This window comes from Schistocerca serialis, chromosome 1 (assembly GCF_023864345.2).
Source record: "Schistocerca serialis cubense isolate TAMUIC-IGC-003099 chromosome 1, iqSchSeri2.2, whole genome shotgun sequence".
Classification (NCBI taxonomy): Eukaryota; Metazoa; Arthropoda; class Insecta; order Orthoptera; family Acrididae; genus Schistocerca; species Schistocerca serialis.
Window position 1 is genome coordinate 1,251,430,511 of NC_064638.1, and position 72,089 is coordinate 1,251,502,599.

At 42.6% G+C, this 72,089-nt stretch overlaps 1 pseudogene; it reads right to left on the bottom strand.

The window, feature by feature from the left end:
- Window positions 1-37,113: 37,113 nt before the first annotated feature.
- Window positions 37,114-37,230, bottom strand: LOC126422248 (5S ribosomal RNA; annotated as a pseudogene).
- Between the last annotated feature and the right edge of the window lie 34,859 nt (window positions 37,231-72,089).

Consider the following 72,089-nt stretch of genomic DNA (forward strand, 5'->3'; position numbering starts at 1 on the left):
TATATCTATTAAAAGGTAATAGTCTGCAGATTCAGAAAACGCAAAAAGTAAAAATTGAACTTTTCATGATTTTGAGCCTTTCCGGAGCCCCTTAAGATATTTAATTTCATATTTTAGATTAAAATCCTTATTCTACAAATTAGTGTAATGTATGTGGTAAATGGTTCTTTCCTAACACCACCATACCCATTCCATTATGGCAAATGGGAGGGGAAATGTCTGTCGCTAAGCCTCCATATGAGCTCGTATATACCTGATACAATCATGTTTGTCAGTTCGGGAGATAGATGTTGCGTAAGTAAGATGTAAGGCCGGTATATATATATATATATATATATATATATATATATATATATATATATATATATGCATTTATGTCGATGTATAATTGGTTTCTTTTGTATTTTTACGCTGGGTCTTGCTAGGGAAAACTATGCTATCGAACGATTACATCGCTAGGTCGTGTGGAGAACCAAAGGGTTTAGGATCTTTGGTAGTGTTAACTCTGCCGCGTGGAGCGCTGGAAACAGGAGAGTCTGGCTGGAGTAGAGCGGTGGAACAGGTGTGTTGTGTGACGCTCCCGGGAGTTGGCGCGCTTCAGGGGTTTGGCAACATGTAACTGCGCTCGACTTGCTATGATAGTTCCTGGCACGGTGTCGCGGAAAGGAAACATTAGCAGGCACATATCAAGATCCCGTTTCGCCTGGTGACCATGTCGAGAAGAAGGTATGCCAACATCCAGCTTCTGCAACAGCTATGGCCGACAATGAGTGATTGTCGCCACCTCCTCGATCGATGACTACAAACCTTCAACCAACAAGGAAAACTGAAAGCAAATGAAGTTTTAGAACTGTATGGCAGAGCTCAGCTTTTCAAACTTTTCCATTAGCATCACTAAAATATAGCAACTTAGCATGAACCTTTGTTACTCATTGTCCCAATTGCATTACCAAGCAGGGTCCCATCCTTTTCCGAAACGAACTCAAGTGTCGTTGAAATTCAAATGCCAGCGTTAAAGTAATATCATTCGATTTCACTGCTTTAATTTCAAAGTTCAGTTAAGGTATTCATAGCTGGCTACAATATTTAGATTACACAAGCACAAAGTAAGAGTGCGAGTTTAGTTACCATATTTTAGCTTACCCGTGACTGCAGCTCAGCTTGGTACATACTAAATTTTACTATTGTTAATTGTTCAGAATCATTTAGTTCAAGTTCAAAGTTAAATCACTTATTTCTAAATTGCATAGATTCAAGTAGATTTTGAAATGATTGTTGAGGTAGCCCAAGACTAACCTTATTTTATTGAATTTCGTAGTGCTTCAGAAACAAAGTTCACTATTAATTTCAGTCACTAAATTAACTTTCAGTTTTCCGGTTTTATTAGTTCTTTTGCTAAATTAAGTCAGAGTGTAGCGAAATTTATTACTTCTGACAAACATTCAGTGTTCACACAACACGTGTCAACCTTCAGTTGCCACGCTTTTGTTGCTAATTATATGTGCAATAACCTTTCTCTTTCAGTTATTATAGTAATTGTCCATAGGACTGGTGACTGTAATTTCACGCAAATCTCAAATATCTAATTAACGTCAGTTAATTGTTAACGTAACGACCGCATATTTACTTTCTTTATTAACTTTACCCCTTTTCAAAATTAATTTCCACCAGTTTCATTTGCATTTCCTTTCATTTAGATGTAACCCTTTCCTCCCTCTTTACCGACAGATTAACTTCGGTGACGATTGCTTTTCTCAAATTTCCATTAGGTACACGCGGTTTAATTTTTCACTGTCATTAAGGTCGATAAGTGAGGAGGAGGTTACAAAGATATTACTTGAGTGTTCTATGAACGAATTTTCACAGCAAAACTCTTGATGGTACACAATGCCTTTCTTCTCGTATCAGCCACCGGACTGTGTCACAGCAACATTACCGCGCATACCATAGACCCAATGATCTTCACTAACTACTCTATCACACGAGGGCCGTTTTTTTCAACCTCTGATAGGCTACAAAAAAAAATAACAAGTTCACAGAAAACTATTATTTTATTACCAAAAGTTTTTCAGCATAATCACCTGAAAGACTGAGACATTTATCGTACCTGTGGACAGGCATTGCAATACCCTCTTCAAAAAATGTTGCCGCCAATGAGTTCAAATAAGCACTGACGTTGTTTTGAAGATCTTCGTTGGTTTGCAAGCGCTGCCCTCCTAGCCACGTCTTCAGTTCAGGAGAAAGGTGAAAGTCGCTGCTGGGTGTCAGGTCAGGACCTTATGGTGGATAATCGAAAATGTGCCATTGAAATTGTTCAAGGAGCCGTTGAGTTGTAACAGCAGTGTGTGGATGATTGTTGTCATGGAGTGGCCGAGCAGTTCCAGGCGCTTCAGTCTGGAGCTGCGCGACCGCTACGGTCGCAGGTTCGAATCCTGCCTCGGGCATGGATGTGTGTGATGTCCTTAGGTTAGTTAGGTTAGTAGTTCTAAGTTCTAAGGGACTGGTGACCTCAGATGTTAAGTCCCATAGTGCTCAGAGCCATTTGAACCATTTGAATTTGTTTTCATGGATCAACAGACTTCCTGAAGACAGTATTCCTCTTCGTTTGTTTTGAATGGTTCTCCGCAAACGTCATAAGGTTTCACAATAAGCAGCTGCATTGATAGCGGTTCCAGGCTGCATGAACTCTACAAGCAACACACCTTTTTGGTCCCAAAACGTGTTAGCCATAACTTTCCTTTTGTAGATAGTTTGTTTGAATTTCTTTGGTTTGTTTGGTGAATTTAGGTGTATCCATTGTTGTGATTGTCCTTTTCTTTCCAATGTGTCGTATAAGATCCAAGTTCCTTCTGCAGTAACAGTTGATTTTATTAAGTTCTCCCCTTCATCTGGATAATGGTCGAGGAAATTAAGGACTGACGCCAATTGGTGAAATTTGTGGGCTTCCATCAACATTTTTGGGACACAACAAGCACAGACTTTTTTGTAGGTTAAATGTTCAGTAACGATAGAGTGTACGACAAATCTTGAAACTTCCATAATTTCTATAGACAAAGCAGTTGTGGTGAAGCTACGATTTTCTCTAACCATTCTGTCAACTCCTTCAGCAAGGTCGGCTGTAACGACAGACTTGCGTCCTTGGCCCCCTTCATCATACACATCATTTCGGCCTTCTTTAAATTTTCTGCACCATTCCCGCACAACCCCATAAGTCATGAAGTTATCACCGGCTCATTCTCCGGTGAACTTCTGCATCACTATTTCCTTCTGCTCGCAGAAACCGAATTACACTTCGTAACTCACACTAGGCAGGAGCAACAATGACGGCATCCATGTTTACGTGGCTGTAGTGCAATGCAGACTGTTGCTTTGAGGTCGGAAATGGCGGATTATGTAGTGCGAGAGTTGCGCAGTAGCCTACAGTGCATTTCCACTTCCCGCCGCTCGCTTAGCTTCTGTACTAAGCGATCGGACGTTAGAAAAGAACGGCCCTTGTAACTGCCTTCAATGGATCCATAACCTCGAACAATACCCAATAATATCTCGTTGGTGGGTTTTATCTATTACTTTCTTGGGTGAACTGCCAACATTTTCTCAGCAGTCTACTAGTGAATCTCAGTCTGCCATTTGCCTGTTAACACTAGTTTTAGATGATCATTCAGATTTAAATCGCTCCGGATACTCATTCACATACTTTTAACGATTATGATCGCTTTCAGTAACCGGTCACTAATGGTATAATCTAAAGACAAATGTCTGAAAATGTTTCTGCATAGTACGATACACGTTTTCACGCTTCAGCTATCAGTCCGTGTACTGAGCATGAATCCGATGCAGTCTGCTACAATTTCGTGAGGCGTTCTCCATTCCAACGTTCTCTCGGTGTTTCCCAGTTACATTTATACACGCTAGAAAGCAGTGTCTGAGAGCCATGCTTCCCGTTAACGTTTTTTTTTTTAAATTTTGAAAATGAGCTAAATTAGAATGACTCCATTTAACGATAACTGTGCCGTTATTCCTATTGTATGAAATGTTTGTCACAAGCCATGGCTAATTTTTCTCACGGCGCTATCGCCAGAAATGTCATACGCATCCCAACGTGAAGACATCCGCCTTACTCACGATGGATTAAAAGTCTTTCCTTAATATTACGCGATAATCCATTAAACACAAAGCTTAATTATTTTTTTCTGTGAGGCTTGATGCTCCAGAATAGCTGCCTATGTGTAATGGCAGCGTACACATTTGTAGATATTACTATTAATAAAAAAAACTGTACCTCTGGCCTAACATGAGTTGGAAAATATTACAAGAAGTCGTTTTCAGTTTATTGAGATTATTCTTTTTAATACTTTTAGCATTAAGTGACTGTTAAAAGAACTTACAGGATTTTTGTCATCAAAGGCGTCGCTGCAATAATGAGCCTACATAAAATGGCTCTGAGCACTATGGGGCTTAACTGCTGTGGTCATCAGTCCCCTAGAACTTAGAACTACTTAAACCTAACTAACCTAAGGACATCCACACATCCATGCCCGAGGCTGGATTCGAACCTGCGACCGTAGCGGTCGCACGGTTCCAGACTGTAGCGCCTAGAACCGCTCGGCCACACCGGCCGGCCAAAATGGGCAGGGCAACATTTAATTATTACGTAACTGAATCGCATCATAGGTACTCGGTACTGGCAATAACACGTATTACCATAGTTAATTTTATATACATTGAACAAAATGCTATTATTACTACAGCTAATTTTATCAGGTACAGACCGTGAACAATAAGCGCCCGTCAGCTAGAACATCAGAATCGATAAGACAATGAAACAAGAAATACGTTTATTCTTCTTGTACAAAAGGACAAAGATCGTAATACAAATTGCTATTCTGAGAGCGCAGCTCATGCTTCCATTGCTGGGTATCGATAACTTACTTATACACTTTTTTACCAGAGGCTATGCTATACGTTGCACATCACCTAGTTTTGGCAGTCCACCGAAAAATGAGAACAATTTTTGCGTGATATTGATATTAGCATCTTAGATATTGAAAAATAAAGCTACATGATGTGAACAAAGTCCCCAAACGAAGCATTTCAGAAACGATTTACAGTGAATTCTTTGCTGAATTAACTCCTTTCCTAGCAAATACACTAGTGTGCAATACTTAAGAAGGAATGTAACCTTCTCATGATGTGTTAGTGCCAAGTAACATAGCGGGGTAAGACTATGGCCATTCATAGAAAGAGCTGCTACGGTACAGTGCAGTAAAGAAAGTAACTGAAAGAAATGGGCAATGAGAGGGATCGGTAAAACACTGCTGTTCAAAGACACTATTTACACTGAAGTCGTCGCGATTTATGATGGTTGCCTGGTGATCAAAGAAGTGGGAACATGATTCTTAATACGTAGTGTGATCACCACTTACAGCAGTACACACTCTGGAACATACTCCTCTGTGAGTAAGGTGGTCTCTTGGTATGGTGTTAGATTCCTGTACCAGCATGCTTGATAACTTCTCAGTCATTGGTGCATATGCAAGTCCTGCAGTAGGGTTCCCCAACGCACGCCGCATGAATCGATAGGATTCAAGTCGAAGGAGCGGGCAGGACAGCCTGCGCGCTTCGGCACTGTCACGCATTGTCATCCATGAAAATGAAGTTGTGGCCGAATGCACTCCCGATAAGAAGCAGGCGGGGAAGGACTGCAGTCTCGCCATAAAGTTGATCACTGAGTTCATACGTCTGATGGTCAGAAAGCCAGTGCAAAAATATGCCTTCCCACCTCGTAACATCTGGACAATATTCACTACATCCCTGTGTGTCGTTTCCTCTCTCTTCTATTAGATTAGATTAGATTAGTACTTGTTCCATAGATCATGAATACGACACTTCGTAATGATGTGGAACGTGTCAGGTTAATAAAAGCTGTCTATCCAAGACCCTGTATCTCCACTGGAAAGTAAATCACCTGTTGAAAGAATATCCAGAGCCTCACAATTCTTACTTTTTTGAAACACCTACAACTCACGTAAAGCGCCCACTCACCAAAGTTATTAAATGTTCATATCTGCCAACGCTCTGTTCCAACCAAACAACACATCGTTCCACCCCAACCTAAAACTATAAGCCGCGACAATTGTTGAACGAAAAGTATTTTATTGTTGTGTGTGTGTGTTTGAGGTTATCGGGCGCTAAACAGTGTGGTCATCAGCGCCCAAACGCATAGAAACAGGAACACATGCGGTGAAGGGACGAAGACGGACAGCGAACAAGGAGAACGGCTAAAAGACACAGACCTGAAGCAGTTCCAAATTCTCACATACAGAGGCAAAACAGGAGGAGAAGAAACGCACTAAAAAAGGAAAGGAAACACAAGGAAAAGAGAACAGAAATCGAAGTGAAACAAGTAGGTAATCGTGACTGGCGGACCTCTTACCTAAAACCTGGGTGAGCCAGTCACCCAGAAGCACATTAAAATCCTCTCCCTAAAATCCGAGGCAACAAACTGGACAGGACACAAAACCGTAAGACCTTAACCACAGTCGTTGCGTCGTCTTGCAAAATAGAGGGAAAATCCGGTGGCAAGGAAACCACCGCCCTCTGGTCAGAGAATAAAGGACAGTCACGTAAAATGTGGCGGACAGTAATCTGGACGCCACAAGCACTGCAGATTGGGGGGTCCTCCCGCCGGAGTAAAAAACCGTGCGTTAAGGGACTGTGCCAGATGCGGAGGCGAGTGAGGAGAACCTCATCCCGCCTGCACGACTGGTAGGACGTACGCCATGGCCGCGTGGTGGCCTTGACCAAACGCAGCTTATTTTCACCAACTGCCAGCCACCCCTCTTCCCATTGACGCATAACACGAAAATGCAAAAGGGAGGTAACAGCATGGAGGGGGACGGCACATTCAACAACGTGAGGGAGAGAACATGCATCTTTGGCAGCCACATCCGCCAGTCCGTTTCCCCTAATACCCACGTGCCCCGGCACCCAGCAGAAAGAAACCTCCTTCCCCTGCCGTTGCAGGTGGAGTAGGGCATCATGGATGTTCTGGACGACCGTATCCGCTGGGTACAAGTGTTTCATGGTCTGAAGGGCACTCAGGGAGTCAGAACAGATGAGAAACTTAAGACTGGGAACACATCTCATCTGCTCCAATGCCCGCAAGATCGCAAACAATTTGGCATCAAAGATGGTAAACGCCGCAGGAAGCCGTAACTTGACGACTCGATCAGGGAAAACAACAGCACAACCAACAGAGTCCCCCTGTTTAGAGCCATCCGTAAATACTGGTACATGGTCGGGATGCTGGTTTAAAATATCGTAAAATAAGGAGGTAAAAACAAACGCAGGAGTGCAGCTCCTCCGGTACTCCGACAAGTCTAAAAGGACGCTGGGCCTCTGGAGCAACCAGGGAGGCCGGCGGGTAAAACCCTGGTGTTGGGGTGCCATACGCTCCACACCAAGGGACTCTGGCAAATGCTTGGCACGAATCCCAAATGGTCACGTTGCCCTGGGACGACTGGAAAAGAGACGTTCCATAGGCAGTCGGGCAACGGTAGGGTACGCAGGGGAGGTAGGACAGGCAAGGAATTGACACACCCGTCGCACCATGAGGAGTCTCCGCCGGATGGCGAGCGGCGGTTCCCCTGCCTCAGCACACAGGCTGGCGATGGGAGTGGTACGGAAGGCGCCAGTGGCCAGCCTGATACCCTCATGGTGTACTGCGTCAAGAATCTTCAGATACGAAGGCCTCGCTGACCCATACACGGTGCATCCATAGTCACGACGCGACTGGACGAAAGCCCTACAAAACTGCAGCAGACGCGCCCGATCTGCTCCCCAGTACCGATGGCTCAGACACTTCAAAATATTCAGTGCCTTCAGGGCCCGCACCTTGAGGTCTTTAAGGTGCGGCAACCACGACAACTTGGAATCAAAAGTGAGGCCCAGGAACCTCACAGTGTCTCTAAAAGGAAGAATGGTGTCCCTCAGACGCAATTCAGGGGAGGTAAAAAGACTTACGACCAGTTTCAGTGTAATGCAATTCCATCTTCTTTCATGCAATAAAGTGTTGAGGAACTAAGGTTGCGTTCCAGGCTATGTCATCCAAGGAACGAAAGTTCTGTGTCATAATTTACGCAGATGAAAAAAAAAATTGCATAACCTCAGTTCCGAGAGTTCCGGAACCTGTAGAGAAAATTGGAATACAGATCAACATAAATATCATTTCCGCCATTTTTATTGCTCATAAAAATCACACATTGCGTTGATACACACCTGTATTGGTCATCGCATTCTATCCAAAAGTTCATCAAGGCATCGTTGATCCAGATTGTCCCACTCCTCAACAGCGATTCGGCGTAGAATCCTCAGAGTGGTTGCTGGGTCACGTCGTCCATAAACAGCCCTTTTCAATCTATCACAGGTATGTTGGATAGGGTTCATGTCTGGAGAACATGCTGGCCACTCTAGTCGAGCGACGTCGTTATCCTGAAGGAAGTCATTCACAAGATGTGCACGATGGGGGCGCGAATTGTCATCCATGAAGACAAATGGCCAGCCGCTGCGGCCGAGCTGTCCTAAGCGCTTCAGTCCGGAACCGCGCGCCTGCTACGGTCGCAGGTTCGAATCCTGCCTCTGGCATGGATGTGTGTGATGTCCTTAGGTGAGTTAGGTTTAAGTAGTTTCTCAGTCTAGGGGACTGTAAATGGCTCTGAGCACTATGGGACTTAACTTCTTTGGTCATCAGTCCCATAGAACTTAGAACTACTTAAACCTAACTAACCTAAGGACATCACACACATCCATGCCAGAGGCAGGATTCGAACCTGCGACCGTAGCGGTCGCGCGGTTCCAGACTGTAGCGCCTAGAACCGCATGGCCACTGCGGCCGGCTTCTATGGGACTGATGACCTCAGATGTTGAGTCCCATAGTGCTTACAGCCATTTGATTTGAAGACGAATCCCTCGCCAGTATGCAGCAGATGTGGTTGCACTATCGGTAGGAGGATGGCATTCACGTATCGTACAGCCGTTACGGCGCCTTCCATGACCACTAGCGGCGTACGTTGTCCCCACGTAACGCCACCCCAAAACAGCAGGGAAGCTCCGACTTGCAGCACTCGCTGGACAGTATGTCTAAGGCGTTCAGCCTTACCGGATTGCCTTCAAACACGTCTCCGACGATTGTCCGGTGGAAAGCATATGTGACAGTCATCGGTGAAGAGAACGTGATGCCAAACTTAAGCGGTCCATTCGGCATGTTGTTGGCCCATCTGTTTTACACTGAAAGGTGTCATGGTTGTAAAGATGGACCTCGCCATGGACGTCGGGAGTGATGTTGCGTATCACGCAGCCTTTTGCGCACAGTTTGAGTCGTAACACCTAGTCCTGCTGCTGTAAGAAAAGCCTTATTTAACATGGTGGAGTTGCTGTCAGGGTTTCTCCGAGCCATAATCCACAGGTGGCGGTCATCCACTGTCCTTAGGTTGGTCAGGTTTAATTAGTTCTAAGTTATAGGGGACTGATGGCCACAGATGTTAAGTCCCATAGTGCTCAGAGCCATTTGAAACTGTAACTAACCCCCCTCCCCCCAAAATGTAAACAACCATGCATGAGCAGCCCCTTAGACGGAGGGGGTCCAACAGCGGATCAGTTCCAGTCGTTCGACCAGGAAGGAGGTTCACATCTCTTGTGGTCTATAGTTCGGCCATGCCTAGACGGTCAACAGCGCGGTTCGATCGCGTCCGCATTGTTACTCTGTACCAGGAAGGGCTCTCAACAAAGGAAGTGTCCAGGCTTCTCGGAGTGAACCAAAGCGACGTTATTCGGGTATGGAGGGGAGACAGAGATACAGGAACTGTTGATGTCATGCCTCGCTCAGGCTAGTAATATCTCTGATCAGTCAAAGGTACTGTTTGTGTGAAACAATAACCACAGTCAACGCCTGACTTCAGGACTTCTGGGAATCAGGATGACACAAAACTTTTTTTGATGTGTTTATAAAATAGGGAACATAGGAAAGCAACAGGAACCACTATCTAACTCGTCTGGCTATGCTAAGACAAGTTAGTATGCGCCAGAAGATGGAATTGTATTATTCCGAATCCGGACGTAAATAATAAAATATTCTTGGTCCAACAGCTGTTAGGGTTTCTTCTGCATCTACATGTACGTGATTACTCTGCTATTCACAATAAAGTGCCTGGCAGAGTGTTCAATGAACCACCTTCAAGCTGTCTCTCTACCGTTCCACTCTCAAACGGCACGCGGGAAAAACGAGCACTTAAAATTTTCTGTACGAGCCCTGATTTCTCTTATTTTATCGTGATGATCATTTCTTCCTATGTAGGTGGCTACCAACAGAATGTTTTCGCAATCGGAGGACAAAACTAATACGGCCAGTCGGAGAAGACGGTGGTTCCTCTCGGCTTCCTATATTTCTTATTTTAAAATGTTGGACACGGAGCTTTGCGTCAACAGATGGCATAGGGTGGGAGACAACCTTACTTCATCAACGCTTTAGTATGCGCCAGAAGATGGAATTGTATTATTCCGAATCCGGACGTAAATAATAAAATATTCTTGGTCCAACAGCTGTTAGGGTTTCTTCTGCATCTACATGTACGTGATTACTCTGCTATTCACAATAAAGTGCCTGGCAGAGTGTTCAATGAACCACCTTCAAGCTGTCTCTCTACCGTTCCACTCTCAAACGGCACGCGGGAAAAACGAGCACTTAAAATTTTCTGTACGAGCCCTGATTTCTCTTATTTTATCGTGATGATCATTTCTTCCTATGTAGGTGGCTACCAACAGAATGTTTTCGCAATCGGAGGACAAAACTGGTGATTGAAATTTCAATAGAAGACCGCGTCGCAACGAGAAACGCCTTTGTTTTAATGATTGCCACTCCAATTCACGTATCATGTCTGTGACACCATCTCCACTATTTCGCGAAAATACAAAACGAGCTGTCCTTCTTTGTACTTTTTCGTTGTCATCCGTCAATCCCACCTGATGCGGATCCCACTCCGCACAACAGTACTCCAGTATAGGGCAGACAAACGTGGTGTAACCAGTCTCTTTGGTAGACCTGTTGCACCTTCTAAGTTTTTTGCCAATGAATCGCAGTCTGTGTTTGCTCTACCCACAATATTATCTATGTGATCGTTCCAATTTAGGTTATTTGTAGTTGTAATCCCTATGTATTTGGCTGAATTTACAGTTTTCAGATTTGTGTGACATATCGCGTAATCGAAATTTAGCTGATCTCTTTTAGTGCTCATGTGAATAACTTCACACTTTTCCTTATTCTGGGTCAACTGCCACTTTTTGCACCACACAGATACCTTATTTAAATCATTTTGCAAGTCGTTTTGACCATCTGATGACTTTACAAGACGGTGAATGACAGTCGTTAATATAGATCAGGAACAATAGAGCGCCTACAACACTTCGTTGGAGAACGCCGGATATTACTTCTGTTTTATTCGATGACTTTCTGTCTGTTACTTTGTACTGTGAACTTTCTGACCGGAAATCACGAATCCAGTTGCGCAACTGAGGCGATACTCCGTAGGCACGCAGTTTGGTTAGATGACGCTTGTGAGGAACGGTGTCGAAAGCCTTCTAGAAATCTAAAAATATGGAATCAATTTGACACTCCCTGTAGATAGCACTTATTACTTCATGAGTATAAAGGGCTAGCTGTGTTTCACAAGAACGATATTTTATGAAACCGTGCTTACTATATGTCAATAAATCGTTTTCTTCGAGGTAATTCATATTGTTCGAATACAGTATATGTTCCAAAACCCTTCCGCAAATCGACGTTAGTGATAGAGGCCTGTATTTCAGCGGATTACTCCTACTTCCCTTTTTGGGTATTGGTGTGACTTGAGCAATTTTCCAGTTTTTAGATACGGATCTTTCTGTGAGCGAGTGGTTGTATAAAATTGCTGGATATGGAGCTATTTTTTCAGCATACTCTGAGAGGACCCTCACTGGTATACAATCTGGACCGGAAGCCTTGCCTTTATTAAGTTATTGAAGCTGTTTAGTTACACCGAGGATAACTACATCTATGTTTCTCATCTTGCCAGTTGTTCTTGATTGGAATTCAGGAATATTTACTTCGTATTCTTTGGTGAAGGAGTTTCGGAATACCGTGTTTAATAACTCTGCTTTAATGGCACCGTCATCAGTGACTTCACCGTTGTTATCGCGCAGTGAAGGTATTGATTGCGTCTTGACACTGGTGTGCTTTATGTATGGCCATAATCTCTTGGGGTTTCCTGCCAGACTTCGAGACAGAATTTCGTTGCGGAAATTATTAAAAGCATCTCGCATTGAAGTACGCGCCATATTTCGAATTTCTCTAAAACCTTGTTGATCTTGGGGATTTTGCGTTGCTTCAAATTTGGCATGCTTTTTTCGTTGCTTCTGCAACAGCGATCTGACACGTATTGTGTACCATGGGGGATCATTACCATCACTTATTAATTTATGTGGTATATATCTCTCAAATGCAGTCTATACCGTTTCTCTGAAAACATTCCACATGATCAGATCGGAAGGAGTGAAGATTGTCCCTTAAAAAGGCGTTAAGAGCACTTTTAATCAGCTTTTTTAAATGGATATACTTCGGGTTTCTTTTTGATGGTTGCAAGTGTTACGGTATTCAGCCTAGCGGCACCTGCCTTGTTGTCACTAATCCCTGTATTCGTCACAATACTCACTATTTGTCCAGGATTATTTGTTGCTAGAAGATCAAGTATGCTTTCGAACCATTTAAGCTTCGAGTGGGCTCAGGAAGTAATTGTTAAACATAATTTTCTGGAAAAGCATTCAGTACAATTTCGGATGACTTTTTATGCCTACCGCCGGCTTTAAATGCTTAATTTTTCCGCACTTTTTAAATGGGCATGTGGGGTTGCGGTTGACCTAGGAACCAAACGTCCTTGCTAAACCTTTAATTGAAACGCCTTCGAAATCCCACATCCTCCAGCAAGAAAAGGCACCCCGTCCCACCCTGCACAATATCAGAACTCTGATGCCTCCGGTCCTCACCACAGGTATAGCGTGATGCAATTCCATCATTAAAAACTCCCTAAAAGTTCTCTAGAAAATTGATTTCCCGACACAACACCAGTGGATCTATACACACCTCCACAGCTCCTTCAAGAATTCCATTGCACCCGAAACCTGCAATTGTTTAGTATTTAATATTTTTAATTTCCACTGGTTCCTTACAGATCTTTTTGCCGTTGAAGACCACATATTTAGCAGCTCATTTCGTCTCGATAGTACAACAAACGAAGATAAATAAGCCATTGCTTCCACGTGACTTTGTGGTACTGATTCCTGAAGAAGATATCGTACTCTTCCAGTTGACACTTCCCAGAATTATCAAATTTCGGTTTCACATTTGCAAGCTTGGAGCAATTCTGTGATAGATATCTAGTATTTCATAATTAACTAACCAAGCTGGAAAGGTATTCGGATGACAACAGTCACCGACATTCTTGCAAAGTAAACTTTTTGCTCTCATTGAATGTCAGAATATGGAGAAATTGAAATATAATTCGCATAGCTAGTGTTGACTGGTGTTCATCTTGTAAGCAAGTGAATCGGTGTATTCCGTCTACTAAAACACCTAAAAGGCTTTGTACACTGTAATACAACGCCTCTAATAACAAAGAAGGGGCCATAAGAAGTGCCTTTGCAGATATCCGATTGGCGTGCTGAATTTTTGACGGATATTATGCTGCACTGGGCGGTCAGCGTTCAGTAGAAATAATTACAGTGGGTGGTTGCTATTTTTACATTATTGTAAGAATTAATCTATGATCATAATACGTTCTCCAATGTTGTCAATGTTCTGTCCTGATTTATCAGAGGCGGTCATCGGCAGTGTCAATTTTTCCCATGACGACATACGTAGTTTCCTGCAGTATCGTCGTTGGGTAGTAGTAGCGAAATGTAGAGATCTTTGGACAAATTTGTATTAAGTGCAATGAATGGCAATTGTCTTTAAAGGTGAAGAAACGCAGGAGGATGTACACAAAAAAAGGGAGAACCCTACACTATTTCAAAATTCCTAATGATTACATGGAAAACGCCACTTTGTTCAAATATTTGGCGGAAATACTGAGAGCCGATTTGAAATGTGTTAGGTAAGACCAGTATTAGGGGATTTAGATTTGGTGGAAGCGTTCCGAGCATCTTTTTTTATGTAAATTCAAAGACTGTCTATTGATGGAAGACTCAGAGATTATTCTATTTGCATCGTCATGTATCTCAGATAGGAATCATGAGGATAAGAAAGAGATAAAGGCAATAACCAAAAGGGGTCGCACTGGCGTTTTGTACGTAGTTTCGTTTGCATATACACTACGCGTGCTGAGGGACACATGAAAAGCTTCCTGGTGTTTCACTTTACCTCTAAGGCTAAAGTACAGATGAGGACACCGAATCAGCCACATGTCCCAGTAAAATTCCGTGACAAATGAAAATGTCCACAACGTAATTTTCGTTTTCCGGAGGTACTGAATGATGCTTGGAAAACCACATAAAATCACTATTTGAAATGATGATTTAATAAATACGAATACGCTGAAGCACCTTTCTCGTCAAATTAAGAAACCTTATAGAGGTGTCGAAGTAAACCGAGAAGTGCAAAAACTAACACTGAGGAGAACAAACTTAGTTCATACAAAACGATATTCGCAGTTCTGAATATCGTGTTCTGCGTATTACTTGAATGAGGCACAGTGCCTTTTCTCAAACTACAGGCAGCCTCACTAAAATTTCTTAGTTGTTAAGAAAGAAAGAAAGAAAACAAGAACAGAATAGAATAACTACAATGAACGAAACTAAGCAGTTGTTCACGTTCAAAAAGGAAAACGTCTTGTCGTCTAAGCTTTATCTGTAACAGATATTGGTATTACGAATAATTCATCACGAATTACCTCGTGTACGTAATTGGTGATAAGTATTTGCAAATATCGAATTTGCGTGTGATAGCAAATATAACCAAACATTTTAATTTCTCGCGAGCAGCAGTAATTACACCGCTAGCCTCAGGTACATAGCTGATTATTAATTTGTGTGACGCTGCTGGCGAGGGAAATTAAACAGTAGGCTGCGTTAGCGAGTTTTTAGGCACAGACGTGATTAGTAACTCATCTGTTATTACAGTGAGCTACATCAAACTTATCGTCCTAGGAGAAGTACAATACAAGTCATGATATACTGCAATATATCTGAAGTTTACTACTGCAAAACGTGTCGTGCATCTAAAGGTTATCAACTAAATTACACGTAAAGCGGGTCTCCACTGGTTCTCAATGAGCTAGAAAAGTGATCCCCTACGATGTTATTCTCCGCGAACAAATATTACCAAAATCCTAATTACGCCTTTAAAAACGTGCGCACGCAAAAAATTACATGGGAACAACGGCTCATCACAAGAGTTTTATTCACTTACTAGCGAAACCAGTAATGCTTCGCAACTGCTAAATATGTGTCGGAATACGTCCTAATCTACTTCTTCCCATACTTTATATCCCTTTCTTCCTTTCCCTCCCATTGTCCATTTCCTCCTCCTCCCACTACATTTCTTATCTCACATTCTCTTCAGCCATCTCCTCATCCCTCATCTCACATGGTATAAGAGATCTGTGAGAATAGAAGCTTAAATGGCAGTATTTCACATGGTTCTAATCTACGAACAGGCAGGATTATAAAGTCAGCCATAAACACAACTTTCCTGTAATCGACTGTTGGATGGTATCTGGATGCTAAACTGCCAGTTCGAATTTTAGTGTTCGACCGTGTCTTTTGTCGATGTTCCAAATTATTTTGTGCGTTAAGCTCCAACTGAGCGGGTCGAACTCGTCTGTATCTGTTGTTCAGGAGTCATAACATACCGCGCTTGAGAAATTCTAATCTATTTGCCTTCAAACGCTGCCTTCGCTGTTCGTCAATCACATTCGCTCAACGATCATGTAGTTGCTCGTATGCCAGCCGATATTTCAACGCCTCACTGGAGGCATTTTTTCTAAAGCAATAAACCACGAACTGAAATCAACTGAATGTTTGCAACACACCAAATTATCACTAACCGAAATCAGTTCAATTTTTGCAACATACCAAAGATGTGATCAGCATCAAACAACACACTGAAATATTGCTTTCAATAGTGTTCATTTTCACAAGCTGTAAATATTCAAAGCGGAATTATTTGTTGTTTTTATGAAAACACGCGGCACCAGAACTGTCGGACTGAACGTCACATTTCTGTGACAGCAGAACTGCCAAACCGACCGCTACATTTATTTCATTGAGATTTTCATACAAATATTCCGATTTCCAACTTACCAGACGGATTTTCCAAAAATATCCTTTTATACATATCTTATCCTGACAATTACAAATCGAACAAAATAAGTCAGCCACGTCAGCGGAGCCGTTCTCAAATGATGATATTTCAACATGCGGCAATTTATTCTTATTCATATATATAGTAAACGGATTAATAGATAACAGTTAGAAAATGGGCCATACTCTGTTTCCAGTCCGGATTTACTCTCAGCTGTTCTACCTGTTAAATGAAGTTTAGTACTATAACTGTTTTCTCGCAAACACGAACATGAAAGAAACAACTCTGTATTCTCAGTGTAAGGGCAGAAATTATCATAAGTATGCGCAATTATCTGTGTACATTGCAGTAGCACAGCACCTAAATAGAACTAAACTTACAAAAGTATTTAAACTATAATACAATATAGAAGTGCTTCCGTTACAATAATGAGTGGTTCAGGCACATGTTGAGAAGGGACAAAAATCGCATACCACAATTAACTCGACATTTGTTCGTGCAGCTAATTGCGCTTAGAGCAGCTGTCACTGAGCCAACACTATTCTGCTTCACTGATAAAGCAAATGACTTCAGGAAGTACCCAAGGGTGTGGTCTTAAAAGCGTTGTAGGCCTCAGAGTGTGAGTTCTGGCTAAAATGACTCTGAGCACTATGGGACTTAACATCTGAGGACATCAGTCCCCTAGAACTTATAACTAATTAAACCTAACTAACCTAAGGACATCACACACATCCATGCCCGAGGCAGGATTCAAACCTGCGACCGTAGCGGTCGCGCGGTTCCAGACTGGAGCGCCTAGAACCGTGTGAGTTCTGTTGAGCAATATTTACCTGTTAGATTTTCTTCTTTTCTTTGTAGACGGGACAGTTTCTGCTCCAAGTTGGAAATTTTTCGGGGCACTTAGCTTCCAAGGATGGCTAGTACATTGAGCACTTCATTTTTGTGCAGCTGAACCAGATCGTCTGCTCACGCAGTCTGTCCTTTGAATATAATTGTGGTGCGGTCTAAATGTTGACACTTGAATCACTGAACAGGCTTACGTACATAGAACATAACTTTAAAATGGATAAGGCCTAATGAATTGTATTGGGTACCAATGGTTCGTTGCCGCTTTTTCCAGCTGCGTATTTACTTTGTTCACGGTATTATTACTAGAATGACATCTAGCTCTTTCCAGTCCTACTATAGTTTCTTAATATAAATATAGTCTAGCATCTTGCTAAACTTTTAAAGTAATATAACTCGATGTTAAAATCACTGTTTGTGTCATATTTGCAACGATTTGGAATTCAGCAATTTTAGTTTCTTCCTAGATGAAGATGAAATGAGAGATATGATCCTGCCTAAAGAGTTCGACAGAGCACTGAAAGACCTAAGTCTAAACAAGGCCCAGTGAGTAGACATCATTCCATTAGAAGTACTGGCAGCCTTGGGAGACCCAGCCCTGACAAAACTCTACCATCTGGTGAGCTAGATGTACGAGACAGGCGAAATACCCCCATACTTCAAGAACAATACAATAATTCCAATCCCAAAGAAAGCAGGTATTGACAGATGTGAAAACTGCCGAACTATCAGTTTAATATGTCACGGCTGCAATATACTAACGCTAATTCTTTACAGACGAATGGAAAAACTGGTAGAAGCCGACCTCGGGGAAGATCAGTTTGTATTCCGTAGAAATATTGGAACACGTGAGGCACTGACCCCACGACTTTTCTTAGAAGATATATTAAGGAAAGCCAAAACTACGTTTCTAGCATTTGTACTTAGACAATGTTGACTGGAATACTCTCTTTCAAACTCTGAAGGAGCGAAAAACTATTTACAATTTGTACAGAAATCAGATGGCAGTTATAAGAGTCAAGGGGCATGAAAGGTAAGTAGTGGTTGGGAAGGGCGTGAAACAGGGCTGTAGCCCATCCCCGATGTTATTCAATATGTACATTGAGCAAGCAGTAAAGGAAACAAAAGAAAAATTCGGAGTAGGTATTAAAATTCATGGAGAAGAAGTAAAAACTTTGAGGTTCGCCGATGACATTGTAATTCTGTCAGAGACAGCAAAGGACTTGGAAGAGCAGTTGAACGGAATGGACAATGTCTTGAAAGGAGGATATAAGATGAACATCAACAAAAGCAAAGCGGGGATAATGGAACGTAGTCGAATTAAGTCGGGTGATGCTGAGGGAATTGGATTAGGAAATTAGACACTTAAAGTAGTAAAGGAGTTTTGCTATTTAGGGAGTAAATTAACTGATGATGGTCGAAGTAGAGAGGATATAAAATGTAGACTGGCAATGGCAGGGAAATCGTTTCTGAAGAAGAGGAAGTTGTTAACATCGAGTATAGATTTAAGTGTCAGGAAGTCGTTTCTGAAAGTATTTGTATGGAGTGTAGCCATGTATGGAAGTGAAACATGGACGATAAATAGTGTGGACAAGAAGAGAATAGAAGCTTTCGAAATGTAGTGCTACAGAAGAATGCTGAAGATAAGGTGGGTAGATCACGTAACTAATGAGGAGGTATTGAATAGGATTGGGGAGAAGAGAAGTTTGTGGCACAACTTGACTAGAAGAAGGGATCGGTTGGTAGTACATGTTCTGAGGCATCAAGGGATCACCAATTTAGTATTGGAGGGCAGCGTGGAGGGTAAAAATCGTAGGGGGAGATCAAGAGATGAATACACTAAGCAGATTCAGAAGGATGTAGGTTGCAGTAGGTAATGGGAGATGAAGAAGCTTGCACAGGATAGAGTAGCATGGAGAGCTGCATCAAACCAGTCTCAGGACTGAAGACCACAACAACAACGACATGAAATGTTAAAAAAAAAAACAAAAAAAAATCTATCATACCTTAGCTAAAACTGCCCATATCCATATTCCATTTCTTCCTCATTATCCTCTACAGCTCTTTTAGCTTCTCTGCTCCTTTGCCTAGCAATTTTTTGTATGCTCTGGACTGAAGTCTCTGCCTTCGCGATTCTTTGCTTATCGATGATCTGCAGTATGTGCTCAGTGAAGACTCCAGGTGTAAAGTCCAACTTGCTAAGGATGTGAAGTCTTGCCACACTCCCATCATTAAACACTGCTGCAGCTTCCAAAGCAGAAATGTTCACCACCAAATTGGAAACAAACACAGTCTTTGGACATATTTTCCAAATAAGGGCATTGAAACTTTCATTTGGGTTCTGTGTTTTACCATGCAGACATTTTTCTAGCTGTTCTGGTGAAGCCAGTGCTCAAAAAGTTAGTTTAATGGTCATTGAAACGTCATAAGGAAGGTTATTTTTATGGATATAAGCTTCCCCACTGTCCTTACTTTTCAAAAATTTGCACCATTCATTAGACCAGAGTCCATGTTGAGGTGTAGTGCCTGTCGACAGGTAATGAAATCAAATGGGCCATACTGCTTTCCTCATACTGTCCAAGCTTGTGAGGTTGCTTGTAATTGCAGCACCATAATAGACTTGTAGGCTGTCAATTCTGTTCTTTGTTAGTCTGTTTTTACCTCGCAGTAGCTTCCCATCCTCTAGTAGCTTGCCTTTATTGTCTGCAACTAGTCTTCGGAGTCGTCCACCCATTCTCTTCTGAATATGGCCTAAGCACTCCAGTTTCTCAATAGTGCAATCTTTTCCATAGGGCTGACTTTCAACTACATTCTTCAAAGCACTAGAGTCTCCATCTCCTAAATACTGTACCTATCTTACTCCATACTTTTTCAAAGATCTATGGAAAATGAATTTCATACCTGCAGCTACCATCCCCCACCACTGGAGCCTGCATAATTTCTGCTACAAACAGCTTTATGGGCTTCTTGCCATTCTGTTTATTAACCTGCATCAATATATTTCTTGTGCAAGGAACATGCAGAAAAATATTTAGATATCACCTCTAAGTCTAATACTTTTCCAGTGTCGACACTAATGATTGTCGAAGATCCAGGCAGTGGAGTATGCCCCCTCCTCATCCAGGAACTGTCACAGGAAACTGCTATATCGTTGCTATTAGTTGCTTCACAATTTTCTTGAATTGCCCCGAGGACTGCCATTTTCATGCTCTCTTCACTTACTTCTGCAACTGCATTGAGGAGAGCAGTATTTATTGCATAAAATTTTAGGGGAGGACCAGGCATGTTCATAATACCACATAAAAGGTTTCCACCATCTCTTCCAATCCCTATACATCTTAGTCCATAAGCAAATCTCATATTGGCTTCATAGATTCTATTACTGACCTTTGATGTCTTGAATGGTCTGTCAGCATCACAGTTTTGACACAAAATGTGCAATGTCCGAACCAAACCTTCTCTCTATCCATCATCAATCAAATCCACATTTCCTCCACAAACAGAGCACTTGCAGGCTTTTCTAAGTGCTTCTGCCACCATTTCCAGGTCCACAATTCTGAAACCTGTATTTCTGTCATGATTTCTTTCTTCTGACACAATCCCTGTCCCACGTTTTATTTTAGATGCACTTGAAGACAAGCTAATGTTTGCATCTGCAGGCCCGACCCTAACCTCAATGTCAGTTTTTCGCATTATATTTGAAATATGTGACTTACTATATTTTTTAAATACTTTACCAGGCCTTGGCATTGTAAAAAGGGATCAACAGATTCGACCTTGCACAAAGAATGGCACAATAAATCAAGCGCCATTCGAATTCCACTGAGCAGCACAAAACTTGTGTACAACGCTCCACAGCCTTCTATACCACACTGATTGAACCAGAAAATGGCTCCACAGCCTTCTTTAAAACACTGCTGTTATGTATACAAAAAATCACAGCCTTCTAAAACTATATTTTCTAGGTTCACAGGCCAAATTCTGCAATGAAAATTTTCTTCCATTTGGTACATTGAAAAGCGGGCTTGGCGCATTACACTGCTTAGGGTTTTAATTGTTTTATGCCATTTGTAGTTCGAATTTGAAGGAAAAAATTCGAATGACCTAACTGACCTTACCATTCACCAACCTCCCAGTACTTCCCTACTGATTCAAAAAGGTTTCTTGTAGCCCAAGCCTGCACACACATAAGAAAAATATTATTGAAGTGAATCTGGAACTATTAATCGTCTGTTAAAAGTAAATGATTGTGATGATTTCAGTAGTGTTAGTAGCAGTAGTAGTAGTAGTAGTAGTAGTAGTAGTATAGCATTAGTCACCCCATTACGCGTGAACATATGAACTGTTAAGTCTTTACATCGTTGAAGTCGAGTGTGCAACCGTGCGCGCACTGCCTCTATGTGACAGCAAGCGTCATTGAGACATTTATGTTTCATGCGGACACTGTACGTACCTGTGGGTAAATGTAAGGACATGACAGGGTAGCCAAAAGAGGCAACAGTGTTTGACCATGTCCACGGCAATACTGTGCTTGAACTTGCTGGATTTTTTGATGTTTCCCTCGAGACCGCTCAACATGTCTACTAGCAGTGGTGTAACAAAAGCGCCGCGAAACGCGACAGCATCACCGAGATCGGGAAAAAATCCTAACTGAGAGGCGCCAGACAAACATTGCAAAGCTTGCAAAGCTTGCAAAGCTTGCAAAGCTTGTGAACCAAAATCGCTTCCAAATCCAACTGGAACTGCTTCAGACAGTCATTAAAGGTCGACACGAACCTGTTAGCGACAGCACGCCGTGGTGAGAGCTGCATGCAGTGGACATTTGGAGTCGGTTTACTCTGCAAGAGGCCATTGCCCATACAGGCACATAAAGACTACAACAGCAAAGTTCATCAGGCTCGAAGAATATGTGACTGGTTTTCTTAACATTCCCCCACCCTCTTAACATCTTGACTGGCCTGCAAAATCACCTGGCTTGAACTCCACAGAAAATCTGTGAGACGTTTGGAACAGTGGGTAAAACGCCGACATCAATATCCCCGCAATTTGGTGGGACTGTGCAATTAAGTCCTCAACCATGCAACGTTGCTACAAAACCCTCTGGACCTACGTCCTAACCGAATGCAGGCGAACATAAAGTCCAGGGGCGAAATTATACGGTATTAAATGATACTTGTAATGAATTCTATAGGAGTGACTAATTTTTGTCCACTGAGCTTTGTAATGTTATTGGTAAATGATGTCCTCGATGGCACGTAAGTAATACTCAATGACCAGTTTCAGCTTACTGCCATTGTCACATCATTAAGACTTCCCTCACACAAGAATCGTCAAATATTCTGATCACTTGCTAGTAATGTTGGTATTGGTGCTAGTTGTGGTAAGAGTAGCAGTAGCATTAGTAGTGGGAACATTAATGTTAGTGGTAAGAGTACTTTTTGCAGTCATAGCAGTATTGGAGGTATGAATGAAACAATGCCTTCAGTCGCAACTTTTTCGTGTTTTATTAACTACACGATGCATGCCTCAGCGATACAGATAGCCGTACCGTAGGTGCAACCACAACGGAGGGGTATCTGTTGAGAGGCCAGACAAACATGTGGTTCCTGAAGAGGGGCAGCAGCCTTTTCAGTAGTTGCAGGGGCAACAGTCTGGATGATTGACTGATCTGGCCTTGTAACATTAACCAAAACGGCCTTGCAGTGCTGGTACTGCGAACGGCTAAAGGCAAGGGGAAACTACAGCCGTAATTTTTTCCCGAGGGCATGCAGCTTTACTGTATGATTAAATGATGATGGCGTCCTCTTGGGTAAAATATTCCGGAGGTAAAATAGTCCCCCATTCGGATCTCCGGGCGGAGACTACTCAAGAGGACGTCGTTATCAGGAGAAAGAAAACTGGCGTTCTACGGATCGGAGCGTGGAATGTCAGGTCCCTTAATCAGGCAGATAGGATAGAAAATTTAAAAAGGGAAATGGATAGGTTAAAGTTTGATATAGTGGGAATTAGTGAAGTTCGGTGGCAGGAGGAACAAGACCTTTGGTCAGGTGATTACAGGGTTATAAATACAAAATCAAATAGGGGTAATGCAGGAGTAGGTTTAATAATGAATAAAAAAATAGGAGTGCGGGTTAGCTACTACAAACAGCATAGTGAACGCATTATTGTGGCCAAGATAGACACAAGGCCCAAGCCTACTACAGTAGTACAAGTTTATATGCCAACTAGCTCTGCAGATGATGAAGAAATAGATGAAATGTATGACGAGATAAAAGAAATTATTCAGGTAGTGAAGGGAGACGAAAATTTAATAGTCATGGTTGACTGGAATTCGTCAGTAGGAAAAGGGAGAGAAGGAAACGTAGTAGGTGAATACGGATTGGGGGGAAGAAATGAAAGAGGAAGCCACCTTGTAGAATTTTGCACAGAGCATAACTTAATCATAGCTAACACTTGGTTCAAGAATCATAAAAGAAGGTTGTATACCTGGAAGAATCCTGGAGATACTAAAAGGTATCAGATTATATAATGGTGAGACAGAGATTTAGGAACCAGGTTTTAAATTGTAAGACATTTCCAGGGGCACATGTGGATCTATTGGTTATGAACTGCAGATTGAAACTGAAGAAACTGCAAAAAGGTGGGAATTTAAGGAGATGGGACATCGATAAACTGAAAGAACCAGGGGTTGTAGAGAGTTTCAGGGAGAGAATAAGGGAACAACTGACAGGAATGGGGGAAAGAAATACAGTAGAAGAAGAATGGGTAGCTCTGAGGGATGAAGTAGTGAAGGCAGCAGACGATCAAGTAGGTAAAAAGACGAGGGCTAATAGAAATCCTTGGGTAACAGAAGAAATGTTGAATTTAATTGATGAAAGGAGAAAATATAAAAATGCAGTAAATGAAGCAGGCAAAAAGGAATACAAGCGTCTCAAAAATGAGATCGACAGGGAATGCCAAATGGCTAAGCAGGGATGGCTAGAGGACAAATGTAAGGATGTAGAGGCTTGTCTCAGTAGGGGTAAGATAGATACTGCCTACAGGAAAATTAAAGAGAGCTTTGGAGAGAAGAGAACCACTTGTATGAATATCAAGAGCTCAGATGGCAACCCAGTTCTAAGCAAAGATGGGAAGGCAGAAAGGTGGAAGGAGTATATAGAGGGTTTATACAAGGGCGATGTACTTGAGGACAATATTATGGAAATGGAAGAGGATGTAGATGAAGACGAAATGGGAGATAAGATACTGCGTGAAGAGTTTGACAGAGCACTGAAAGACCTGAGTCGAAACAAGGCCCTGATAGTAGACGACATTCCATTAGAACTACTGATGGCCTTGGGAGAGCCAGTCATGACAACACTCTACCATCTGGTGAGCAAGATGTATGAGACAGGCGAAATACTCTCAGACTTCAAGAAGAATATAATAATTCCAATCGCAAAAAAAGCAGATGTTGACAGATGTGAAAATTACCGAACTATCAGTTTAATAAGTTACAGCTGCAAAATACTAACTCGAATTATTTACAGACGAATGGAAAAACTGGTAGAAGCCGACCTCGGGGAAGATCAGTTTGGATTCCGTAGAAATGTTGGAACACGTGAGGCAATACTAACCTTACGACTTATCTTAGAAGAAAGATTAAGAAAAGGCAAACCTACGTTTCTAGCATTTGTAGACTTAGAGAAAGCTTTTGACAATGTTAACTGGAATACTCTCTTTCAAATTCTGAAGGTGGCAGGGGTAAAATACAGGGAGCGAAAGGCTATTTACAATTTGTACAGAAACCAGATGGCAGTTATAAGAGTCGAGGGGTATGAAAGGGAAGCAGTGGTTGGGAAAGGAGTGAGACAGGGTTGTAGCCTCTCCCCGATGTTATTCAATCTGTATATTGAGCAAGCAGTAAAGGAAACAAAAGAAAAATTCGGAGTAGGTATTAAAATTCATGGAGAAGAAGTAAAAACTTTGAGGTTCGCCGATGACATTGTAATTCTGTCAGAGACAGCAAAGGACTTGGAAGAGCAGTTGAACGGAATGGACAATGTCTTGAAAGGAGGATATAAGATGAACATCAACAAAAGCAAAGCGGGGATAATGGAACGTAGTCGAATTAAGTCGGGTGATGCTGAGGGAATTGGATTAGGAAATTAGACACTTAAAGTAGTAAAGGAGTTTTGCTATTTAGGGAGTAAATTAACTGATGATGGTCGAAGTAGAGAGGATATAAAATGTAGACTGGCAATGGCAGGGAAATCGTTTCTGAAGAAGAGGAAGTTGTTAACATCGAGTATAGATTTAAGTGTCAGGAAGTCGTTTCTGAAAGTATTTGTATGGAGTGTAGCCATGTATGGAAGTGAAACATGGACGATAACTAGTTTGGACAAGACGAGAATAGAAGCTTTCGAAATGTGGTGCTACAGTAGAATGCTGAAGATAAGGTGGGTAGATCGCGTGACTAATGAGGAGGTACTGAACAGGATTGGAGAGAAGAGAAGTTTGTGGCACAACTTGACTAGAAGAATGGATCGGTTGGCAGGACATGTTTTGAGGCATCAAGGGATCACAAATTTAGCATTGTAAGGCAGCGTGGAGGGTACAAATCATAGATGGACACCAACAGATGAATACACTAAGCAGATTCAGAAGGATGTAGGTTGCAATAGGTACTGGGAGATGAAGAAGCTTGCACAGGATAGAGTAGCATGGAGAGCTGCATCAAACCAGTCTCAGGACTGAAGACCACAACAACAAAAACAAGGTTGGATTTCGGACCCTATGGGTCCATCGTCAGGTGTAATTTATCTTAATACATGTTTTATTTCTTTTTCTGAATCAGGTAAAATGCATATTCCTGTCACGAAAAGGTTTAATGTTACGTTATGAATTTCGTATGTCGAACGCGGAAAATATGTGCAAAATAGTGTAAAATGAACAGTGTAAACTTACCACATCATCCAAGGAAAGCATTTTTAACGTCTTAGTACCGGCAAACGTTCTTTTCTCTCTCGTTTTAGTACATGTCACTTCATTCAGGATGTACGTTTGCACACATGTTTAAAAACACTTCACAGATGTTTCTGTACATGTGAAGTGTTTTTAAACATGTGTGTGCAAATGTACATCCTGAATGAAGAGACATGTTCTAAAACGACGGAGAAAAGAACGTTTGCCGGTACTAAAACGTTAGAAATGCTTTCCTTGGATGATGTGGTAAGTTTACACTGTTCATCTTCCACTGTTTTGCACGTATTTTCCGGGTTCGACATACGAAATTCATAACCTAACATTAAACTTTTTGGTGACAGGAATGTGCATTTCACCTCATTCAGGACAAGAAATAAAACATGTATTACGATAAATTACACCTGACGATGGACCCACAGGGTCAAAAATGCATCGTGTAGTTAATAAAACACGAAAAAATTGACTGAAGGTGTTGTTTAATTCGTATCTCCAATATTTTGAATACAGTCACGGTGTAAGCTGCAAAATATGCATAAAAATAAAAAAAATCATAAAAGTGTTAGTAGTGGTACTAAATCATTAGTAAGGCGAGCTATGTTGATACTATTGGTTGCAGTACTACACTCATGTTAGTACTCGTGCTTGTAACGGCATTGCTGGTAAAGTTATTGGTGACAGTAATAGTCGTGGTGGTGGTGGTGCTGTTAATAATAACAGTAGTGCTCGTACCTAGTAGTACTAGTAGTGGTACAAGCGTCCGTATTGGTAATTGTGGAAGTAGCAGTAGCGGTGTTAGTGGTTTAGTGGTAGTGTAAGTAATGTTGGTGAATTCGCAGATGGGGTAGTTGTATTAGTAGGACTGGTAAGCACTAGGAAAGGGCGACAAGGAGTAGTAGTACACTACTGGCCATTAAAATTGCTACACCAAGAAGAAATGCAGATGATAAACGGGTATTCATTGGACAAATATATTATACTAGAACTGACATGTGGTTACATTTTTATTCATTCGAGTGTATACATCCTGAGGAATCAGTACCCAGAACAAGCACCTCTGGCCGTAATAACGGCCTTGATACGCCTGGGCATTGACTCAAACAGAGCTTGGATGTCGTGTTCAGGTACAGCTGCCCATGCAGCTTCAACACGATACGATAGTTCATCAAGAGTAGTGACTGGCGTACTGTGACGGGCCAGTTGCTCGGCCACCATTGACCAGACGTTTTAAATTGGTGAGAGATCTGGAGAATGTGCTGGCCAGGGCAGCAGCCGAACATTTTCTGTATCCAGAAAGGCCCGTACAGGACCTGCAACATGCGGCCGTGCATTATCCTGCTGAAATGTGGGGTTTCGCAGGGATCGAATGAAGGGTAGAGAAACGGGTCGTAACACATCTGAAATGTAACGTGCACTGTTTAAAGTGTCGTCAATGGGAACAAGAGGTGAGCGAGACGTGTAACCAATGGCACCCCATACCATCACGCCGGGTGATACGCCAGTATGGCGATGACGATTACACGCTTCCAATGTGCATTCCCCACGATGTCGCCAAACACGGATACGACCATCATGATGCTGTAAACAGAACCTGGATTCATCCGAAAAAATGACGTTTTGCCATTCGTGCACCCAGGTTCGTCGTTGGGTACACCATCGCAGGCGGCCCTGTCTGTGATGCAGCGTTAAGGGTAGCCGCAGCCATTGTCTCCGAGCTGATAGTCCATGCTGCTGCAAACGTCGTCGAACTGTTCGTGCAGATGGTTGTTGTCTTGCAAACGTCCCAGTCTGTTGACTCAGGGATCGAGACGTGGCTGCTCGATCCATTACAGCCATGCGGATAAGATGCCTTTCATCTCGAGTGCTAGTGATGCGAGGCCGTCGGGATCCAGCACGGCGATCCGTATTACCCTCCTGAAACCACTGACTCCATATTCTGCTGACAGTCATTGGATCTCGACCAACGCGAGCAGAAATGTCGCGGTACGATAAACGCAATAGCGATAGGTTACGATCCGACCTTAATCAAAGTCGGAAACGTGATGGCACGCATTTCTCCTCCTATCACGAGTCATCACAACAACGTTTCACCAGGAAACGCCGGTCAACTGCTGTTTGTGTATGAGAAATAGGTTGGAAACTTTCTTCATGTCAGCACGTTGTAGGTGTCGCCACCGGGGCCAACCTTGTGTGAATGATCTGGAAAGCTAATCATTTGCATATCACAGCATCTTCTTCCTGTCGGTTAAATTTCGCGTCTGTAGCGCACCATCTTCGTGGTGCAGCAATTTTAATGGCCAGTAGTGTAATTACAGTTGTAGCAAAGTGTATGATGCAGAATGAGTAAATATCAGCACGTCCTTAATCTGTGAAGCATCACTTAAGTATTAACGTAGTTTAATTAACAACTGGAAATACTGAGGTACTAAGCAGTAGTTGTGTAACAGACTGTAATTATAAAAGATCGAACTGAATAAAACCTCGATAGAAAGGTACTATTAACAGTAATAGCGGAACGCCAAAATGCCGTCGGAACTTTCTCTTTGTGTGACAGCGTAGCATTCCGCCGAGCTGCCACGGCTGCCTTGCCTCAGACGGCTTGACGTGTCACAGTCAGAGTTCCTACCGGCGCACCGGGCCCGTCTGCACTCTGGATGCAAATCAGCCGAGCAGTTAGATTCGCGCCGCTCGCCCCTCGCCGCCCGCCGCTGACGGCTCCCTCCTCCACCCTCCATCCTCCATCCTCCCCCGCCGCCCACCGCCGCCATCTCCGCCCAGCATCCTCCCACACTCCTTCAGCCGTCACTCATTGACACCCTCCGCGCCGCCCCGCAGCAACCATGAATTCTACTCAGTCCGCCACGTCAACCAACCCCTCCGAGGTGCATTGGGTCCTTCGCTTATCTGGAACCACCAATTTCGCTTGATTATGGCTGAGTCTCTCAGTAGAACAGAGTTGGAAGTGGATTAAACACACAGGTGACGACTCTGCCACGCACGTTCTCTTCATATGATAAGCAAATCACGTTTTACATAGGGGCTAGAGTTCAGAATGCTGCAGCTGCCTTGGACAGTTTGACATTACCAGTCGTGCTGCAAACGCATAAATGCCCAAGAACCAGCTACACTGATTAGGGAAGCGGAATCAGAGCCCTCTCTATCGTACAAGTATTCCAATGACCTGTGTATCCGACCGTTTGTGCACGATAACTCCTCGTGGGTCCAGTAGCTACCATTTACCAAGATACTTAATTACATAATCTTCGGTTTCGAATGCTCTTCTACCGACTGCTGTCTCTAATTTACAAATTCTGCTTAAATTCGATATACAATTACACTTGTTGTTTAAGTGCTTCAAATTTCCTCTCGCTAGAACCGTCCATAGTTCTCAAAACAGCCAAACTACTGAATGTTGCTGGCGTTTCATTCTTCTAACCTTCTTCGCGTACCGACATTAATAACTCCAAATTATGTTCTCATTTAACATTTTTAAACAATATGTCAGTGTTTCCCAAAATATTTTTAATATCTGTTTCTGTGGTTGCTTCAACAATTAGGACATGGTTTGCTGTCCCTATACCTCTGATCTTAATTCTCTCTTCTTTTTCTCTTCAAAACCGGCGAGTAGTCTCCTGTAGCGCATTTTACAGAAACGAGCAATCTCAGGTTGAGCTGCGATCCTACCCGGCACATAGGTCACAACGAGGTGTACTTGGACGAGACAGATAAAAATTTAAGTGAGAAAAAAATTTATAAATGACCTCTTAGACTAGTTAGGTGAGCTGTACAGCGTTTTACTTCTTTTAATTATTAAATAAAGTATATAGGTCAGATGTCATCATGGTTATCACTGATTGCAACTGATATAGTCTTATGGTGTTAACAACTGCTCCAGCTCATTGAGGAATTTCTTTGTATGATAATTTCACTTATTTTTTAATTATCATCCTGCAAAATATTGTATCGTGGACCATCTTCTGGCCAAATAAAACATGAACAGTTGAGCATCATACGAAGGGCTATGCTCAGTGAAAGCGAGAATGAACTAAAAGACATGTTGCGCAAAATGAACTCTATTTACTTATTTAATTTAATCGTATGGTGATTTTACACAATATACAGTTGATATAAGGCAAATGATTTTATACAATATACATGTGATATAAGACAAGATTAAACCTTAAAGTCCGTGTTTTTCAACCAGTTAATTAAGCTGGGTGTGAGAGTGAACAAGTCATCGGGAATTCCAGGGTATGAATGAAGTGGACAGTATTGGATTACATGTTCAATTGTCCGCACTTCTTGATTACATTCACACATTGGTGAACTGATCCAGTCCCATTTGTACCTGAAGTAGCTACAACAACCATGTCCAGTCCTTAACCTGTTGAGGCGGCACCAGAGGTTCCTCGGTAGGTCAAAACCTTTTGGCTTCTTTGTGGGATCAATGTGATGGGCTCTTGTTCCCAACGTTTTTGTTGACCATTCATGCCTCCAGCTTTCATTTAGATGAAAACCATCCGCGATGAGTTGTCCTGCAGTAACACTTGCTGGTCTTCTCGATCGCAATCGTTGCTGTGGCGGATGACAGAATTCCTGGTGCAGTGGTAGAGAGGGTGATGCAGAGATTTTCTTGGCCTCCCTCAGTAGAGCTTGTTTCCGCCTTAAGTGAGGTGGAGGGATGTGACTCAGTACAGGTAACCAGTGGCATGGGGTTGATTTGATGGCACTAGTAATGCAGTGTCGTTAAGCTTTGTGTCTACCTTCTTCACATGTACACTTTACAACCAGAGAGGTGCACAGTACTTGGCAGCAGAGTACACAAGACAGATGCCAGTTAAACGCAGACAGTCAGCAGAGGTTCCCCAGGAGGTACCACTGAGCTTATGTAGTATGTTGTTCCTTGCAGCAACTTTATGAGAAAGGTTGGTGATGTGCTCTTTGTAGCTCAGGGTTCTATCAAGAGTGATTCCGAGATATTTTGGGAAAGGATTGTACCTCAACGTTTGTCCATTGAGCAGACCTCTAGATGAACTCTAATGAGCACACACTAAGGTCCTATAGTAAACGTATGAAAGGCGAAAGTAGTGAGGATTAGCATAGATACTTTCAGTGATAAATTTACCATCAAAAATGGGAAAAGGAAAGTAGCCGAAGTGAGAAATTCTGCTACCTTGGAAACAAAATAAATTAATTAAATATACATACTACTGTCACAGATGTATTTCTCATGTAACGTCAGCACGCTAATGCAACACCGCAACGATCTAGAATTGTTTGAACAGCACTGCATGAACAAGCCCCTGGTGACCCGGACGTCGCTGTGGCTTCCAATACGCAACATCTAACTGGTCCGTCCGCACTCCAGAGGGGGTGGCAGACAGTGGTGGGTTCGCGTGTCACTGGGCGGAAGGCGGAAGAGGGAGCAGGCCGTGCGGCTGGCTCCCTATGTCTTAGCAACAGGTACGAGGTGCTATCCAGTGCTGATCATGACTCTGTGAAAGAACGGGATGCGTCTCCAGATGGGCCAGCAGTCAATTTTCCTGTCCAGTCCGGACAAGTACAAAGGGTCGGTATGCTAGTCATGGAGAGCTCCAATCTTAGGCGGGTGATAGAGCCCCTCAGGGAGATAGCAGGCAAGGCGGGAAAGAATTTCAGTGTGCATTCGGTATGTTTGCCGGGAGGTCTCGTCCGGATGTGGAGCAGGCTCTGACGGAGACTATCGAGCGCGCTGGGTGCAACCGGCTGCGTGTAGTGGCACATGTCGGCACGAATGACGTCTGTCGCTTGGGTTCTGAGGCCATCCTCGGCTGCTTACGGTGGCTGGCTGATGGGCGAAAGCAACTAGCAACGCACGCGGAGTGCACTGCACCCAAGAAGAGGCTACCAGAGCAGCGCAGTACGTGTAGCGTGTACATGGGGCCTTCTTAGGTTAGAGAACCCCTCCCTTGGGATCAAAGACGATTTGCCTGTTAAATCAGCCACTTTGACCTCAGAGAATTTTGGTCCTCATAGATCACAGATGGAAAAGATTAATATGATTTTAGTAAACTGCAGGAGCATCCAAGGAAAGGTCCCAGAAATAGTATCGCTTACTGAAGTTAATAATGTACAGATAGTATTGGGAACAGAAAGTTAGCTGAAACCAGACTTCAGTTACAATAAAATCCTAAGTTGAGATTGGAATGTTTATCGTAAAAATAGGTTAGTCACCAATGGTGGAGGCGTGTTTGTTGCAGTAAAAATTTCAATAAAATCTAGTGAAGTTATCAGGGATTCCGAATGTGAACTAATCTGGGTGAAATTGACTATCAAAGAACGGTCAGAAATGGTGATCGGATGCTTCTATAGACCACGTGGGTCAGGATCTGTAGTTGTAGAGCGCTTTCAGAGCCTGCCGCTTGGGTTCTGAGGCCATCCTTGGTTCCTTCCGGCGGCTGGCTGATTTGGTGAAGACAACCAGCATCGCACGCGGAGTGCAAGCTGAGCTTAATATCTGCAGAATAGTGCCCAGAGTCGATCGCGGTCCTCTGGTTTGGAGTCGTGTGGAGGGTCTAAACCAGAGGCTCAGACGACTCTGCGACTATAATGGTTGCAAATTCATCGACCTCCGTTATTGGGTGGAGAACTGTAGGGCCCCCCTAGACAGGTCAGGCGTGCACTACACAGCGGAAGCAGCTACTAGGGTAGCAGAGTACGTGTGGCGTGCACACGGGGGTTTTTTAGGTTAGAGGGATCCCCCCTTGGGCGAAACGATAAAATACCTGACGGCTTACCAGAGAGGACATTATCATCGTTGATAAAGAACGTCCGTCCTCAGAGACCAAAAACAGGAAAAGTTAACGTAATATTGGTAAACTGCAGGAGTATCCAGGGCAAGGTTCCAGAATTAGTATCTCTTATTGAAGGAAATAGTGCGCATATAGTATTAGGAACGGAAAGTTGGTTAAAACCGGAAGTGAACAGTAACGAAATCCTAGACACAGAATGGAATATATACCGCAAGGATAGGATAAACGCTAATGGTGGAGGAGTATTTATAGCAGTAAAGAATTCAATAATATCCAGTGAACTTATTAGCGAATGCGAATGTGAAATAATCTGGGTTAAGTTAAGTATCAAAGGTGGGTCAGATATGATAGTCGGATGCTTCTATAGACCACCTGCATCAGCAACCGTAGTAGTTGAGCGCCTCAGAGAGAACCTGCAGAACGTCGTGAAGAAGTTTCGTGATCATACTATTGTAATAGGGGGAGACTTCAATCTACCAGGTATAGAATGGGATAGTCACACAATCAGAACTGGAGCCAGGGACAGAGACTCTTGTGACATTATCCTGACTGCCTTGTCCGAGAATTACTTCGAGCAGATAGTTAGAGAACCAACTCGTGAAGCTAACGTTTTAGACCTCATAGCAACAAATAGACCGGAACTTTTCGACTCCGTGAATGTAGAATAGGGTATCAGTGATCATAAGTCAGTGGTTGCATCAATGACTACAAGTGTAATAAGAAATGCCAAGAAAGGAAGGAAAATATATTTGCTTAACAAGAGTGATAGGGCACAAATCGCAGAATATCTGAGTGACCACCATCAAACGTTCATTTCTGGGGAAGTGGATGTGGAACAAAAGTGGAAAAAATTCAGAAACATCGTCCAGTACGCCTTAGATAAGTTCGTACCGACTAAGGTCCAAAGCGAGGGGAAAGATCCACCGTGGTATAACAATCATGTACGAAAGGTACTACGGAAACAAAGAAAGCTTCATCATAGGTTTAAGAGTAGTCGAACCATAGCTGATAAGGAAAAGCTGAACGAAGCGAAAAAGAGCGTAAAGAGAGCAATGAGAGAAGCATTCAACGAATTCGAACATAAAACATTGGCAAACAATCTAAACAAGAACCCTAAAATGTTTTGGTCATATGTAAAATCGGTAAGCGGATCTAAATCCCCTATTCAGTCACTCGTTGACCACGATGGCACCGAAACAGAGGACGACCGAAGAAAGGCAGAAATACTGAATTCAGTGTTCCGAAACTGTTTCACTGCGGAAAATCGTAACACGGTCCCTGACTTCAGCCGTCGCACGGACGCCAAAATGGAAAATATTGAAATAAACGATATCGGAATTGAAAAACAACTGCTATCACTTAGTAGCGGAAAAGCATCCGGACCAGACGAGATACCCTTAAGATTCTACAGTGATTATGCTAAAGAACTTGCCCCCTTTCTATCAGCAATTTATCGTAGATCGCTGGAAGAACGTAAAGTACCTAGCGACTGGAAGAAAGCGCAGGTCGTTCCCATTTTCAAGAAGGGTCATAAATCAGATGCGAACAATTATAGGCCTATTTCGCTTACGTCAATCTGTTGTAGAATAATGGAACATGTTTTGTGTTCTCGTATTATGACGTTCTTAGATAATACAAATCTCCTTCATCATAACCAACATGGATTCCGCAAACAGAGATCATGTGAAACTCAGCTCGCCCTATTTGCCCAAGAAATTCACAGTGCCGTAGACACTGGCGAGCAGATTGATGCCGTATTCCTGGACTTCAGGAAGGCATTTGATACGGTTCCGCACTTACGTTTAGTGAAAAAAATACGAGCTTACGGAATATCGGACCAGGTTTGTGATTGGATTCAGGATTTCCTAGAAGAAAGAACACAACATGTCATTCTTAACGGTTCAAAAGCTGCAGATGTAGAGGTAATTTCGGGAGTACCGCAGGGAAGCGTGATAGGACCTTTATTGTTTACAATATTCATAAATGACTTAGTTGACAACATCGGTAGCTCCGTGAGGCTATTTGCAGATGACACGGTTGTCTACAAGAAAGTAGCAACATCAGAAGACTCGTACGTACTCCAGGAGGACCTGCAGAGGATTAATGCATGGTGCGACAGCTGGCAGCTTTCCCTAAACGTAGATAAATGTAATATAATGCGCATACATAGGGGCAGAAATCCATTCCAGTACGACTATGCCATAGGTGGTAAATCATTGGAAGCGGTAACGACCGTAAAATACTTAGGAGCTACTATCCGGAGCGATCTGAAGTGGAATGATCACATAAAACAAATAGTGGGAAAAGCAGGCGCCAGGTTGAGATTCATAGGAAGAATTCTAAGAAAATGTGACTCATCGACGAAAGAAGTAGCTTACAAAACGCTTGTTCGTCCGATTCTTGAGTATTGCTCATCAGTATGGGACCCTTACCAGGTTGGATTAATAGAAGAGATAGACATGATCCAGCGAAAAGCAGCACGATTCGTCATGGGGACATTTAGTCAGCGCGAGAGCGTTACGGAGATGCTGAACAAGCTCCAGTGGCGGACACTTCAAGAAAGGCGTTACGCAATACGGAGAGGTTTATTATCGAAATTACGAGAGAGCACATTCCGGGAAGAGATGGGCAACATATTACTACCGCCCACATATATCTCGCGTAATGATCACAACGAAAAGATCCGAGAAATTAGGGCAAATACGGAGACTTACAAGCAGTCGTTCTTCCCACGCACAATTCGTGAATGGAACAGGGAAGGGGGGATCAGATAGTGGTACAATAAGTACCCTCCGCCACACACCGTAAGGTGGCTCGCGGAGTATAGATGTAGATGTAGATGTAGATAGTAAGACGTTGTCAACGGACCTGAGTAAAAACCCTAAGAGATTTGTGTCGTATGTAAAATCAGTAAGTGGTCAAAATCATCTATTCATTCTCTCAGCGACCACACCGGCACCGAAACGGAAGATAACAGAGAGAAAGCCGAAATATTAATTCGATCTTCCGAAGTGGTTTCACCGCGGAAGATCGTAGCACTGTCCCTCCTTTCAAGCGTCGTGAGAAAGTCGAAATAGCAGATATTGAGATAAACGATCGCGGCTACACTCGCGTAGTAGTGGAAAGGCTTCAGGTCCAGATGAGATACCTATAAGATTCTATGAAGATTATGCGAAAGAACTTGCTCCCATTCTAACAGTAATTTATCGTAGATCGCTTGAGCAACGAAAGACACCTAACGACTGGAAAAAAGCGCAGGTCATTCCCGTTTTTAAGAAAAGCCGTAAGACAGATCCACACAATTATAGACCTACATCGTTGACGTCAATCTGTTGTACAATTATGGAACATGTTTTATGCTCAAGAATTATGACGGTTTTGGAAAATGAACAGCTCCTCTATAAAAATCAACAAGGATTCCGCAAACAGAGATCGTACGGAACTCAGCTCGCTCTGTTCCTCCATGAGATCCATAATGCAGTGGACAACGGCGCTCAGGTTGATGCCGTGTTCCTTGATTTCAGTGAGGCATCTGACTCCGTCCTGCATTGCCGTTTACTGAAAAAAATTCGAGCGTACGGAGTATCGGAGCAGAGCTGCAATTGGATTCAAGACTTTCTTGCAGATAGAACTCAACACGTCGCTCTTAACGGAACAAAATCGACAGATGTGAAGGTAATTCCGGAGTACCGCAGGAAGTGTGGTAGAACCGTTGCTGTTTACGATGTATATAAATGATCTAGTAGAAAGCGTCAGCTGCTCTTTGAGGCTATTTGCAGGTGATGCAGTTGTCTGTAGCAATATAGTAACGCCAGAAGATAGTAAGAATTTCCAGTACGACCTGCGGAAAATTGATGAATGGTGCTGGCTCTGCCAGTTGACCCTGAACGTAAATAAATGTAACACATTGCGCATACGTATTTAAACACACACTCCGCCTTCAGGCCACGAGTGGCTTACCGGGACTATCCGAGTCGCCGTGTCATCCTCAGAGGAGGATGCGGAGAGGAGGGGCGTCGGGTGAGCACATCGCTCTCCCAGTCGTTATGATGGTATTCTTGACCGAAGCCGCTACTATTCAGTTGAGTAGCTCCTCAATTGGCATCACGAAGCTGAGTTCACTCCGAAAAACGGCAACAGCGCATGGCAGCTGGATGGTCACCCATACAAGTGCCGGCCACGCCCAACAGCGCTTAACTTCGGTGATCTAACGGGAACCGGTGTATCCACTGTGGAAAGGCCGTTGCCCATTGCACATACATAGGAAAAGAAATCCACTACTGTACAGCTACGCTATTGATGAAAAACAGCTGGAGACAGCGTCTAACGTAAAACATCTTTGCGTAAATATCCAGAGCGACCTTAAGTGGAATGACCATATTAAACAGATAGTGGGAAAAGCAGACACCAGATTCATCCGAAAATCCTAATGAAATGTAACTCATCCACGAAAGAAGGGGCTTATAAGGCGCTTGGTCTCCCGATTTTTGAGTATTGTTCATCTATCTGGGATCCCTATCAGGTAGGACTGATGAGGAGATATAGAAGATCCAAAGAAGAGTTGCGCGTTTCGTCACGGGATCGTTAAGCTGGCGAGAGAGCGTTACGGACATGCTAAACAATCCGCTGGAAGAGTTACAAGAGAGGCGTTGTGCGTCACGGAGAGAGTTACTATTGAAATTTTGTTACAGCACTTTTCAGGAGGAGTCGGACAACATATTACTTCCCCCGATGTACATATCGCATATTGACCACGAGGAGAAAATTCGAGAAATTAAAGCTTGCCGACAATCATTCTTCCCACGCACTGTTCGTGAGGGAACAGGGTTGCAGGGATCAGATAGTGGTAACGAAAGTACCCTCCGCCACACACCATTGGGTGGCTTGCGGAGTATGATGTAGGTGTAAAAGAGGTTCCTTGTGCTACCCCTAGGTTATCCGAGATTGATACACTGCGCAAAGTTAGGAAATGTTCGAATGTGATGTCTTTATACTGGACACAGCTCAGACCAATCTCCATGACTTGCAGACGGCATTTGAGCAGGATAGCTTCGCTACTGCTTCGATATTTTCTGGAGGTCGTGACATAACATAATAAGAGTGAAAGCGGAGCTACACGGTACAGTGTAGACATCTGGAATTAAAGTGCTCAATACTGTACGCCTATTAACTGATTTCAACATAATACCACGAAGAGACATACACTAAATTCAATGATGCACTAAAATTATACTGCTCTCTGCAAAACCGTTTGTCTCGTGCATATTGATCCAAGTCGTCGTGGTAGGTGTTTGGTTGCACTAACGCTGACATCTTGCACATAAAGAAGTGTTGGAGGAGTGTCAAGCTGAGAGCAGATATCGAGAAAAGAAAACCATCTTTCAAGAGTGGATTCAAATAACAAAAATGTGTGCTACATAAGGTATCAATTATTTTTAAAGTAAAATAAGTGTTTGTACTGAAAAGTATTCCAAAACTTTTTAAAAACGACTTCGTGCGTTCATTTCAACCGGCTCTCCTCAGAAACCAGAGCCACCGACGCTCACACACGCGGCGATCAAATGGCCGCAAGGCTACCGCTGCGAGAAATTTGTATGGCGGGTCTGCCTGATATTAGGGGCCCGCTGTGTTTCCAGCACCATGTACTCCCCATTTAATTACGAGGAGAGTTACACACTGAGTGGTGTGTGCTTTGCAGGGAAATGAGAGCTGCAGGGGCTTTAGTCTGCTGTGCAGCACAGACTGATGACATTCAGGAGCCGATTCAACTGGAAATACATTCGTACTACTGCATTCTCTGAACAACGGGCGGCTGGCAGCGTCAGCGCGTGATAAGTAACCACTTGTGCAGCAGACAGCAAGAACGTGCAGTGTCACTTAGAAAAGGTGAAATACAGCTGATAATCACTAACACTACTGAAATTTTAATGTGTTTCAAACACAATGCTATCTCCTGGCACTCGAAACAATATCTGTACTCTGTTACACGGACGTCTTTGTTGCATGTTGAAAGATATTGCGATCCTTGATAATTTCATTTCTGTCTAGTCGTACTTTGCTGTGGCTGTTTATTCTAATAATATTAATAGTAACAGTAACATTAATGATGTTAATTACTGTTATTATTATTATTCTTATTGTTCTTCTACTTTTATCAAGAATAAAGTTAACAAGACGCTTTTGTATCTTAAAAAGTGTATGTTTATCATAAGAAATTGACGCATGTATTACAGTCCAGCTTCTGAATGTATGACATTTACGTTGGCTATTTAAACACTTTTACAATGTACATACAAGGTGTACGAGTACAAGGTGTGACGAGTACAAGTGCATATATTTTTATTAGTGACTGAGAAGTTAACATTACGTCAGCATTTACTTCATTTGAGAGACTAATAATTATAGCTAATGGGAGTAGAATATTTTTAGGTTGGTCAGTACCTCCAGGTACTTGTGTAAAAGCAAGCCATTTGTGCTTATTTTCCACAGGTGTTGAAGTGTGGATGTGTACCCTATATTGACAGGTGTAGCCCAATTAGTGATACAGATACAAATGTGCAGAAAACATCAGATAATGAGTTATGTGACGTGTTCAACACAGAGAAAACACAACCAACACAGTGATGTGTGTACATATTAAGGTATCACATATAAAAATACCTGCACTTTTAACCGATAAACCGTGAATGACGCAACTCCTTTTAGGTTTGTAAAACTACCATTACTTAAGAAGTGGAAGTCCTCTACTTTCAACGTCAACACAAGGACGGCTGGACTTTCACCACTTCTTCTTCTTCCTCTTTCGAATGGGCCGGCTAAGGACGACGATGCCTGGAGATGGACTTGATGTTTGATCAGTAATCCCGCATTCTCTGGCTATGTTATGCAGATAAATTGTAGTAAATGTAATACGCTCTAAGACAAAAAACATTAGTCACCACTATAGAATTATACAAATTGGTCACAGACCGATATTCATTCAGGTGTTGTCGGAAAATTTGAAATTGTAAATTTCCACAACCGTTGGATAAATATGGGACGCCGCAGCGTCATTTCAGTGCGAACGTGGCAAGGACAGCACACAGGGGAAATGTTGATACTAGGACGTAAAATCTTGCTCAATCTAGGCTTACACTGAACACTCTCTTTGGTTCTATCACACATGCGGGACTGTTAACATAATTTTTCGCCTAGCAGTTTATGATCATTCGCACGTATAGTGTACAACTAACTTAGCCGTTATCCAGAGATTTACCTGAAACAGTTAAATATTAAACAAGACACAACAACATGTTAAATACATCAGTTTTTAAGAGTTTAAACAGTCGTTCCCTGCGGAATGTAACGGCCACTAAAACATATTACAACACTTTACCGAAAACAAGAACAGGTTCAAACTGTGTGTCTTAGCGACGGCAGAATTATCGAAACAACCGTTTACAGTATCTGGTCGAAGCTCTGTCTCCAAGGGCACTTGCCAATCGCATTTACTTGAGGGGCACGCAGTGAGTTACCGTATTTGATATGTTATAAATCACAGCCAGCGAGACACACGCTCCAGGCACCAAGCACCCTACAACACAGGGCCTGCCTCCAACACCGTGTGTCCGCAGCTCGTAGTCTCGCGGTCGCGTTCTCACTTCCCGAGCACGGGTTTCCGGGTTCGATTCCCGGCGGGGTCAGGGATTTTCACCTGCCTCGATATTACTGGGTATTTGTGTTGTGCTCATCATTTATGAAAGTGGTGAGTTTGGACTGAGCGAATGTTGGGAATTTGTAAGGATGCCCCACAAACCAATCATCATCATCTACCACTGTGGGGCGTGGCTTCGCGCTCTCCGCAGTTAACAAGCCAGAGCTCGTCTCTTACAGGACTGCTTGCCACAACTCAGGGATGCAATGATGTCACCGTGTCCGCCATAGGGAGCGGGCAGCATCTCTGCCCAGTGACGACTCAGAGAAGCAGAGTGGTGCCAACCTAGTAACCACTGTGGGGTGTGGCTTCGCGCTCTCCGCAGTCAGCAAGCCAGAGCTCGTCTCTTACAGGACTGCTTGCCACAACTCAGGGATGCAAGGATGTCACCGTGTCCGCCATAGGGAGCGGGCAGCATCTCTGCCCAGTGACGACTCAGAGAGGCAGAGTGGTGCCAACCTAGTAACCACTGTGGGGCGTGGCTTCGCGCTCTCCGCAGTCAGCAAGCCAGAGCTCGTCTCTTACAGGACTGCTTGCCACAACTCAGGGATGCAAGGATGTCACCGTGTCCGCCATAGGGAGCGGGCAGCATCTCTGCCCAGTGACGACTCAGAGAAGCAGAGTGGTGCCAACCTAGTAGCCACTGTCAGAAATCGTACCCTTCACAAGTTCATTTAGCATGCGTGAGCGGTGCCAACGTATTGAACATTATCAGTGATCGTGCCCTTTACAAGTTCATTTAGAATGCGCGAGGATGTCATAGAGGTGCCCATGCAGTTCATGTTTCTGACTTACCAACGTTCGAGCAGGGGCCCTTCTAATATCCCTAAATACACCTTTCTACATTTGGACTTTATTACAAGCACTGCCAGGAACATACGTGATGTCCCTACATAATGTAATGTGATTGTAACATTCCGGCTGCGAGTACCAGCGATGATACGCTACAGTAATTGAGACGACAACACTCTTTACTGTGACGACAACGCTATTTGCTGTGAAAAGATAAGTTTGCATATAAACGTAATTTGAAGTGGAGAGGAGATACAAACCGCAATTATCAAAGATAAAAGAATGTCTCCTATGAAAAAGAAGGTAAATATCGTCTACGAGCTTTCATTCGATGTTACATCCCCGGACCTTCATGAAAACTATCAATGTGATTAGCAACACAGCACATAGTGATTTCTTGGCAAATTAACAATACTGGGGGAATCAGCTACTATCACGGTCCGAACGACGAGCAATATTTCGCCGTCAGCTTGTTGTTAAAGACATTCCCTAAGCGCCCATTTTGCTAGTCAGAAGATATCATACTGCCACCGTTGTTCAACCTTCTCATTCTGAAAGTGTTTCCAGAAAATCTTACTGCGACTGTGAGTACTTTAGCTGCCAAGAGAGACGGAGTCTTCATCGCGAATTGTAGCAGTTTTCTCCGACTTTGCCTGGCGATCTCTGAGAATCGGAGAAACGAACATCTTCGACTGCCAGCTCATCCTGCACCTAACCCGTTCTCTCCTTACAGCATCCACGAAGAAAATATATTCATCTATAGTCAAATTTTTTTCGCAGGCTTTTGCTTAGGTAAATTTTTTTAAAATGTATGCCTCTATTGAAAACAATAAAAAATGTTTACATGCGGTACCTGTCGTATCTGCGTTTAAGTCAAAGGTCAAGTTACTTAGTTAATTTTTTTACGATGTAGCAGTTCATTATACCATGAACGTAAAATTGAAAAGATTTGAGCTAACATGGACATTTGTTCTTCCTGCGAACCATTCGCGAAAGGAACAGGAAACGGAGGATGTGACTGTGCTAATAAAGTCTCCTTCGCCACACACCGTACGGTGGCTTGTGGCGTACGGATGTAGACGTATAAGTAGATGTAGATGTAGATACAGCGAGGATGAGAATTCACATTGAGACAGAACTCCCAACGTACACTGATGGACCGAAACATTTTGACCACCTGCTTCATAGCTTGTTTCTCCGTCTTTGAAACGAAATACATCATTGTTTCTCCGGTCGGACAGTTTTTTGGTAGATTATGGTGGTGTATGGAATCATATGCCTACTCATATGTAATATAATTCGCGTAAATACCGGTCCCCAGATTTGCGTTCGCGGCGATGGCGCCCGATAGCGACCGAGATAGGTTCCATATGGTTTCCATCAGGCGAATTCGGACGCGGAGACATCAACGTGAGTTCACTATACTGCTCCTCAAGCCACTGCAGCACGGTACTGCCACTGACACACGGACAATTAGGTCTATACTGCTGGAAGAAGACATCGCTGTCGGGGAAGACATCAAGCCTAAAGGGATGCAGATAGTTCGGAGCTCTGAGCGTATATGCCATTACTGCCATAGGTCCCATGCAAGCGAAGGAAAATATCTCCCATAGCATAATCCTGTGCCACCAGGACGGCGTTTGTGGAGACGACCTGTGACGCAGTGTAGCAAAAATTTGGTTCGCCTGAAGAGCCAACACGTTTCCATTGATCGGTGGTCGAATCCCGATGGTCTCTTGTCCATTGCAATCGTAATTAATGATGTCGGTGGGTCAACATGTGAACAAGTACGGGTCGTCTGCTGCGGAACTCCATGTTGAATAATGTACGACGAACGGTGTGCTCCGAAGGAATCGTGTCTGCGCCAGCATTGTGCTCTTTCGTCAAAGATGCCACAATCACCGTCTATCCTACTTTACAGAACAGACAAGCCTTCTAACCCCACGTTCTGTGATGAATTGCGGACGTCCAACCATTTAGCGCATAGTGGTAGTTTCACTGCCCTCCTGCCTTTTTCGGTAGATGCTGACGACAGAAGCGCGTGAACATTCGACCAGCTTTGCGGTTCTAGTCTGCCACATTGTTAATGTCTCTTTTCTCAGTGGATTTCTCCATTTGCAGTCCACATCTTCGCTAAGATGATCACGTGTCCGTATGTCCTCCGCGTACATACATTTGTTGTATCATCATGTGTTCGTAACGACACCAGGCGACATACAACGTTGCGGTCGGCAGTTGTCATAATGTTTTGGCTTATCAGTAGACGTTCATTATTTGGCTTCGTCGCGAGGTCTAGGTTTTCTGCGGCAGCAACTGCATCTCTCCTTGTGGTGGATTCTGTAGAGGTGAACCGCCAATAAAATCGCGAAGGACTGTTGATGTTCTAAAAATAATGAGCTAACGTGAACGAGAGCAGGCACAAAATGAGAGCGAGACGAAGAGTGCTCGGAGATTTGTTAGGCCTGTTACCAAAAGACATGAAACTACCCTCGTCAGCGTGCAGAAAACCAGATATCGCCAATCGCGTCGTTGCCTCCAGCCACGCACCAGGTCAGGGAGGGACCAATGCAACTGCATCCCGTTGGCAGCCAGTGTGAATGGAGGAAAGAAGCTTCAGCAAAGTACCCACGTTCGAACTCTGTTAGGCGTATGTTGGCGAGCTAAATCGACCGCCTAGAATTGGGACGAGGTGAAGTGAACATGTTTGTGGGGCTAAATGGCCCCAGTGCCAAGGACACAGAGCTGCCACTGCCCGCCAGCCGCTGTGGTCGAGCGATTCTAGGCGCTTCAGTCCAGAAGCACGAGGCTGCTACGGTCGCAGTTTCGAATCCTGCCTCGAGAATGGATGTGTGTGATGTCTTTAGGTTAGTTAGGTTTACGTAGTTTAGGGGACTGAAGACCTCAAATGTTAAGTCCCATAGTGCTTAGAGCAATTTTTTTGTCACTGTCCAGCTCCCCCCTCTGCGATTTTCTCCATTTCTGGCCACATTGCTCGTCTTCCGACCTGGCTGGCTGTTACTGGTCTCTTAGCTGGCAGCGAAACGAGCATCAGCTGAAGATGGGATTTGTTTGCTCGTGTGGGATGCTGTTTAGAGAGTAATTACCCAGCTGAAAACCGATAGGTAACGTCGTAACGATAAACGGCTGCTCCATATCAGGTACCACCTTGTGGGTTTTAATTAATGAATAAATGAAAATGTCGTCAAACCGAAACTTTCGGTGCAGCGGCTACTGCACCACGGAACTTTACTGAATATTCTCCTTGCCCACTCTAACGAGATTATATTGAATCTAAACTGACAAACAAATTAAATTTCTAATCACATCACTATTCCTTTCGTTGCTGAATTAATTCATAGTATTATCGGTAGGATCACCAATAAGACTGTTGAAGGAAAGCACTCGATTTTTGAGGTGCTACAGTGCTACTTAATATCTTTATACATCGTTAATCTCAATATTTTTATGACGTAACTGACTTTAGTTGTCATTAATTAATCCTGTAGTCAAATGGCACTACGCTTTTACGTTGGGTGGCGTGCACAATTGTGCTCTTCTCCACACTGGGATCTAATAGCCAGCGTTTGCACCAGGATAAAATTTTATTACTCACGTTTGGACCCTATTGTACAAAGTGATGTCCAATAAGGATATTCTGAAGGTTTTTCTTTTAGTTTTTATTTGTGCCCTGTCACTTCCATTCTCTCGGACTAGTCTCTTTCCGCTTGTCTGCTCAAGCTGTTTCGGTCGCCTAGAGTTTTTTCTGCCCGTCTAACTGTCAATTTGTTTCTTTTCTATTTGGCATGTCAAGCTGTACTTTCGTGCTCTTTCAGGCTTCCCTTCACTGCACCAATCCATTCTCTTGTTTCAGTTTTAGCTTTGCTGTAGGTTTCGTAGAATCCCATAAAATGTCTTGCTAACTTAGTTAGTTCCATTTTTTATTGTTCCCATAAAATATTAGATTGTGTTATTTCATGTCATCATATTTTTCATTTTTTATTTGCTTTTTGTAATTTACCACTTCATTTTTTATTTCCTTTTTGCAATTTACCACTTCATTATATCTGGACTTAAAGTTTTACTGATTACTTTCTTCGTTTCTCTCGGATTTTTTTAGTGTTCCTCTTTCTGTTTAAGATGAGTCATCCCCATAAAAACAATCTAGTTTCGTGACTGTGTTTCAGTGTCAGTTGGGGGTATTTTCAAAGATAGCTTTTGTTACAAACGTCTTTTATAAGACAGTCTGTTTCCGCTTTGTGACAACGAATTTCGTAAGCAATTTTTCGACGCTGCTTCCCTCAGTTGTTTCGCCTCTTTTTCTAAACTGAGAAACTCTTTCGAATTTTCTGATTCCAATTTTTCAACTGATACCTAGAGACCTACTCTTTTGTCTGCAAATGATTAGCAGTCTGTCATAATGGTTCTTCCTAATGTGATTAGATCGTCAGCTGTAAGATTTGAGCCCGCATCTCGTGGTCGTGCGGTAGCGTTCTCGCTTCCCACGCCCGGGTTCCCGGGTTCGATTCCCGGCGGGATCAGGGATTTTCTCTGCCTCGTGATGGCTGGGTGTTGTGTGCTGTCCTTAGATTAGTTAGGTTTAAGTAGTTCTAAGTTCTAGGGGACTTATGACCACAGCAGTTGAGTCCCATAGTGCTCAGAGCCATTTGAACCATTTTTTTTTGTAAGATTTGATATTAATGTTCACCACTATTGGGTTACATTTTCTACGACGAAATTGAAGAGTAAAAGAGAGGGTCTGTCATCCCGTTTCCACATTCGTTCTGATTTCAAGATGTCCCGGAATTTCTCGCATGAATTTTACATTATATTTTGTGCCAGTCAGTGATTCACTAACAACCGCTGTGGTTTTGAGCTCCAGATCTTGATATTGCAGAAGCTTGAAGGGAGACTTCGGTTCACTGACTCATAAGCATTCACAAAATTTTCAAAGGTTCGAAGTATCATTACGTAATTGTTTTAAGTCTGAGAATTAGTTTCAGAACTAAAATTAGCTCTGGACATCATTTGATTGATCAGAAACCTGCTTGATATTCAAAAATTTTTCACTCAAGTTGGTTTTTGTTCTCAGCTCAACACAAACTGAGGTACAATTTTGTACAGGACAGGTCGAAGAATACGCCGTCTGTAATTATTAACATTCGTCACGTCTCCCTCTTTGTTTAGACGATGTATCAATTTCACTTTTGAAATCATCCGCAGTTTTCTCAGTTTGCCAAATGTTTTGCCTGGTTGGTGTAAAAGTTTTTGGGCTAAGTGATGTCTGGAGGTATGAAATAATGTTGTCTTCATTGGTTACACCAGATACTCCGTTACTTTTTAATCTTTTAGTTTGTCTAGCTAATTCCTCTTCCTTTTGTACTTGCAAATCTTGATTGATTTCTAAGGGAACTTCCGGCAGAAATCTGTCTGTGGACTCAGGGAAATTTAGAAGTTTCTTAAATTTTTTTGCGAACTTTTGTGCTGTTCTCTTGTTTCTCAAGCTCCAGTTGTACGTTTTACTACTTGAAGAAGAGACTTGGGCTGCTATCCAATTTGATTTGTTTTAAAGTGTTCTGAGAAGTCCTGATGTTATGTTTTGCAAATCTTCAATTTCATTTCGTTGACTGTTTTTATATGCCCTCCATGTTTGTGTAATTAATTTTTAAGTCTCTTTTGTAGTTGCCAGAACAAGCCTTGTGCGTTTTCGGATTTGTTACTATTCCATCTTTTGAATGCCTTGTGTCGAGATTTCATCTGTTCAAACACTTCATTTCTACAAGAGCGTTCTTTCATCATTGTGAAGGAGTCTGGTTTGAGCAGTTGATTGCAACTTTGCGCTTACTTTTTCTCGAGTTTGTTTGTTAATAGCAGTGGTTCAATTTTAGTAGTATCAAATTTTGGAATTAATGACATCCTTTGCCAAATTTTTGGTTATGTAGAGGTCTGTGTCAATACGTGCTCCTTTGCCTTCTTGAACATTGTGATGTGGACACAAGACTGCGATATGTTCAATTTGAAATTCATCCATATACTTGTTGGTGACAGCCATGTGCTTTGTTTTAAGGGTTGTTTCTTAAGATGTGTTAACATAATTTGAGGATAAATTATGTATACAGTTCAACAATCCTCTTCCTATTTTGACTGGTCAGTTTGTGGGCAAGGAGCGCACCGGTTCTTTTGCCGGTTTTGCACTCTTTCCCTAACTATACATTAAAATGGCCCAGTAGAGTTTTCACACAGTTTTGTGGAATTTAGAGATTACATTTCCTGCAGCATCCCATGATTTATTCACTTTTTCTAGGTTTGTTTTATTTTCTTGCTTTATCGATACATGCACATTAATTACTGTGTACATTTTACTTGCACACATTGAGGAAGTTTTCAATAATCTGTTATTCAAGAGCTTTACTTCGGTAAAAAATCTCACAATATGTTCAAAAATACTAATTCAGTGCCATGGTGGGGGTATATTTTTAAGAATTATATCTCTATTTTACTTTTGAATGGTATGTAATTTCCGGTATCCATTTTTACCGGATAGGACTTCCTTATAATTGAAAGCATAATGTGAAAAAAATAGTTTTGTAGTTTTATTTTTTGCTGCAGTAATACCTACCTTGATGCTTAACCGGCGTGCTTTTATTTACAACCATAATATGAAATATTTAACTTTTAGCTGAGTTGCAATGTTCGTCACAGACAACGTAATAAGTAACAGAACGTAAATCCAGAGATCACATTCATTTCTCGGTCAGTCCTAAGATTTTTGTATTTTTCATTGCTTGTTTCACTTCGCGAATTGGTTTTTTAAAGCGAAAAACGGGAAGCTGCCCCACGTTTCAGAATTCACTATAACTGGCAGTGTAAATAATTTCAGTCTTTGGAGGAAGTATAGGACACAGGACGTCGAACTAGAAGAACCTTCACGTTTAGGGTGACTTTACTTTAGTACGCATTTTTTAGAAATAATTATAGTTGCTTTATCCGCCCATGTTATGCTTAGGTAGCATTATGTACAGTTATCGCTATCTACGGCCAAACGACTTTTCTGCCGTACCAGTTATAATTTTAAATGCACACCTTCTTTTGGAAACCAGTCTGCTTTTAGTGAAACCGTACCAATATACCTAGAGTGGTCTCTGACAGCTTCCACACACTGAGAGAAAAACGCAGTGGGGGACTGTGTATAGAAAACTAATAGACTGGAGGATGTTGTGGTTAACTGCCAGAAAATTGTTTTGACTACCCGATACATCAACTTTTGCTGTACACCTACTGGAACATCATTTCTGAGATTCACTTCTTATCGGGAGTCGTGAAACACACCACTGAACTGCAGCAAGACGCAATGCCCCCTGTAAGCATGCGGCGGGCGTGTGACAGCTCACGCACGTCTGCCCTCTACCCCGGAGCGACCCCCGGCGTCCGACGCGAGAGCAGCTGCCCGGCAGGGGTCGGGGGTCGGCAGCGCCACGTCCTGCCACCACGACACCAGCTTCCTGCTCGCTCGAGACTGGAGGACGCCCGCACGCGATACGCGACAACCTGCCGGAAATTTAATTTCCGCCCAAAGTTTGCCCTGTTGCCTTGCGCGCCACTCAGCCAAATTTGGAAGCACGGCGGGCTGCATTAACAAGGAACCACCCCGAACGGTTACAAGAATATTAACAAAGAAAATGCAGTGTTCACCTCCCGTTAGTGAATTTGAAGAGGAGCGAATAAAATCATTCGCTGCGTACCTATTCTAAACAACGATAAGAAGCACTGATTCCAAACACCAGTTGCTTATCTCTCCTCTGTGTCGTTTGCACTGCACGCTCATGATCTATCAAACCAGAGATACTTATTAACAGAGCACAGCTTTCCCAGTTGCCATGATAACGACGACGATGCGATAAGCCACTTGAATAAAAGGGGAAACATTATACATCTACAGATGTACTCTGTAAGCAACCGCATAAAGTGGTTCGTCTGATACCAAACTTTATGCCTACTTGTCTATTGCATTGAGGAATGGCGGTTAGGATGAACGACTGTATGTATGCTTCTGTTTAAGTAGTGATTCTATTGACGCTCTCGTCGTATTGACTTCCATAAATCTGCGAAATAAAATGTTTGCTCATGTCTCTACATTTACATCTAGAATGCATACATCTTACTTCTTAGAATACACACTACACGAATTTTAAAAATAATCTCCTCGAGATGCACAGGGCCTCTCTTGTAGAGTCCGTCACTATTGCTTTTATCAGTGCCTTCCTAACGATCACGTGCTTACTAAATGAAATCCATGTCCAAACGTACCTCTTATTTTTCGATGTCGCCTATATTCTCTATTATCCCTACCTGGTAAGGATTACAGGAAAGATATGCTCAAGTATCTGTCGAACGAGTATTTGGTAACCGTTTCCTTTCGAATATACATTACAATTCTATGGTGCTCTGCCAACGGAACTTGTATCTGTCTTTCTTGCAGCTAGTTTTGTGTGTTCGTTCTGTTTTAGGTCGCTCCAGAGAGCTACTACATACTGGTGCTCGGTTGTTGTTGCTTTTACTGACAAATCGCTGGTTTCGTTCAAATGGCTCTCAGCGCTATGGGATTTAACGTCTGAGGTCATCAGTCCCCTAGACTTAGAACTAGTTAAACCCAACTAACCTATGGACATCAGATACATACATACCCGAGGCAGAATTCGAACCTGCGACCGTAGCAGCAGCGTGATTCCGGACTGAAGCGCCTAGAACCGCTAGGCCACAATGGCTGGCCGTAGAACAACAGTTAGGGGTCTTACGACCTACTGATAAGCAATACATTACATTTAAGTACTCTGAAAGTCGCCATTGGTGTGAGGCTTTGAGATGCACAGTGACTCTCATCTGCATGGTGTGAAACTGCCTTATATACAGATCGACCTCATGCGAGTTAGATGTATTTAATAAATTGTGGGCAAAGGAAAAGCGAAGAGGAGGGGTGGCTTGACAAGTGAGTCGAGGCCGTGTATTTAGCTGGTGTTGATAGTGTTCAGTGCGATCAAGGGATTCATATATAAATACTGAGGAGAAAGAGCGGTAGCTGAGACCATTATTTATTACAAAACATTCCATAGCAGGAGTTACACGTTACACTGTAATGATTACATCTCACACACTGAAGACGAGTAGAAATCATAGCATGAAATCTGTATAATTAGACAGCTGCTGGAAACCAAGCGGCAAGGTCCACGGGGAAAGGAATAAAATAGTCTGGTAACGAACGTACGACGTCACTCAAGTAAAATAACTACACAGTTTCACTTCGGACGCCATCATTGCATCGTTCCCGTGGTACTGGCAAAACACATGCAAGAGCCCGAGTAAATGAATCATGGTTAGGCCGTCGGCTACCCGAGCATCTTCTAAACGACATTTTCCGAGGTTATCTGAAAACACACCTGGTCCTGTCTCGTCACAATTATCTCGCCTCGCTTTGCTGCCAGAACTTACCAACTGCGACAGGCGATAAGAAGACCTGTGACCACAGCAACTGCAGTTGGCTTCTGAGCTACAGAAGTAGCCACAGCTCGTACAGAGGCTGAATTTCTCGCCTCAGATCCCGACCAAGATTCTGCACAGCTTTTCACCCTGACCAACAATTTTTTCACTACTTCCCGTCCCGACTTACTGCTTCGTGTGCCCAACAGTTGTGTTCACCTTCGTGTCCCGATCAAGGGTAAAGTTAAAACGACACTCGTTTGAGCACAATTTGCTGTCTGCCCAATCAGACCGAATATTAGATAGAGGTCACTTAGCATCCGAAAAGATTGTAATTACTTGACCAATAACCTACTCTCTTAGTTAAAACCAGTTTACATTCGGTGCTAGAACGCCGCGTTGGAAACGGAAGCAGCTCGGACCAGTCCGAAAGACCGAGAGTTACCACCTCTCCGAAAGACAACAGCTCCGTGGGTCTGGCTAACTCTTACGACATCACCCAGTCAACGAGTGCTCTACTTCTAACATCAACTGCCAAGAGTTTGGACTAATCTCCAGGCCCCCCCCCCCCCCAATGAACCATGGAACCATGGTGAACCATGGACCTTGCCGTTGGTGCAGAAGCTTCCGTGCGTCAGTGATACAGATGGCCGTACCGTAGGTGCAACCACAACGGAGGGGTATCTGTTGAGAGGCCAGACAAACGTGTGGTTCCTGAAGAGGGGCAGCAGCCTTTTCAGTAGTTGCAGTGGCTGACATGGCCTTGTAACACTAACCAAAACGGCCTTGCTGTGCTGGTAGTGCGAACGGCTGAAAACAAGGGGAAACTACAGCCGTAATTTTTACCGAGAGCATGCAGCCTTACTGTATGGTTAAATGATGATGGTGTCCTCTTGGGCAAAATATTCCGAAGGTAAAATAGTCTCCATTCGGATCTCCGGGCGGGGACTACTCAGGAGGACGTTGTTATCAGTAGAAATAAAAAGAAAACTGGCGTTCTACGGGTCGGAGCGTGGAAGGTCAGATCGGACACGTAGGTTAGAAAATTTAAAAATGGAAATGGATAAGTTAAAGTTAGATGTAGTGAGAATTAGTGAAGTTCGGTGGCAGGAGCAACAAGACTTCTGGTCAGTTGAAGAGAGGATTATAAATACAAAATCAAATAGGGGTAACGCAGGAGTAGGTTTAATAATGAATAAAAAATATAGGAATGCGGGTAAGCTACCACAAACAGCATAGTGAACGCATTATTGTGGCCAAGATAGACACGAAGCCCACGCCTACCACAGTAGTACAAATTTATATGCCAACTAGCTACGCAGATGACGAAGAGATTGATGAAGCGTATGAGGAGATAAAAAAAAAATATATTCAGATAGTGAAGGGAGACGAAAATTTAATACTCATGTGTGACTGGAATTTGGCAGTAGGAAAAGGAAGAGAAGGAAACATAGTAGGTGAATATGGAGTGGGGTTAAGGAATGAAAGAGGAAGCCGCCTGGTAGAATTTTACACAGAGCATAAATAACTTAATCAAAGTTAACACTTGGTTCAAGAATCATGAAAGAAAGTTGTATACATGGAAGAAGCCTGGAGATACTGGAAGTATTCAGATAGATTATAAAATGGTAAGACAGAGATTAAGGAACCAGGTTTCAAATTATAGGACATTTCCAGGGGCAATTGCGGACTCTGACCACAATTTATTGGTTATGAACTGTAGATTAAAACTGAAGAAGCTGCAAAAATGTAGGACTTTAAGGAGTTGGAATTTTTATAAACTGAAGGAACCAGAGGTTGTTGATAGTTTCAGAGAGAGCATTAGGGAACTACTGACACGAATGGGGAACAGAAGTACAGTAGAAGAAGAATGGGTAGCTTTGAGAGATCAAATAGTGAAGGCAGGAGAGGATGAAGTAGGTAAAAAGATGAGGGCTCATTGATATCCTTGGGTAACAGAAGAGATATTCTATTTAATTGATGAAAGCAGAAAATAGAAAACTGCAGTAAATGAAACAGGCAAAAAGGAGTACAAACGTCTCAAAAATGAGATCGACAGTAAGTGCAAAATAGCTAAGCCAGGATGGCTAGAGGACAAATGTAAGGACGTAGAGGCGCATATCACTAGGGGTAAGATAGATACTGCCTACAGGAAAATGGAAGAGACCTTTGGAGAAAAGAGAACCACTTGCACGAATATCAAGAGCTCAGAAGGAAACCCAGTTCTAAGCAAAGAAGGGAAAGCAGAAAAGTGGAAGGAGTATATAGAGGGTATATAAGCGTGATGTTCTTGAGAACAATATTACCGAAATGGAAGAGGATGTAGATGAAGATAAAATGGCAGATATGATACTGCGTGAAGCGTTTCACAGAGCACTGAAAGACGTAAGTCGAAACGAGGCCCCGGGAGTAGACAACATTCCATTAGAACTACTGATGGCCTTGGGAGAGCCAGTCCTGACAAAACTTTACCATCTGGTGAGCTAGATGTATGAGACAGGCGAAATACCCTCAGACTTCAAGAAGAATATAATAATTAGATTCCCAAAGAAAGCAAGTGTTGACAGATGTGAAAATTACCGAACCATCAGTTAATAAGCCACGACTGCAATATACTAACAAGAATTTTTTACAGACGAATGGAAAAACTGATAGAAGCCGACCTCGGGGAATATAAGTTTGGATTCTGTATAAATGTTAGAACATGGGAGACAATACTGACCCTACGACTTGTCTTAGAGAATAGATTAAGGAAAGGCAAACCTAAGTTTCCAGCATTTGTAGAGTTAGAGAATGCTTTTGACAATGTTGACTGGAATACCCTCTTTCGAATTCTGCAGGTGGCAAGGGACAAATACAGGGAGCTAAAGGCTATTTACAATTTGTACAGAAACCAGATGGCAGTTATAAGAGTCGAGGGGCATGATAGGGAAGCAGTGGTTGGGAAGGGAGTGAGACAGGGTTGTAGCCTCTCCCCGATCTTATTCAATCTGTATTTTGAGCAAGCAGTAAAGGAAAGAAAAGAAAAATTTAGAGTTGGAATTAAAATCCATGGAGAAGAAATAAAAACTTTGAGGATCGCCGATGATATTGTAATTCTGTCAGATTTTATTTTATTTATTTAGCGTATGGCTATAAATGCAACATTAATACATCAAGTGTTAGACATTAAAATCTTATAACAATCATGAATATAATTTATGTTTATATTGGTCAGTTAAAAGGTTATATCGAGGTTTGAGATCCAATCTAGCGCCGATGGGGATGCCTCCAGGAAGTCGGACCAGTTCCCTGCATATGCTCGCAAGGAGCATTCACCATGGATGTGTTGGATCGTCTGTCTAGGGGCACCGCAGTCGCATTCTGGTGATATCGCTCTTCCCCATTTGTGTAGTGAATCCGCACACCTGCCATGTCCAGTACGTATTCGATTTAATGCGGACCATGTTTACCGTGTTAGTTCCATTCCAGAGATGTTGCAGTTATAGCTCTCAAACCAGGTCTGTAGTTGGTCATTTGTCTTTTGGTTCCAATCTAGTCTCCATTGTTTCATGTGGTCATAGTTATTATTTTGAAGCTGCTCAGCTGTACGTATGGGTGGCTTTCTTGATTTCAGTCGAGTGTGTCGCAGTTGTGAGAATTCTTCTTTAATTGGTAGTTCTTTTTTTGACTCAATCTTTCTGAATTCGTACAGTATGGCCGCTTTTCTACGCAGGTCCGGGGGCAGGATATTACATAGCACCGGTAACCAGTACGTGGGCGTTGATTTAACAGTTCCAGACATCAACCTCATTGTGTTATTTAATTGCCTGTCAATAAGTTTGGTGTGACAGCTATTAATCCAGACTGGAGCGCAGTACTCAGCCACAGAGAACACTAAGGCGATAAATGAGGTGCGTAATGTTTTTGCGTTAGCTCCCCAAGTAGTACCGCTAAGTTTTTGAATGATGTTATTCCGTGTTCCAATTTTTGCAGTGGTGTTCTCCAGATGTTTTCGGTAAGAAAGAGTGCGATCCAATGTTTTGCCTAAGTACTTTGGAAACTTATTATGTTTGAGGTTGGTGTTTCCGAGTTTTATGTTAATAATTTCATTTGCCATTTTGTTATTAAGATGGAATGTAGATACTTCAGTTTTGTTAGGGTTTGGCTTGAGTCTCCATTTCTTGAAATAATTGTATAGTATTTCAACGTCATTATTAAGGACTTACTCTGTATTGAAGAGATACTTGTCTCTGGTAGCCAGTGCTATGTCATCCGCATAACAAAATTTTCTTGACTTTGTGTTTGGGAGATCTGCTATATAGAGGTTAAACAGAAGAGGGGCCAATACGGAGCCTTGCGGAAGCCCGTTGTTAATAAGTTTTGTTTTGCTTGTCTTTCCGTTTAGGGTGACCTGGAAGGTTCTGTTACTCAGCATATTATGTATTAAGGATGTTAAAATCTGGCAAGGAATCACTCTTAAGAGTTTGTAAATTATTCCATCTCTCCAAACAGTATCATATGCAGATGCTATTCTGTCAGAGATAGCAAAGGACCTGGAAAAGCAGCTCAATGGAATGGACAGTGTGGACACTTAAAGTAGTAAATGATCTGAGGTATTTGGGGAGCAAAATAACTGATGATGGTCGCAGTAGAGAGGATATAAAATGTAGACGGCAATGGCAAGGAAAGCGTTTCTGAAGAAGAGAAATTTGTTGACATTGAGTATAGATTTATGCGTCATGAAGTCGTTTCTGAAAGTATTTGTATGGAGTGGAGCCATGTATGGAAGTGAAACGTAGACGATAAATAGTTTAGACAAGAGGAGAATAGAAGCTTTCGAAATGTGGTGCTACAGAAGAATGTTGAAGATTAGATGGGTAGATCACAAAACTTATGAGGAGGTATTGCATAGAATTGGGGAGAAGAGAAATTTGTGGCACAACTTGACTAGAAGAAGGTAGGACATATTCTGAGGCATCAAGGGATCACCAATTTAGTATTGGAGGGCAGCGTGGAGGGTAAAAAACGTAGAGAGAGACCAAGACATGAATACACTACGCAGATTCAGAAGGATGTAGGTTGCAGTAGGTATTGGTGAATGAAGAAACTTGCGCAGGATGGAGTAGCATGGAGAGCTGCGTCAAACCAATCTCTGGACTGAAGACCACAACAACAACAACAATAATCTCCTGTATAAAGTTTCCAGAAGCATCCGGACTGTTCATACAGCTGGCACCAGCCGCGCCAGTATCAAATTCCTGTCGAGTCCTAATGTGCAAGCGACTGCCCTCCTTTGCCCCCACAAGATTGTATCTGCAAGCAGTACAATTGGCAGAAATCCTATGACATGGTCACTGACGTTCCTGGCAACAAGGCCACGCGGACATAGCACACCATGGGTACCGACTAAAGGGCTGGGCCGCCGGACCACCCATTGTACTGGCCTCAACCGTCAGCTGAGGAGTCAGATACACCTGCGGCCGAGTGCCGCCCCATGACTCAAGGGGGAAAAAAAACTAGTCAGAAACGAAGGCGCAATTAATGGCAAAATGTTTTGTCAGAGAGGAATAGTAACATCCGCAATCATCAGATAAGTTTCATTTGCACATTAATACCTGCACTATACTAACAAAACCTCCGTAAGGATCTCATATCTCTCGACAGGGTACCTAGTGCTCTTAAAAGGAGACAGCGTCCTACAACATCAAGTTTTTCAAAAAAAATTTCATTTTCTTTGGAGTGTTACTCTTCAACCCCAAAAGGATTTGGCTGTAGTAGAACTGTCTCTAAAAGGATTTGAAATATAGAGTGAGCGAGGATTCACGGCACACTGACAGCTGCCAGAGAGGTCGCGGTAGTAACTACCGATCAGAGACCTGCATCTGAAGTTTTAACGGCAAGGTGCACTGACGGAAAGGTAGAAAATGTAAATGAAAGTTTCACTGCGTCATTTGATACAAGTGAACCCAAAGAAAAGAAAAAGTAGAAAATACTATTGCGTATCGTAGAAGTTGATTCTCAGTTCAGTATGGGACGTTTAAAAACTGAAGAGAGCAGGAGTCCCGGCACTCCTTTAAGACCCTCCCATAAAAGAGAGGTCTCTAAGGATTGACGATGTGTCAAGCATTCCAAGAGGTGCCTGGGGAAGAAAAAATGCAACAGGTAGGCTACCCTGGTACTGAAATCGCACGAAGGAGGGTTACACGATAGGGAAAGGAAAACGTATGGTGCTGCTGGATTTGTAAGTCCAATGACAACTTTTTTATGCTAACTATTAATCAGTCTCAATGAAATTTATTCAAGAAGTAGTCTTGCGGTATTTGCATACTTCTATGCAATAATGTTACGGAAAATGTAATCAGGTTGTCATCACCGATAGATAAATAAAATGTAAGTTTGTAACTTTAAAACTTTACTGAGAGTAAACTAATAATATTTCTCAGAAAATGAATGGATAGAAACGTTGAACGATACTTTTTAAATGCATCTAAAAGTCGGCAACATCAAAATTTAGGTCTGAGTACCAAAAACTGGTTTTAAAAAATACCCCTAAGAATCACATTAAAAATTCGAAACTCAAGAACCACTGATGTTCTGAATTTCCAAGCTTTGACCCTGCTTCATCTTTACGTGATAGACATGATTTTAAAATTCGGCTGAAATAGATAAATTAGGAGAAAGTTAAATTTTTGGCTGGTGCCTCTTCTCAGTTTGAATGAAACCGGCAGGCTGACTCAGGCCTGACGTGTTTTAACATTGTCACCTGCAAGTGTTCCACCATGTGCCAAATCTGTCTACATCTTCTTACCGTTTTCTAGAGTTTTCTGGATCTAAAAACTTCCGGTATTCAACAGCATCAGTGGGAAACCTGACGTAGATTCAACGTCATGCATCATTCGTATTCACAGTGAACAGTAACGGTCCCCTAACGTACGATCGGAGATAGCGGAAACTACAGTTTCATCTGACGATATATTACTGATACCGACGATGTGTTGAATTTTGTTTACTAGGGTGTTTCGAATCCACTAACAAAACTGATCCCATACTCGTAAGCTCGTATTTTCTTCGCAAAGATACAATGTGGAATCGTGCAGGTTGAAAGTCAAGCAATACAGCATGAGTCTCAATACCGTTACCTACAGCACCATGGTTGTAATTGATGAGCGGAACGACCTTAAATTTCAATAGAAGCCATTTTTCATTTTTCGAAAAGGTCTTAATACTGAGTGTAAAACTTATTAAACATAATTCTTGTCAGCTATATATACAATAACTGCGTGTGTTAATCTGAAGACTTTTCTTGAATGTGGAATAATCTGATCGCATATTTATACTCAACAGGCGTATTCTGACGTGACTTGGGAGGAGGCAGAAGTTTCCTCAAGTTCCTGGAGATTCCTCAGATCATTTTAGGGTGATTTGGAAAAGGTATAATTGTTGCATGTGCAGGTCGCCTATGGAGAGCTATAAGTAAACAAACGGATGTCCGTAATTGGTCTTCATTTAAATTCGCCTGAGTCACGACGGCAGACAGCTCAGGGTATTATTGTAGCCCACACAAAATAACAAAAAACTTTTCAAGTTACAGCATTTACTGGGCATCAAACATTGATACAAAATAAATAGCAGGATGATTATGTCTGAGAAAAATTTACTTCGTCTCTTCACTCGAAAAGTCCCCGTCTCCACTTGACTCCCATAGTGTTCACTGCTGTCCACCCTTTCATTGGTTGAAGTCCATCCCTACCAAGAACACACCCTGCTTACATTCTGCAGTCATGACTTGCCTCATCATGACCACTTTGTGGACTAAACTAGTGTACTATAACAACATTTAAATGAATAAATGTTATAAGCATTCTGTCACTTTCAGATAAATTACAACAATTATAAATAACGGTTTGTCCATTATTCTTGCACAAGTGTGCTCACTGTAAATGACAACAGATTGTCGTTACATTTTGTGTGAACAATTATTTAGACCTACTTGACAGAAGCGTCGTTTGGTTCTCTGTTCTTTTGTGGTGTCCGATAATACATGCAACTGATCACATTTTAATTAGCATAGTGTCTTACTAACACACTCAATATCTGGATTAAGATGCTGGCAAAGAGTAAACTGTTCATTAAATAAATACACAAGTATGATGAAGAACGAGGTACTCAGGCTGTGTTCATCTGCTGTGTAAATGTGGAGAATACGATGTTCTGAGAAATAAAACAGATACAGAAGACATGATTAATCAATAAATAAAATAGATTCAGATACGTACGTTTCAACGATGATAGCCATAATGCAACAATATCACATTAGATATCGCGTGCTGAAATCGCAGGAAGTGTTTAAAAGTGGTGCTCATTGTGAAAATGATTATCCGCTGTGAAATATTAACTTCTGCAGTTTTAAAGATATTGAAATATTGTTGCTCACTGGACGCGCTTCATTTTATTGGGATGGCCGATGTATTCTGATTTGTATTTATATTTGACTGTAAATTATTATAGACTTCCAAAAATCTATAAGAAGCCACCTTTCAGCTTGTCCGAATCTCCGCCATTTCTTGGAGTATTATCCCCTGGCCAAAGGTCATGCGAGCGACAGCAGTCTGAATTCACAGCTTTGGGATTTACCCGTTCCCGGTGGCGCTGGTTGTCTCTGGCTGACTGTAATTTGTGAACAGCCAGGCTGGCCACCGAGCGCTCTCTGCCCTTGGCCTGCCAGTGTTCAGCCGCGCAATAAAAGGTCTAGGTGGACGGATAACACGCCCACGTACTTGTTGCACTATGACGTAACGATTCACTACCACCCGTGCAAGATCACACAGGAGAAAGAATCATAGTGGGCAGAGCACGTCCAGCTTTTCGCTTCACAATAAATACCTTTCCAGCCAACTTATCATCCAGGTTAGCAGTCGGCATATTGTATGTGAATACGTTCAGGCATTGGCGATAGGTGATCCTGACATAATTCTCCTGGTGCCTCTAATTTCCAGCATTCCTTTCATATGCATTTCCTCGTCAAATCCCGATTGCTCAGAGTTGAAAAATGTTCAAATGTGTGTGAAATCTTATGGGACCCAACTGCTAAGGTCATCAGTCCCTAGGCTTACACATCACTTTACCTAAATTATCGTAAGGACAAACACAGACACCCATGCCCGAGGGAGTACTCGAACCTCCGCCCAGACCAGCCGCACAGTTCATGACTGCAGCGCCTACGACCGCTCGGCTAATTCCGCGCGGCTGGTCAGAGTTGAAAACGAATTCCTTACTAAACGATGAGATAATTTTGGTACAAATTTTCGGACCGTTTCCACAGGTTTCTGTGCATCGCCAGGTTGATGCTTTGTTTGAATTTTCGTTACTTACGTCTTCCAAACCTGTAGCACTGTCTGAAGTTGTGAAACTATCCTCTGCTTTCCCTCAAATCATTGTAATATACATCACACTCAGTTTGATTTGCGTAATATGGTATGTCACAATCATGCACATCCTGCAAATTGTAGTGAGCATTCTTGAAACGCGCTGTAGCACTGTTGTGAGTTACTCGTTGACTAAGCAGTTCAACTACGCTCCATAGCCTCATGTTGTGCCATCCAATGGATACCTCCACTTACACCCTCTATTGCCATTAACAGTCAATGTTGTGATTTCATGGTGGACAATACGTGGGGAGTCGAATGCCGTAAACTTCATTGGCCTTTTCAAACCTCACACTCAAGGGATTCTTTGCAAGACATTATTACAATTGGAACAACATTTTATTTGAAAGACGAAGCACCTAATACACAAGTTTTGCAGTTGATTGCCTGACGATATTTGGCAGTCTGTTTCAGAAATACCCGCTTAGGTTGCACTTCATCTCATAGCAGAATATCGAGATAGTGTGCCGACGACGACGTGTTATGCAGGTAACAGCGATTCTCCGTGAAAATTAATTTCGATAGATCAGCTACTTATTTGTTTCAGATAACAGGTCCGCTTCCACACCATCGAAGCTGTCTTCGGGAGCTTGATGTCGGCTGACCGCAAGCCCCAGGAAGTGCACAATCTGCAACAACTGGCAGGGACGTACTCATCTTGCACAAAAATTTTTAAACAGGAAAAACACAACACACTACCGTGCCTACACGGTGTAGGAAAACCCATGGCGCTGAAAACTGTTTCCGGCCGCCTCAGAATGGATAACTACAGGTCTGTAAGGTTTTGAAGGTAATCTTGTAACATTCTTCCTGTAAAATAGTGACGTGTTCAGGTAATGATGTTAGAGGTGGATAACGATCAAAAACCCTTCTCTTGAAAGTGGACCACGGAGACTCAAGAGTATCGGGACCTGATGAATTTGGATGTCATGGGAGACCCGACAACTCATCCTCATGCTCACAGAACTAATCCTCGACGGTGCGAGTGAACAGGTGTGCTGTTGTCTTGGCATACATCACAACTAGGGAATAAATATTGTACCTTGGGATGGACCTGATCAGCCGAAAAGGTCACGTAATCCTTGGCTGTAATGCGATCTTGATGAGTAACCACGGGGCCTATGGAATACCACGATATGATTGCCCAAATCATCACCGGAAGCCCCTACGTTTCTCACTTGGGACAGAAAGTTGGCCAGAAGCTGGAAAAAACACTGTGAAACGATTCTCATCCGATCAAATGACTTTCTACCGTTGCTTCTAAGCCCAGGTTTTGTGGCTTTGGCACCTCGTTTTCCTGTTACGGACATTTGCAACACTGATGAATGATGTTGGAATTACAGCTTTTCTTGATTTTTCCATCTGCTCCCGTCGTGTTGTTTCGGTGCTGACAGGGTTTGCGAGTGCGTCTTTCAGTTCTGCATCGACTTTTGCAGCTGTCGTCTTCTTATTTTTCGTCACAGTCCTCTTCAGATTTGTACCACGATCACTCAACACACCCTTTGCGACTTATCGTTCATTTTTCCATTTTCCTTGTATACGGTGTAAAACACCAAACACTTCGGCTCCCTTGGTTGTGGAAGCAACTACATACGAGTACCAACAATTTGCCCACGTACAAATTGACTTAGCTCCGACATAATACGAGGGGCATCCAATAAGTAATGCAACACATTTTTTTTATGAAAGCAGGTAGGTTAAATTCAGGATTCCAATACACCATATTATTCTCCACTCTTTCGGCTACAGAATCCCCTATTAAGCTTATCTACACTCCTGGAAATTGAAATAAGAACACCGTGAATTCATTGTCCCAGGAAGGGGAAACTTTATTGACACATTCCTGGGGTCAGATACATCACATGATCACACTGACAGAACCACAGGCACATAGACACAGGCAACAGAGCATGCACAATGTCGGCACTAGTACAGTGTATATCCACCTTTCGCAGCAATGCAGGCTGCTATTCTCCCATGGAGACGATCGTAGAGATGCTGGATGTAGTCCTGTGGAACGGCTTGCCATGCCATTTCCACCTGGAGCCTCAGTTGGACCAGCGTTCGTGCTGGATGTACAGACCGCGTGAGACGACGCTTCATCCAGTCCCAAACATGCTCAATGGGGGACAGATCCGGAGATCTTGCTGGCCAGGGTAGTTGACTTACACCTTCTAGAGCACGTTGGGTGGCACGGGATACATGCGGACGTGCATGGTCCTGTTGGAACAGCAAGTTCCCTTGCCGGTCTAGCAATGGTAGAACGATGGGTTCGATGACGGTTTGGATGTACCGTGCACTATTCAGTGTCCCCTCGACGATCACCAGTGGTGTACAGCCAGTGTAGGAGATCGCTCCCCACACCATGATGCCGGGTGTTGGCCCTGTGTGCCTCGGTCGTATGCAGTCCTGATTGTGGCGCTCACCTGCACGGCGCCAAACACGCATACGACCATCATTGGCACCAAGGCAGAAGCGACTCTCATCGCTGAAGACGACACGTCTCCATTCGTCCCTCCATTCACGCCTGTCGCGACACCACTGGAGGCGGGCTGCACGATGTTGGGGCGTGAGCGGAAGACGGCCTAACGGTGTGCGGGACCGTAGCCCAGCTTCATGGAGACGGTTGCGAATGGTCCTCGCCGATACCCCAGGAGCAACAGTGTCCCTAATTTGCTGGGAAGTGGCGGTGCGGTCCCCTACGGCACTGCGTAGGATCCTACGGTCTTGGCGTGCATCCGTCCGTCGCTGCGGTCCGGTCCCAGGTCGACGGGCACGTGCACCTTCCGCCGACCACTGGCGACAACATCGATGTACTGTGGAGACCTCACGCCCCACGTGTTGAGCAATTCGGCGGTACGTCCACCCGGCCTCCCGCATGCCCACTATACGCCCTCGCTCAAAGTCCGTCAACTGCACATACGGTTCACGTCCACGCTGTCGCGGCATGCTACCAGTGTTAAAGACTGCGATGGAGCTCCGTATGCCACGGCAAACTGGCTGACACTGACGGCGGCGGTGCAGAAATGCTGCGCAGCTAGCGCCATTCGACGGCCAACACCGCGGTTCCTGGTGTGTCCGCTGTGCCGTGCGTGTGATCATTGCTTGTACAACCCTCTCGCAGTGTCCGGAGCAAGTATGGTGGGTCTGACACACCGGTGTCAATGTGTTCTTTTTTCCATTTCCAGGAGTGTATTATGGATATTTTATAACTCGTGACCCTTAATTGAATGCGAATACGTAAAGCTGCCATCAGTCGCTTTTTTGAGCACTTATTTATTCTTACATGACCCGGTTTTAGAAACTTTTCAGGTTCTTCTTCAGTTCATTTTCTGGACGCTGCATATCTCTTTCTAGTATAATTGTAGGTGCTGGCTCTGAGACAAGAAGATGTAACATGCCTTAATGTTTCACCAAGAGTACTGTTTATATGTCGATGTAGATGTAATTTTTTACTTACTACGACAGAATGGGCGGCTTTTTTCTGTTAGTGTCCATCTGTCTGCTTCCATTCTGATGGCCAGTTGGTACATCACTTCACACACTTTCACACAATATGTATGGATTTGCACTGTGATATCGAAACTTTGCTAGCATCCTGCATGTGCTATACTGCATTTGCTTGTTACAAAGATCTTCAATCAAAGATATAATATAGGCCGACTTCTCTCAGAAATGTTGTTTGTTTTTGTTTGCATGTATTGCAGTCGATATATGGCAAAAACATTAATCAGAACTGGTGTTAAGACGAGAGCTCAAAATAAATTAAATAAATAAATAAGTAAATTACTACAAGAACAAACTTCAGGTGATCTGATCTCTTACTTATGTTAGTCTATCAACGTATAATGCAGTCAATGTATTAGCAGATACTTTAATCAAGATTGGTATTAACAAGAATAAAATAATACAGAGTTACACACTCAAGCACCCAAGAAACTGGTATGGTATGGAGGTATGGAAACAGGCAGAATACGGTGCTACTGTAGGCAACGCCTGTATAAGACAACAAGTGTCTGGCGCTGTTGTTAAATCGGTTACTCCTGCTACAATCGCAGGTTATCGAGATCTGAGTGAGTTAGAACGTGGTGTTTTAGTCGGCGCACGATTGATGGGACACAGCATCTACAAGGCAGCGATGAACTGGGGATTTTCCCGCACGACCATTTCATGAGAATACCGTGTACATCAGGAATCCGGTAAAACTTCAGATCTCCTCCCATATCGCTGCGGCCGAAAAAGATCCTGCAAGAACGGGACCAACGACGACTGAAGACAATTGTTCGACGTGCCGGAAGTGGAACCTTTCCGCAAATTGCTGCAGATTCCAATGCTTGGCCATCAACAAGTGTCAGCGTGCCAACCATTCAACGAAACATCATCGAATTGGGATTTCAGAACCGAAGGCACACACGTGTACCTTTGATGACTGCACGACACAAAGCTTTATGCCTTGCCAGGACCCGTCAAAACCGACATTGGACTGTTGATGACTGAAAACATGTTTCAAGCTGTAACGGGCGGATGGACGTGTCCGAGTATGAAGAGAACGTCATGACTTCATGGAGCCTGCATGTCAGCAGGGCACTGTTCAAGCTGGTGGAGGCCCTATGATGGTATGGGGCATGCGCAGTTGGAGTGATATGGGACCCCCTGATACGTCTAGATAGGATTCTGACAGGTGACACGTACGTAAGCATTCTTTTGATCAGTCCATTCATGTGAATTGTGCTTTCCGACCGACTTGGGCAATTCCAGCAGGACAATGCGACACCCCACACGTCCAGAATTGCTACAGAGTAGCTCCAGGAACACTCTTGTGAGTCTGAACACTTCTGCATGAACATTATTGGACGTATCTGGGACGTCTTCCTACGTGCTGTTCGGAAGAGATGTCCACCCTTCGTACTATTAAGGATTTATTGACAGCACTAAAGGTCTCATGGTGCCAGTTCCCTCCAGCAAATAGTCGAATCCACGCCACGTCGTTATGCGGCACTCCTGCGTGCTCACGGGGGCCCAACACGATATCAGGCAGGTATACCAGTTACTTTGGCTCTTTAGTGTAGTATTTTTCAACATAATCGTGGCCAATGGGACGGCCTTACACCACATTACTGAGAGGGTCTGTATGCATGCGGTACAACTCCCGTTGTCGACGTCAGCCAAAGTCTTGTTGCATCGATAACTACTTCGACATCCACGTACTGCTTCCCACAGGGCCATCCTTCATTGGGCCAAACAGATGGAATCTGAAGGTGTGAGGTACAGGGTGCAGGGTGGACGAGGAAGAAGAGCCCAATGAAGTTTTGGAGCTCCTCTGAGGTGCGCAGACTTGCATGGGGCGTTGGTTGTCATGGAGATGGGGAAATTCGTTGTCATTTTAGTGGCGACGAACACGCTGAAGTCGTTTCTTCAGTTTCCTGAGGGTAGCACGATATACTTCTGAGTTAATCATTACACCGTGACGGAGGACGTCAAACTCTTAAGAGTTCCAGGGGATTTAACTGGCTGAGGGTGCATTTCTTCGGGGGACAAGTGGTGTGAAGCCACTTCATGGATTGCCATTTTGTTTTCGATTCGAAGTCATGAACTCGGCAAAAAATTGGCGAGATCCAACTCGTAAAGCGCAACCAGTTCCACACAGATGGTCTTTCGTTGCTCTTTACAGGTGGCAAGGAACTCAGCAGGCACCCACCTTTGAATACCCCAACTGGTGGACAAGTGAGTCAGCACTACCAGCAGGGACGTACAGTTGAGGAGAGAGGTGTTCAATTATGATCCGTCGATCAAGTGTACGTCCGCACTTTCCAGCACTGCAGGGCTCAACCGTGTGCGGCCGGCTGACACGGAGGACGTCGGACGTGTTCGTGCGACTTTGTTGTGATGATGGCAGACGCATCGTCCAACGACTCATGGTGCATTTGTTCACTGACAGGTTTCCGAAGTCGTCCTGCATTCGCCTATATATATATATATATATCTACAATGTTCTGGTTTTCCTCCAAAAGGAACTTAATGACAGCTCTCTGCTCATCAGCCAGCATACCCTGCAGACGCCATTCCGAAGACCATGTATAGGGCTGCCACCTATCACAACTTCATGAAGCCATAGGGGCTGAAGCGGGAACATTCCGTGATGTGCCACAACAAATTCTGCGTTTCTTTAACCTAAGTTGGCCGAGAAACAAATTCGTTGCATTGTTTATTAAACAGCCATTGTACACTCACAATTACACAGAACGCTGTTCTGACCATGACTGACACGTAGGTGTCGTTCGTAGTCAGATACAATAGCACAACCATCAGTAGTTGCTAGCACCTGCTTTCATGTTCAAGTATGCATTTCACCCGTTGTTTCCTTATTTTTCTCCAACATCTTTATTTATGCAGTGTCTTTGTCTACACGCGTCTTACTCCATGGTACACGTGAAATAGTTTCGGTTCACTGTGTGACACGACACAGTTCAGTGTTTATTCAGATAAAAGCACTGTCTTCCTAATGGTCGAATCTGGTAACGTGCACACTCATTCTTTTGCCATCACCCGACCGATATGCGCCCCTTGAACACATGAAAACTTAGTTCGTCGAGGAATGGAGACACAGTTCACAGGTTACTCAAAAGTAATCATTGTCTTTCTGTAGTTCACATTGATATTGTATACATACTAACTGAAATGTTTCATTGGTGTTCCTCCGCTCTAAAGCTTGTGACATTACGAGCGGCTAACCTGCTAACAGTTAAGTGAGTGCTGAGTACATGGTTAAATGGACTGTAGCTGGCAAATTGCAAAGATGTGGCTGGACTAGGTAAGTGAGGCCTGAAGCTGGACAGAGTGGCCGTGCGATCGTGATAGGTACTTCCAGGGCATGGTGGGGGGGGGGGGGGGGAGGTAGCAAGCAGGTGGACAGGTAGCGGCGAGTCATGGACTAGGAAATCCTGCTAGCATCGGAATTCAGGTGGCGTGCCCGCTTAGCGAAGTAAGCTGGCCAGGTGACTCAGTATATGAATTCAAAATTTGATATGTTTTCTAAAAATACCAAACGTGCTCACAGACATATTACCTAAAATATAAAGACAACTTTTGATTTGCGATAGTGAGACTAGCCAACATTTACAATACGCTTGTAACATTAATAACGAAATTATTAATAATGATCTTTTCCTTTTTTTTGTAAAATCTATAACTAGCGATGCAGACATCCAGTGTATACATACGAACGTCGCTTTAAAGCTATTTTTACCAGCAAGGAGTAGAAGACACTATTATCCTTAAATAAATAAATAGTTATAACCAAATTTAGAATAAAAACAAATGCGTAACCGAAGATTTCTCCACAACAATAAAACTGATTTACGCGAGCATGAGAATCCAATCCACGAACCCATTAATGTCCATGTCTATTTAACACTATTTCTATACTTAAATGTATCAAATTGTAATTTTACTAGCGTTGGGTTGCAGTGCTCGGGTGTGTGAAGACTGTTTTGACTACGACAACTGCAGATCCATATGTAGAAAAGAATGTCAATAAAGGTAATTGCAACTGATAAATTTATAGTGAATGTTGTAAGATGAATCTATCCTAGTGTATTTAATGTATAAATGTCATATGTAGTGTTTCCACGGATAGTGGGCAGGTTGAAAAACACTGTATTTACGAATGTAGTCATAATGTGGTGAAGATTCTAAATAAGCAAGTACGACAGAGCCCGGAGTTTTTGTTACTGGCAAGAGTTTTGAATGGAGCGCCAGAGCGACAATCGGGTTTAAGTGTGTTGTTTTAGGCTTAGAATATTAGATTGTTCGCGAAATGAGAACTTACAATGCTATCGATTACTATGAATGCTGTCGTCTTAGGATTTCAAACCAGGCTTCAGTGCGTGATTATTTTGCAACTGCGCAATATCTGTTGATGTTCAAATACTGTGGGGGAGCTGTGAGGTAGAGCAAATTTACTGCACGGTGCAATTTGATTAGTGGAGTAAACTGCAACAGCTTTACTGGCGATAACAATGTTAGTGAACATTTGATTTCGCTTTGAATATTAACAAGGCTCTATGCTGTTCAATTTTGAGATTTTGGCTGTAGGTTGCTGTGATTGTGTTGCACAACTCCACGTATTTACTCCGTACTGCCGGCTTTCACTACAAATTTACAGTTTCTTTGATATCTTGAATCGCTGTTGTGTTTCATTATCAATCGATGTGAGGTCACCATTTGCATTTATTTGTGTGCTTATATGACTCAGCTTCTGGTAACACCTTAAGCCAGACGTTATGTCCATCATTATTATCACAAGGGATTGTTTCATACTGCTCTGCGTTAAGTTTTCATTAATCATTTACTGTTCATTTATTTATTTTTGTGCCTGCTGCTGTCGAAAAACTACTGATTATTCCGCTTACAGGTCTACATTTTCATTAAACTAAAACTAGACATCGAGCAACATTTTTATGTAGTACCAGAAATCCATGCTATACGATTTGTGGAATGTAACATAAATGATTATATCTAATGGTGGAGAACACATCAGTTTATTCTGACCATTGTGCTTCCTATAATCGACATACACTGTTTGTGTTGTACCTATATCCTTGTTCCTTTTCCTTAGGTGATCTTCTGGAAAACATTTAACATAAAATTCGACCATATATGATGCTGCAGTTTTACTTTCCTACGTATTGTGCCTTTAGCGTTAATATGCATTTTAAAAAAAATTCTTTGACCCTCATTTCTTTTCGTTACACCTAGCGTCGTTTTCCATATTAGAACCTAAATTTTCAGCTATATGTCACGAGCTCAATATTGAATATTGTGTGTAATAACTCATATGATCCCACTTGCAAAACTAACAATTAAATGATTTGTACAAGGAACAAAAATTTTAACATTTTTGTTTCACTTTAGTTATCTATATTCTTATTTCATTCACCTAGACATTGACCAATAAATTAGGTTATACCTCGACTTATACTGCACTTTCATTAATGTATAATATAAATTACTTACATATGGTCGTTAGTAATACAGTAGGCAGTTACCTTTATTTTGCCTCTTTAAAAACATTTTTATTCTTAATGAGCTATCTACACTGTAATTCTCCCAGTCTCTTAAGTGGGTTTTGCGACTAATTTACCGATGTATTTAAATAGAACATGTCATGTCTGGCTTCATTAAAAATACATTAAATGGTGAGAACGAATACAGAAAACTATATTTTATATTTTACAGCGAATTAAAAAATTTTAAGTATTTAAAAACATTATTTTTTAGTGTTTGTAAAAAGAAGTTCTTTCGTACTCCGATTTGGATGATTTCTTGCATGGTAAAATTGTATAACTGCATTGCAAGCAATTTTATGGATCTGTATTTGTACTTACACTTTGTGCCATACGATGTATTCCTGTTTCTTACTACTACAGTGCCACCTTGTGGCTGAAAATGACGGCTGCTATATTTACTCCCGAATATGAGCTTTCATTCAACTGCTAAGCGAGCATCGATATGTACTGGTATACTCGGTTCATTACATCTACATCTACATCTACATGAATATTGTGCAAATCACTTTTAAGTGCCTGGCAGAGAGTTCATCGAACCACCTTCACAAAAATTCTCTATTATTCCAATTTCGTACAGCGCTCGGAAAAAACGGACACCTATATCTTTCGGTGGCGGCTTCGATTTCCCTTACTTTATTATGGTGAGCGTTCCTCCCTATGTATGTCAGCGTCAACAAAATATTTTCGCATTCGGAGGAGAAAGCTACTGATTGAAATTTCGTGAGAAGATTCCGCAGTAATGAAAAACGCCTTTGTTTTAATGATGTCCACCCCAAATCATTTCAGTGACAATCTCTCTCGTATTTCGGGATAATACAAATCGCTCTCACTTCTTTGATTAGATTTGATTAGATTAGATTAATACTAGTTCCATGGATCATGAATACGATATTTCGTAATGATGTGGAACGACTCAAATTTTCCAATACATGACATAGTTAAGTTAATTTAACAACATAATTAAGTTAATATAACAACTTTTTATTTTTTTGTGTTTTTTTTGTCACGGTTTATCATCGTCTTTTCATCATCGACCTTATGTTTCGACTTTTCAGCTTTTTGTTGAAACAGGCTCTTAGGCAGTAAAGATGCTTAAAGGTACACTGAAACGTTTACGTTTTGGTATTTGAATGTAATGACATTTTTTACTAAATATAGTCACTGAAACAAAATAATAAAAGTAGAAAAATGTTTGTATAGGCTCCTTGTGGATATACCTTCAGAGTACAGTGACATGTGAAACACCCAGCGAATGCACGACCGAGGAGCAAGATATTTACATGCGGGCTCCGTGTTCAGATCGACATCCACTATTACGTTTTTGTCCCATTCGCTCCTCAATAATGTTCATACAAGATGAGTCGCCATACTATTCCATTCGTTGAGGGAAGCGAAGGGCTCGCTCCAACTCCAGCACACAGAGAATGAGGTATTACGCTGGTAAGACACTGAGCTTCCACTCTGGAGGACGTCGGTTCGGATCGCCGCCTAGTTCTACTTTGCACAAAAAAAAAAAAAAAAAAAAAACATGAAATCAATGCCTTCTCTGCGCGATAGCAATACAGATTGTATCGAAGACAGTGCTGTCAAAGCAGAGTTACTAAACATAGCCTTCCGAAATGCCTTCACAAAAGAAGACGAAGTAAAAATTCCAGAATTCGAATCGAGAACAGATGCCAACAAGAGTAACGTAGAAGTAAATATCCTTGGAGTAGTGAAGCAACTCAAATCACTTAATAAAAGCTAGTCTACTGGTCCAGACTGTATACCAATTAGGTTCTTTTTGGAGTATGCTGATGCATTAGCTCCATACTTAAGAATCATATACAACCGTTCTCTGGACGAAAGATCCGTGCCTAAAGACTGGAGAGTTGCACAGGTCACACCAATATTCAAGAAATGTAGTAGGAGTAATTCAGTAAATTACTGGCCCATATCGTTAACGTCGATACGCAGCAGGATTTTAGAACATATATTGTGTTCAAACATAATGAATTACCCCGAAGAAAACGGTCTATTGACACACAGTCAACATGGGTTTAGAAAACATTGTCCCTGTGAAACACAACTAGCTCTTTATTCACATGACTTGTTGATTGCTGTTGACAAGGGATTTCAGATCTATTCCGTATTTCTGGATTTCCGGAAGTCTTTTGACACTGTACCACACAAGCGGCTAGTAGTGAAATTGCGTGCTTATGGAATATCGTCTCAGTTATGTGACTGGATTTGTGATTTCCTGTCAAAGAGTAAAACATTTCTGGCGTTCCCCAAAGTACTGTTATAGGCCCTTTGCTGTACCTTATCTATATACATGATTTGGAAGACAATCTGAGCAGCCGTCTTCGGTTGTTAGCAGATGACGGTGTCGTTTATCGACTAATAAAGTAATCAGAAGATCAAAACAAACTCCAGAACGATTTAGAAAAGATATCTGAATGGTGCGAAAATTGTCAGTTGACCGTAAATAGCGAAACTAATAGTCATCGACACGAGTGCTAAAAGGAACTCGTTAAACGTCGGTTACACGATAAATTAGTCTAATCTAAAAGCCGTAAGTTCAACTAAATACCTAGGTATTACAATAACAAACAACTTAAATTGGAAGGAACACATAGAAAATGTTGTGCGGAAGGCTAGCCAAAGACTGCGTTTCATTGGCAGGATGGTTAGAAA